The sequence below is a fragment of the Struthio camelus genome, chromosome Z (genome assembly GCF_040807025.1).
Source record: "Struthio camelus isolate bStrCam1 chromosome Z, bStrCam1.hap1, whole genome shotgun sequence".
Classification (NCBI taxonomy): Eukaryota; Metazoa; Chordata; class Aves; order Struthioniformes; family Struthionidae; genus Struthio; species Struthio camelus.
Window position 1 is genome coordinate 82,628,263 of NC_090982.1, and position 72,089 is coordinate 82,700,351.

The window sequence follows — 72,089 nt, forward strand, 5'->3', positions numbered from 1 at the left end:
CTAGATTGAGGAAGATATCATTAACATGAACATCTTATTCCTCCTAGTGAAGGACTCTAGGTGCTGACAACTTGCCACAACACCCCACACCTCCACCACCAGAAAGAAACACTGACACTGGGACCCTGAGGAGCAGAAGAAGGGAGAGCATGGGAGCAGGACAAAGGGTAAGAACTGAGAAGTGTGTGTATAACAATCTTCACTGTATTATTATTGTTATTGAAACTTCTGCATTTCTTCTTCTGTAATAATTAAATCTGGACTAATAATCTTTCTTGGTTTATAGTGTTAAGATTGCAGTTATACTAACAATAAATTCTTGGCTGTGTATATTGTTTGTTTTTCCTGTTTGCCCATAAATAAGATTTTCAACGTAACATACCCTGGCCAGACCCTCCTGATCCTCTCTTTGCCTATTGAATTTCTGATGTCACCAAGAGCTCTGGAAAAAAAAGGTATGCAAAGGTTTCTGGGTATTTGACAAGTATGGACTTGCACCTGCGTGTCTATACCTTGCTAAGAAAATTCAAATACCATTTCGTTTGTGCTATTGAATGCACCCCTAGCTGAGTTTGTGCTTAGTCTCTATTTTTCTTGCTTCTCTTTTCATCTTGCACTTTTTGTTGCCATCTGTAGTAAGTTTGCCAATTGACAATTCAATGGTAGATATTGAGAATCATTAGACCCAGATGTGCACCAATATCTGCTTTTAGCTAAACTGCAGACAAATAACATTAAGCTTAGAATTAAGGGATTTCAGTTCTAAAAACAGTTTGTTGTTTCTTGATCTCATACCAAGTCTTCAGAGCTGTTATCACAAGCTATGTATCTTCTTTACATCTTGAGACGAGAAGAAAAGAAAAGAAAAGAGAAGGTGACAAAGCAAAGAAAAAATATCCAACTGTAAACACGGTCCATTTGAAGGTGCAAAATAAGAGAATGTAATATAAAAACTAGAATCTTTTAAAAATGATTGAAATATTTCCCCAGAATTTTATTTTCCCCTTTTCCTATCTTTAGCTTAAATTTATTTGTGTTTAAGTTTATTGTATTTATCCTAAGTGGTACATATGGTGTCATACAAGTTTAAAAAAAAAAAAAAAAACAAAGCCCCAAGGATCTAATCCTAGAACAGATCAGTTGAGGTTAATCTAAAAACTATGCGCTTTCAGAACATGCAGTGATTTCATCATTACTCCGCGTCTGGATTAATTTAATCCTTTTCTGTTTCTTTGGGGAATTTAGCAATGCCCTTTATAACGGGCTTTTTTCATCTCAAAATGGTGGTGTTATATACAAGTTGGCCTTTGATAATACAATCTCGTTTCCATGGTCTGCAGCCATTTGAAGGGGATCTTCTGATTTAATTAAAGACTGTGACTGCACATTCCCTGTGTGGTTATGTCCAAAAGCACAGAGCACTGTGAGCTTCCCTAGCTTGCCCCAAACTGAAACAGATAGATAGATTGTTTTTCAAGTTGATAGGCTGAGGTGGAGTTCCCAGTAGTACAGCCTAATTTGCTATTATCTTATTGTCAGGAAATAGCTGGTGCCCCGCTCGCAACAGGAGTGAGGAGGGGTAGCACCGCTGCAATACACCAGTTGGACATACTTCTGCCAGTATCCAGGACCCACACAAAATGTGGCATTTCCCTCTTGGGAACAAAAAAAAAAAAAAAAAAGGAAAAATCAATATATAGAAATTAATGTGCCTTTGTGAAGATTCAAAACAGATGGGGAAAAGGTCAAGGATTCTTTGTTGCTAAGTGCGTTTCTATGACAACTGCAATATGTATGTTATGAGTGAGCAATCATTTGTTCCAGCTGCTGGATCATTAAAGGGGCAGCATCTCCCAGAGCACTGGAAATGTTATTCATGGCATATTTACTTTTTCTTTTTCCCTCTTTAAACCAGGGTTCAACAGGTAGGACTCAGTAAGTACATGAAAGCACATGAAATCCGAGCATGGGTCTGGGTGAGCATGCTCTGGGTGAGCATGAAATCCATCCCATGGGTCTGGGTGAGTCTATGCTGCACAGTGAGTACTTTAGCGGATGCTGGGGGAGCTTAATAAGGAGATTAGGGAGCTTAATTTAGTTCCAATCATGCAATTAAATCTGTACACATCTGATGTTGGGCTGTGTTGGATGCTTTTTCTGTAGAGCTTATGGCATGACTGCAGAGAAGTACGTGACTTGTCTCTCTTCAGTCAAATATAGCATGGGAATAACAGTATGTACAAAGAGTTGCAATATGTTTGGATATCATCTTACAGAAAGTTAATTAATTAGAATGACGATAGCGAATTACTCCTTTCTTCACGTGTTGAAGTAAAAGGACAAACTTTTCATCATAGCCTTGTTGTCTATGCTCCATTTACTACAACGGCATGGGGATCTGGTGCAAGAAGCACGCGTTTCATTGGTCATGGGAGTCAAATTTATCCAGCCTTTCCATTTACCTCATTTTACTAACTTCATTTTCTATTGTTTTCATCGAAGAATAAAACTGTAAAAGGGCCAATATTCTTTAGCAGTGAAACTGATGACCAAGTTGAGTAATACTTCTGTTCTGTGAATTGCGTATGTGGAAATTGTGTATCTCCCAGCCATTTCTGGTTGTACGTGAGCCACTCTGTCTTCTCTTGCAGTGTTGTAGCTGACAGCCAGAAAATGCCTCTCTAACTTTCAATATGAAATCTTGTTGGTTTCTGGCTGCTTGCATATTTGCCACTCTTCAGCAAGGAGGTTTTTTTTTTTTTTTTTTTAATGAATCAATGCAATAGAAAATTTCAAAATCTATTTATTGATTAAAAGAAAATGGAAAATGAAACAGTTCTGAGGAAGAATCTGTATCCACAAGGAGTGACTGCCTCTCTAGACTGATATCTTGGTTTTGATCTTATCTAGGAATTAAAATGTCATCCATTGTCTATAGCTTTATTAGATTTTCTTTGGAAACCCACTGTGCAAATCCATTACTCCTAACAGGTGAAATTTAAGGGTATTAGATGTGGGGGTAAAACTTTATGCAAGTAGCATTAGGAAGCTCAGAACTTAGATGCTGGTAGAGGTGACAGTCCAGGGAGTTTCCATCAAAAGACTCTTCCTAGCAGGAGACAAATTACTCTATTGCAATGACTTTGTTTGGGCTGGCAGCAGAGTTAACTTCATTTGGCTGAGAAGTAGAAGTCATGGCAAAACCAGGCCTTTAATATCAGAAGGCCAGGAAATAACATAGGCTTGAGTAACAACTTTTTAGTCTGTCCTCTGGCAGATAATCTTCGGCATGGACTTATTTTCTTGTGCTTTCTTTTTTGCACCTGGTAGTAGAAGAATAAAACAAAGTGGTGCTCTGTGTTTCGGAGCACATCCATTTTGCCTTGCTTCACCATATGCAGTGATAACGGACTCTGGTATTCAGATTTTATTTTGCTCTTTGAGAGATAAGCAGAGGGTGGCATTTATTATATTCGGTGGAGTGTGGCAGGAACAAGGCTAAGCATCCTGAAAACTGAGCATCCTTCAATGATTTAATATCTACTGTGTGGCTGATTGTCGTTCTGAAAGACTGGGCTCAATAGCCCTCTGGATCACAGTTCTTTATCCCAAAGTTTAAGTTTTTCAAAGCCAGCTGTAACGTTTCTCTATGCTGCCTCAAATAATACTACTGAGTGACAGAAGAGCTTATTCCACACTTTGCAGCCACAGGCTGATGAGATCACTAGTTAGGTCACTGGATTTAGCTTGGTACCTGTGCTTGTAGATCTGGACTCATATCTGCTCCAAGGATTGCTCCTGTACTGAATGAACAATAACTGGATCATGCACATTTGGGAGAATGGGAAGTAGGAAGGTTATGAAAGCAAATTTGATGGGGGGGTATATCTCCTGAGAAGAGGGAGAACACAGCTGAGGGGGATCTGGAGCCGTTTATACAGAGATACGGAGGTGAGATGAGACACTGATGCCCTGGTAGCTCAGGTTAACTACCTAAGAGGCATAGCAGGGAAAAGATAGCTTGAAGAAACGAGACTAAAGCGTCAGCTTTGGAGAAAACATCAGAATTGTATGCGTCCCCCAGACAACATTGATTTCCAGGGCCTGGAAAGTGAGCTCAAGTTCCTGAGGTTCATCCTCTGTGGTCAGAAAAAAAGACTCATTTTTGTCCAAGTATATCCAAAAAGATATGAGGCTAGCTTATTACTTCAGTTATTCCTTTACTCCAAATATGTTGCCCAGTCCAGTGAAAGAAGCCAATCATACCACATTTTGGGGTTACTGACTTAGATGGTTGGCTCCCTTTAAAAACCCTTGGAATTCCTTTAAGTTTTCGTGGTTTTTTTTATAAACTTTAGTTACACTAAACCTTGACTAAAGCACACAGACACTTTACCCTTACGTATAATATCTGAATGCCTCCTTCCACACTTAGGACTCTAAGGTGGAAAAGAGTTGATATTTCTCATTTTCTGTGCCAAGAAGGCACAGATAATATTTATATGGTTCCTAGTGTAGGCCAGATACATTTTGGCTTGCTGGATATGAATTGCTTGGGCCATAAGCATTCTACCCATATTTCTGTAGCACTGTGCCCAAGCTGCTAAGCCTTATGCTGTCTTTCATGGATGTACTTATTTTTTTCTACTAGTTCATGGATTTCTGCATTACAGCCCATTCCACAGTATGATCACAATGGCTTACCCAAGATCAACTAAGTTTTCTAACCCAGTGGTGAGCACCTTAACTTCTTCTTTTCTGCTGCTCAGTATTTGCTGTACAGATGGAGGGCAGACAAATGGGGGTTAACTTTCTCTTAAAAAAAAAAAAAAAGGTAAAAATAAAGGTTTAAAAAAATCCATTTTCCTTCTCTTGCCAAATGTACTATTTCTACCAGTTTTGAAAATGCAGCCGTTGACCACTGTGAGGGTCTATTGCAGTTATGGAGAAAAACCTTTGGAAATTTTTGGAGAGATTTTCAGCTCCAGTTCATACACGTTAAGTGAGAGACTGTTCTGATAAGGCCGGACTGGAGAAGCTGCCAAGCCAAAGTCTTGGAGGCCTCACATGCATTTCACTACAAGCGAGAAGAACAGCCAATATTCATGCATACTCACTTGCCCCGTCATATTTCAGTGATGGCAACACAGCTCCCTCTTATTCGTCAGTCTGACCAAACATGAGTTATGTGACTCGTTCCCTCTCTCTCCACTCGTCGTTATTTGTGATTATTTCCTATCTGTTATTCTGTCTTCCACAGCCTTTTACAGGAGTGGATTTATCAAGGGATAGAAGAGACTCTCTTGAGTCTTACGTTGCCCTTAGACCTGCCTGGCTTCCTCCTCCCTGCTCAGCCTGCTCAGGGCGTGGGCTGTGACCTTCCTGTGTATCAGAGGTCCTCCAAATCTTCTGGGTGAATAAATGCATATGCTCCACCACGTTGCAAAAGCAGTCCTGACCTCAGATTACACATTTGTGAGCCCTTTAAGAGAAATTCACCTCAGTAAAACTTAGCTAAATCTTCACTTAAAAGGCTAATAGCTATGAAGAAAGCAGAAAAACAAAACACCATTTAGAGCAATTAGCAACATGTTTGAGGGCAGAGTTAAGTTTTACATTCACAGATGTGAATATAAATAAGAATGTGCAATCAAATATCAGTTATTTTACAAGGCATATGCTGAGAATTTAATATTCATTCAGGAGAAAAAGAAACAAGAACATATTAATCAAAAAATTGTATAATTCTTGATCTAATTTTTATTTCCACGTATGTTGAAACACACAAAGATTGTTAGCTGAACTTACTGCTAGTTAGGTTGGAAGAGAAACCAGCTATAAACAGAAAGTGTGATTTCCCAGACTATTTAATCTTGACAGTGAAATGAAAAGGAGAAATCAAGCTCCTGAATGATAGGTGAATACTACAGTTCCCTCCTCATTCCTCGCATTCATTCTTATTTGCACCCCTTGGCCATTTAGGTTTTAATATAATCTTTATTTATACTATTTTATTTTGGTAGCCTAAATTTAAGAAGAGAGAGGAATTTAAATCATTTGGTCTGTCCTATAATCCCCAAACCATATACTTTGAGTCCCCCAAACTGTATTTAAGTGAAGAAAGTATATTTTCTTGACTGTGATTTCTGGAGAGTTTACCATATTAGACACTGGTAATAATCTATGTAAAATAGTTCTTCCTGTCCCACTAGCTCTAGCTGTAACTGCACTAACCTTGGAAAAAAACTGTGATTTGCCTGAAAATAGGTACATATATGCATACTTACATGCATACATATGTATGGTAAATATAACAAGGTTCCTTTGAGCAGTTCAGTTGGTAGGATCAGGGCCTACATGAGCAGACCTCTAAAACAGATTCTTAGTTACAAAATCTGATTTTGTCTGTAATCATTTTTTCTTTTCTCACCCACTGCAAAACCTCTGGGACCCAAATGGAAAGACGTGATACAACTCAAAGCGAAACAGTCCAGACCTACTGAACCATCTAGCTCGTGTCTCCTCTGTAAGCAGCTCAGGCAAAGCACGACTCCAGGTGTCATCTAAAGAGTTACAAAAACTGATGAGGACCAGCAGGAGTGGCAGAAGCGAGTGGTAGTATCAGCTAATTAACCCCCAAATGAGTATGATCTGGGTCACAATTTACAGTGCTTTGAAGAGGGACACTGCAGTAACGTGGGTACCTACCACACCATCGGATTAGGAAACTGTGTCCACAGCATTAAAAGGCAGTCCTGCCACAGGGAAAAATGTCCGCTGCTGCATCCAAGGGTGCTGGAAGTAATTCCAGGCTCCCAGAGTGTTAGGTGGTGTGTTATACTTGAAAAAAGAGAAGTCCAGAGATCAACCTGACTCAGGATTGCAGCAGCAGGCTTAGAAACTGCAAGTTGTAAACTCAACTGGTGGGTAACCTGAGGCAGTAAGCATATTCTAAATGTCATGAGCAATATCCATCTTATTTGGCCTTAATCATTTTTTGTTCATATTTCAAAAAGAGAAATATCAGAGCTGAAAAAAATGTACAATATTTATTTTGTTAATTGCTTAAAAATGTTATTGATATTCAGCTCCAGGGTACCCCTTTTCTGATTTACTGTGTTTACATACTTCTGATTACTGTGCATCATAGATGTGAAATACTTTTCTTGAATTGAATAACTTCAGAATAGCTCTCTGATGGCAGAGTGCTTTCATTGCAATCAGTAATAAAATTCTCCTTAATTCAGAGGAAATGATAAGCAAGCTCTCTGTGTGTTTCTGAAACTTTTTTCATTAATGTTTTAATTCTAGTTCCAAGTTTGTCTTTAAAAAAAAAAAAAAAAAAAAAAAAAGCTAATTTATTGCTGTAGGGAGCCCAAGTAGAGTTTCATTGCTTTAGGACTCCTACAAGAGAATTCAAGTAGGCATAAGCTCAAAACTACATGCATGAAAGACTCCATCTTGAATTAAGCATATCTCACATTTCAGAATTATAACTGGAAGTTGTTTACTTTTAAGGATCTAATTGTTCCTCCACTAATCCAAATATTTTTTTCAAGACACTTTAAAGGTGAATTGTGCATTTCTGAACTAACATGTACTACAGAAGTACAGATTATCATTGATATTGGTTAACCATTTAGCCCATTTTTTTCAATTATTTAGAGAGTAATTATTTACAAAAGTTTTGTAGTGTAATCAAAAACCTTACCTGTTTCTGCTAATGTCAATAAGAATTTCTGCCTTTTAGGAGAGTTTTTACTGTGTGTATGGTTTTGTCTCACGATTATCCATTTTGTTTTCCATTAATTCGCTCTCCATTCATCTGCAAATCACTAAGGAAAAGATGTAGTGTAATGGTGTATCAAGTAGATACTTTTATCACAACAATGGAATTTTGTGAGTTAAAAATAAAATAAGTTAATACCATAGTGGATCTCTGGTTTTGTTTTATAGGCTGAACCTCTAAGGGATATAAATGAGGAAAGAAGCAGTTTGGGCTGATTTCAGTAACGGGCTTTCAGGTGTGTGTGAATATTTGCAGAGAAGGAATCTAGGAGGTGTGAATAGATCAGCTACAAACTCAATTAACAAAAAAAGAGGGAAAATATTTGACATAGGAGGACTCACTAAGTGCTGTTCATACTGAAGTAGTTAAGAGTTGTAAGAAATATAGGCGATGAGACTGTATATATGAAGAACTGAAGAGGTAACAATGAATAATAAAATATGATGATTTTGCAAATTGTTATTTTTCTGTACCTGCCATATCAGAACATTACAATAGATGTGAAAATGACTAAAGTTACATTCCCACATTAAGAATCAAAATGCAAACCAATATTAGTGGGAGTAATGATTTTCAGTGTCGAAAAAGTCAACAGAATATGGTTCCTTCACTGAAAGTAATACATATCCCAGAGACATGAGTAATATTAAGCCATACAGCTCACCATCTAACTGTAAGGAAAGCTGGCTGTCCATTAACTCCTGTTTAAATATATTCAGCATATTTAAAGAGGTAGCTGATTAACCATCCAGTATCCTTTGACTCTCTATATAGAATAGGAGCTAATGATTTGCCAAGTGTCAGTGGCTGAAGTCTTAGAGGTTTAATGGGATGCATGTTACATAATGTTCTGCAGGCTAGATAAATTCTAGGGGAACGGTTACAGCTGGAGCTATGTTGTTGCAATCATCAGAAGAATGTAGATGGTTGCCAGAAAGGAGGAGGTGATCTCACACCATCGGAGTAAATCACAGTTTTGACCGGAGGGAAGTGGAGTTAGACTAAGGCTCTGAGTGGAAATCTCACTGAAAAAAACTTATTGGAAAAATGTCAAGTTCAGACTTGCTCAACTGTTTGCTAACTGGTAGACCAGAAGTAAGAACAGTGCTTGGAGGCCTTCAAACATGAAGGAAACTCCAGGAGAATGTAAGAGAGAAGGTGCAGGGCTTGTAGACAAGTTAAGTGACAAAGAGATCCTTGGAGTTTTTTATCAAAAATATATGCTCTTGACTTGATGGACGCTTTGATCCCTTGAGAAGACCATATCATACTTCCTTGCAGCTTTGTGTGTATAAAGGCATCTCCCACACGCTGCATTCAGTTTTTGAAATAAGTAACTTTGTCGTCTTTTGAAGTATTATCAGCCTGTGACTGCTGCTAAAAGCAGCTCTAAAGTAAATCAAAGTATCTATCTTAAGAGAATGGAGATTTCACTATGTGAAGGAGAACAAAAGTTACCTATGAGGCTCTCCCCTCTGTCATAAGCCATGACATGTTTTTTCATCTCTTTTCTCTGTCTCTTAATGCTCTAGGATAAAATCCTAGCCTTTCTGAAGCAAATGGGAGGTTTCACTTTCATTCCGCTTGGCCAAAATTTAACCTTTATGCTCCATTTCCTTTAGATGGGTTGGTTTCCTCCCTTCTCGTCTAGTCACAGCAAAAGCTATACATTAAACTCTATTAACTTAATTGCATATAAAGGATAGGAGAGGGATTCCAGTTTCACATCATTGTTTTGATACAAGAAGTCTCAGCTGAGCTATATAATCCTTACCACAGCATAAAATGAAGGGGTAAATAGGAAGATGACTGTGGTATTTTGGGATGAATATACAGAACCATGAATATCTTCTCACTGACGATACAGTAACCCTTAGATAAGGTGATCCATTATATTGACATCTCTAAGAATACTTGCATGAGTAAAGTCTCCTAATGGCAGACTGAAGCTCTGAACTGTGATCTACGTAACTAGCTTGTTGCCAGCGCTCACGATTTAATTTTGGATATCAGTGCTGGATTATTTTTAGATACCTCAAGTTCATGGAAAATGCAGTGACTTGACTATCCTATTTTTCTTTTAAAATTAAGTCAAAAAAATCAGAAAGTGTAGCTGTTAATGGCAAAAAGCAAAGGCAAAAACCTGAATTCTTCTGTTCTTGTTACTGTTTCCCTACCTGGGATCATAGAGGAAATATAGGTGCTGATGCAGGTTTAACTCAGACCAGGGCTCTGGTGAGTGAAGAATGCTATTGCATGCCTTAGTAGATTAAAGGTGCCTATCAGTGTTGTTTTCTGAAGGACTGGCGTTTTAGAACACACCAATTTCTGATATACTTGGCATCATAGTGATAACCCATCAAAAAGGCTCATTGCACCACAAACATAAGGGATTATGCTCATTTTTTTTATGCCTTAGGCTTTCTTCAACTCCTGCTGTAACTGGTCATGTTCATATTGTTATTGTGTTGAAAGCTCCTTTTTGTTCTTGTTCCTTTGGTTTTGACTTTTTCTTCTTGACGTTTTAGTTGGGAATGTTGTAATATTTTTAGAGCTTATTCAGCTGAAACAAACGCTAGCACAGCTTTGGCTTATTTTTTTCTACACAGGATACCATTACTGTGTGTTAAAAAGTGTGCAGACAAATTAATATGCCCAGCTATTCCATTTCTGCTGTGCGCATAAGCTACTAAGGGCAAAAATACTACTCTTGTTATTGCTTGCTTTAGTAGGAAACACAGTCAGCTTCCATTAGCCTATTAAAACAGCTGATAGCTAATTCTGATGTCTGCAGAACTCTTCAAAGAACAACCAGGAGTTCTTTGCTGTGCTAATACAGGCAAATAGATAACACCTTCTGCGATTTTAGATGCAGCTGGAAGGCACAATTAACCACCTGTGTCCTCTTTAAGTGACTGGTGCCCCAACCCTGACTTGGAGAAATAGCTTAGGACCTGATTATACACTGAATTGAATTCAGTAACTGAAGCATTACTAATGCAATGAGATACTAGGTAAGTATGAAACTACTATGCTGTCCTAATTCTCTTTCCTGATTTTAAGAAATATGAAAAATAGAAGTATTTTTCTACAATAAGCTCACAATATGAATAAGCATGTTACTTCTTCTGACATCGATAGACTCTATTATTTATTTGCTGTATTTTGTTTGTCTCTGCATTGTAGAGACAAGGTGATCTTTCTATACGCACGTGCACCCAGAAAAATACAAAGCAGCTTGAAATATGGATGTACCGCATTCTACTGAATATGGTAGAAGCACAGGCCTTTGAAGAACCTGGCACACAAAGACGTCTGCCCTTTGAAATGAAATGTTACCATCAGCTTCATGTGGTCAGCTGGCAAAAGTGTATCAGAGAAGAGACAATGAGCAAAAAAAATGTGTTAAAATAGAGAGTCACTGATGTGGAAATGAGAAGGGAGTTCCAGCTGCTTGGGCACATCTGCTGGATAAAAGGTGACTGCCTGTTAAAGACTGCTCTTTGGCCTGAGAAGAGGCAGCAGTCACCATGGAGGAATCAGCTAAGTAATATATCAGAAAAGCAGGGATTTAAAGACACTGCACAGCAAAGCACAAATTAAAGCTCTCTATGGAGTTGGTAGAATTTGTGAGCCTGATTCATCTATAGGATAGGAGGAGGAAGGATTACAATAGTGCTTGGAGCTCTGTTCACTTGATGTTACAAGGATGCACAGTGAGAAGCTGAGACAGCCTCACAAAGATTACAACGCTAGATTTAAAAAAAAAAAAAAAAGGCATCAGCATCTACTTTATGGATGAGGAACTTGGAAACAGTGGTGATACCTAGGTAACTTTATTTTCTTAGGCTTGACCCTGAATTCGGTATGAGCTCTCAGATTATCTGAGCTCCCTAAGTTTTATAATCTGCTTTGAACGAGGAGTGAGTAAACTAGAAGGAACCTCAGACAAAGGGGAAGACTGGCCCATGCTCTTGCTCTGCTTCTGCAGACAGCATGGATGCAGTGAGCTTGAAAAAGCTAGCCATAAGATTTTGATCCAAGCTCAAATGTAGCTCCCAAAGACAGCCCAGACATAGCCAAAGAAACTGCTCCATTTTTATATCTTATAAGACACCTTGTAAACTGGGAAACTGAGGGCAGTTCTCTGCAATCTGAGGCCGGTGGCTTAATCACAGTCCTGTCATTACTTGATTAACTTCAATGAGTCATGTGGCATGAGAGTTATCTCCAGATTCAGAAAAGCTAACGCACGTATAGGTTTCCACACGTAGCTGCTGTTATGATTAGCGGAGACTAGGGCTTGGTTATTCACACATAGGTATCCAGAGCTATCTGAGATGTCTTCAGGTGAGCTATCTGACGTGTCTTCCAGGCTTGGAAGCCATCTAGCTTCCAAGTACCGCTCAGAAAGGGAAAGGCCACCCAGAGTTCTCCCACGAATGTTACCAATGCACTAGAGCCTCTTAAATTACACCAGATGCCTGTATCTACATAATTAAACCCTGTCCCCAATGGCTAGTTGGCTGAATAGATCAAATTCCACTGACTATGCCGACTAGACCTCCATTGATCTATGAGCATTTGTATTTAGGTGTCTTAATCTTGAAATGAAGCTCATACTGATTAGAAACTGTCTATTAGAAATACTTAGTAATTTGCTAAGTCATGAGCATCTTAGTGTTAAAGACAACAAATTCTGAAAATTTGAATGTGCTTTTCATTGTTTCAGAAACCAAGCTGTATTACTTAGGTGGATTTCAGCCTGTAAGGAGAAATCTTGGCAAAAATCCTCAATAGGGAACTGCTCTTGTAGTCTTGATATTAATTAAGGCGTAAGGTTAGACCCATATTGTTTCAAAAGCAGCCCTGAAGCCTAATTTGCCAGCTGTCCTCAATGTCTACTGTTACATGAACACTAGTGGTTAGTTTTTGGATGATCACCTGGTGCAAGTGGAGGGAAAACCTTAAATTTGTTTGCTGATGTGAACTGTGCTCTAGTGTATGTTATCTGCAACACAGATGGAGCTTCAGAAACTAAGATTTAGGTTATCAAAAACAGTTCCCCAAATCTTCACATTTGAGAATTTGTTCCCATGCCAGCTGAGTAGCAGATGGAGAGAAAGGAAATTATTCCAGATCTTTTAGGTCCCCTCTTGTTCCTTTCTTCTTTACCCTAGAGTAAACTCTTAAGTGAACTGTAAGGTAAATAAAGTAGCTCTTTTTATACATATTTTCTTTTTGTAGGCTGTTCGCCATCACTGCTAGCGACAAATGCGTTGTTCGTGTCAGTTGGGTCTAGAGGAGATGACTCAAAGCATAAAGGATTCTCTGCTTAGCAACAATTCTGATCAAAATGTTAAAAGCTTTTTCACTGCCATGTCAAACCTTGAAAATAATTGGCATTTATGAAGAGAAGGCCATGGAGTAGTAGTTGCCTGGGTGATTCCAGTGTCAAGTATGAGCACCTCTGTGGAGGCTAAATGCCTTTTCTTTAAAGATAGGTGAATATTTGCCATGTTAGTCCACTGCTGCAATAAGCTAAATCTTTGTTCTCGTGGACTCGTTGCCACGGCGCTCGCAAAACAAGACATATTTTTGCTTTGCAATGCTACCCGGCTGGACTGTTAAAAGCTGGTCCCCAGGCAAGTAGTACAGATATCACAAACAAAGGAAGAATGTACAAAGCATCCAAAATTTCTAAATGCTAGAGATAAAAGATGACTGTGAGACTTCCTAAGCCCATCCCCCTATTTATGCAGTATTGTTTCCAGTGATACAGTTTCTGGTCTAAGTTCAAAAGACCTGAATATGAGGGTCTGTACCTCTTCTCTTCTTTTGGAGAAACTAAGCTGTTGGGAAAGCATACTTTTGGGGTATGGAATAACGAAAACCGAGTAAGGAAGGAAAAGATGATTTTTCCACAGCGTTTTATTTTTCAGTGTGCTGAACGATCCTGGAAATATTTATAAAATAGTTTAGAGAAAGCTACAGCTTTCCATCATACCCCTGACTTGTTTCAACAAACAAGTAAGGTAACCGTAAAGTAACACAGGTTACTTCTCTTCAACAAATAACTCACAGAGAATTCATTTTTTCAGATTTCTGCAGACCAAGACCCAGATGCATTTAGAAATGCAAAAGGAGCTAAAACGATTGCAAAAAATTGAATTCATCTAGTTCAAGGAAATATCAAGTCCAGATTTCTGTTGGATCACCTAGAGAGAGGGAGGGATGAGAAAAAAGAACCTCTCATGGACTAATTAGAAGAAAAATTACCGGAAAACTCCAAAAAGGAAAAGAAAAAAAGTCTGAATGAACACCCAGCTGCAGAGTTCAAAAAGAGATTGGAGAGGGAGAATTGTTACTAATATTTCTTCAGGAAGGGGTCATTAAAGCAACAGCAAAGAAACATTCGGTACAGAGAACTGTAGCAATAATATCAGAGAGCTCCCTGATGGAGAGATGCCTGAATGGCTGTAAATAGTGTTCTTGAGTTTAAAGGGGAAGGGAAGTAAGGAGATAGCTAGAGGAGGAGGATGGCTCTTTGCTTTCCCCATGAGGCGAGGAAGAATAACCGAGCATGTTTTTATTAACTATGAATGAAAAGCAGTCAAAATGAAAATTAAGAAAGGTTGCAATTGTAGACCAGTAAGTTCAGAAGACTGGGAGAACTGAGCTCAGTAAGGCCAGTGAAAGTCAAGAAAAATGGTGGGGGTAATGGAGAAGGAAAAGCAGCTCTTGCATATTTGTAGTCACAGGTTGAAACTCTTCAAAGTGCACTTTTGAACAGCAAAGTGCTATAGGAGAAGAAGAAGTCAGCTTATTTTTCAGTAAAAAGAGATTCACACTTCAAAAGCTGAAGAAGGTGAAACCTCAGGCAATTAATTCTTGATAAAAGTTCTTTCACTGGAGGTTTTTGAGGACAAGTTACATGAAGTTAGATTTCAGTTATAGGCTGCCTTAGGGCAAGTCCTGTGCTGTGACTCTTATGACTACATATAGACATGACTGTCATGAGCTCTGTGCAGTTACAAGGTGGGGACATGTCTAGCTAAGTGATAGGAGAGCTTTGGATGGTGTGTCCAGGTGTTGCTTACATACCGTGCACAATGCCCAGACATTTGCCTCTCACAAGGCAGGGACTTCAGGAAAGCAGCTTCAAGCTGGCAGATCTAATGCTTGGGCTTGAAGTGATATGCTGGGTGAACGTAGGAATTAATCCTTAGGAGAACAGCTATTTACTGTCATCTTATTTGCAGCACTACTTGACATGAGCAATAACTAAAGCTTGTCCTCACATATTAAAAAAAAAAAAAAAAAAGTGAATGAAGTAGTTGACATACTTGCAAAACTGAAGAAAAACAACCTGTTGATCTCGATCCCACTGTCATCCACAAGGCAGCAAAACGTCAAGTTCCAGACTGCTCTGTGTAGCTGCTGAAGAGCTTAATTTGCCTTAATACCCATTTTGGAATAATTATTCATATTGGAATTCTGTCTGACTGTGCAAGGTGAGACAGTTCAATTATTTAATCATGCTATCACTCTCAATTTGAAAGGCCAGTGCTAGAGCAAATGTGCTTTCTGTTTAATTTATACCACTACTTAACCTAGTTGGTCTGTTCCCTGTTTGCATGTCTTCAGTCATGTATCAGTGTAATGGATCGTTCCTTCATTTTTATATCTGCCAAATTTTATGAGTCTCACATTGAGCGGGTGGCTCTGAATATGAAAGCTTTGTTCGTCTCTATGTGCATTTCTGCAGATGCAAGGAAGCTGGAGGAAAATGGGAAAACAGAGCTTTCTGTAAGTCTGTCCTCTTGCATATGAAGAGGCAAAGCTTTGTGCTTTCAGTAGGCACCTGCAAATAAGTTAGAACTGCAGATATTGCTGATTAGTTCTGTAGTTGTTTGTTTCGTTTTCCTTTGGGCTCCTTTTGTAAGTATAACTTTCTGCCAGCAATGCAGTTAATATAAACTTTGCACATGCTTGCTGAGCCTGTATTACACAGTTTAACAAAATTCTCTATTTCTGCTTTTTATTGGCAAAGTGTAATCGTTCTAGGAATTATTATGATTATTATGATGGTGACTTCAAAGTATATCTCTACTTATAGATGGTAAAATGTTAAGAAATATCAGAAATCAGGACAAAGAAAGGTGGGACTTTTTTGCTAAAGGATACCCTGTAATTGAAGCCTACTTGATCAAATGCATCCCAGACAAATTGCACAGCCAAAGTTAGACGGGGAGGTATTAGGAAAAATTTCAGACCTGGAATTAAAGAAGATTTATAGGATTGGTAAATATAGCCATGAGGAGCCAAGCATAAATAGTTAGTAATATTCAAGATGACTGTGGAGTTGGGCTTAATTACCCTGTGCACACACACTGTAATCTCAAGAGTTGGGACAGGCTGGAAAATAATTTTTTTTCATCTATCTATCTATGTACATAGATATAAATTACTATGGAAACTACTATGGAAAATACTATGGAGTATTTTCTACAAAATAAAATCAGATTTTCTGTTTAATTTTAAAATCAAAAGTCTGTTTTCTAAAATATCAAGAATATTCTAACTTCAAAAAACCCACCCTATATTTTTCAAAAATAGTTTAATAACTTTCATGTTTGAAAAAAATCAGATATATCAATAACAGAACACAAATCACTGGAATGGATGGTAAACCATATGCTTTGTCTTTCCGTATTTTTGAAATAGTCTAGGTAGTTCACAGGACTAGATCTGTGCAGAACAATTTTGATCAATCAACCTCAAAAGTTTATTAGTTTGGTCGGGATATTAAAGCTTCACGAAACATTCTTCCCAGTAATAGTAGCTGAAAAATTATCAGAACATTTTCTGTTGTAGAAATGCACCTCTGCTAGAATCAAAATGTTTCTTTACATTAGGAGAATACTGTTTTGCAGAAAGCCCGAGGAAAGAGCTGGGTGAAGGGATGGGGCTCTGAAAATATTTTGGTATCCATCTCCTCTTTTGATATTTGTAGAGTGAAATGTTTTGAGCATATTTTTGAAGCAACTGTTCAAAATTATGCATCTTGCTCTATATTGCAATTTTAAATTAAAAGTTGAAATCTAAACATCTCAAACAATTATAAAATATGATTTTCAAAAAATGTTTGTACTTTCGGCATAATAGCACTTCTCAACTGCTTCCTGTTCATCCTCAACTTCCAAAGTCCTCCAGCAACCACGCATTTCTTCCCAGAAAGACCACTATTTTTTTATGTAAATGTAAATGACTCGAGTTACACGTCTTCAGTTCTGCCACATTAGTTTACCTAGGACTGTACACATTTCTGACTTCATGCTCTTTCTCTTCTCTTTCCAGCTTCCTCAAACAAGATTGACAGAACACCCTAGGAAATACGCTGGAGACTACTGACTAAAGGAAGCTCAGTGAAGTCATGCTCAAAAGGTCTATCTTCATACACTATTTCTGATGAAAGTCATAGTTTAAAAAATAAAACAGATTAAGGCTGTGACTGAAAGAGAATCAACTCCAATTTTCCCCAGTCTTTTGAGGCGATTGATGACTATTAACTCTCTAATTTCCATTGTTACTGTGTTTTGGTTTTGGGGCAGACACATACTTGAACTCCTGACTTTTATTTGAAAATATTAAGATAGCACATTTTCTTACCCGGTGACAACAGCTCTCCTGACTTGCTGAACCACCAGCAGAGTGCTGCCCACAGGTAGAGAACTGCTGGACTATTTACTAATACATCAAGAAAGGCTCAAGAAAGGCATATTTTAGTACAATTGATATGTCAGTTTGTGTTTGGACCAGTTACGTAATCCTAGACCGATATCACACGGTGACAAAACTGTTGTGAGTGCAGCAGAGTGGTATTTGTGTAATACGAGCTCAAAAGAAGTTTGAAATAATATTTGCTAAGGGACAGGAAATGGTGACTTCGGCTGTTTGCCCAATAAAACAAATTCAATATCTGAATGAAACTGGAACATATGATCAATATTGATCCAGACAGAAAAGCAACAACAGTCTTACAGCTCATTGGAAAAAGCCTAGCTTTGTTAACCTTTTGGTCATTTTGCAAAACCATCTGTCTTTCTTCTCTTCTTTTCTGTTAAAGAATTTGAGGAGGGCAAAGACTGAGCTTCTGCTGTGCCAGCTTGTTATTGTTTGTCTCGGTACTGATACTATTATTTCGTGGAATAAGTGGACAGAGCACTGGTTATAATAAAAACAAATGAACAAATAGACCTAAATTATTAAAAAATGCACGCTGGTATAAATGACAAATTCAAAAGCCGATATTCAAGGAAGCTGGCCACAGATTTACCCCAGATGATGAGTATATTGCAACATTCACAGAAAAGAATAGAAACCTTCTCTGTTAAAGTGACTGATAATTCTTTTCTACTGAGATGCAAAGGTAAATGCTTTAGGAATACACATCCAGTGGATAGCTGAAGTGTTATACTTTCTGTGTTATACTGTTCTGCCAAAAGAGTCAAAACTAAGGGATCCAAAGGGATCCTTAGGCATCTAGAGATGATTCTTTCCTACAATTATATGTTTAGTCCACTTTTAGCTATTAAGTTTTCTGTGAAACTTGGCATAATGCGTGGTATTCATGATTTTTTTTATTATTATGTTTGGTCATTCCATCTATCTTGAGGTGAACTGAACTTTTCTGATGTGTTTTGAGACCTAAGAACCTGGTTACATAGACAAAGTATATTTCATCCCCAAGTTCTAAGTGAAAAATGGGGATTAAAATCCCCTATTAGATCTTCAGCTTCTAGCGGCTGCTGCTCTGAAGAATACAACAGACCTGGAAGAGCAGGAAGGAGATGGGCCAGGGAGTCCAGAAGATTGACCTTTGAGAAGACAAATGTCATTTTTCAAGAACAAGAAGCACAAGAGGCTCATGAGATGCTTGGTGAAGAGGAGGTGCGGGAAGAATTAGAGAAGAAAACCAAGGAAGTAAAAGACAACTGTGTGCGTGGGAAGTAGAGAGAAATACAAGGCTGAAGTAAAGTGGATTCATTCCAAGAGAGGCATTCCAGCTCTTCGTTAGGCCTGTTAGAAGCAAGTATGCCAAATAGGTGCCAAATACTTACATGGTTCAAGAAAGAAGAAAAAAATGAGGAAGAAATGCTATTTTAACTGAATCTCCTTTTAGTCTCAGGCATGACTCCATGCTATTTTGGTGCTACTGAATTAATTGAGAGAATAAGAGATTTTTTTTAGATACTGGAGTCAAATTTATTACTGGCTGCTCTTGGGGAAAAGAGGCACAAAATATCACAGATGTAACCTTATCTCTGAAAAGGTAAGTCAGCTTACATTACAAGCTTTTATTTGGGTATGGGAGGTATTTGTCATGTTCTGTGACTGACAAGTATATTGCATATCTGTTTATGTCCTTCTGTGCTGTGTCTGTCACTGTCTCTACATTTTACCACTGTGGCTTTTCAAAAATGGCAAAGTCTAAATGGCAATGCACAAAGTATCGAGCTCCTCTCCTGGTGTATTTTGCATGCTAATAGTGGAACAGGAATGATGCGTTCCAGTCTCGAGGATAAGCTGCATAAAAGATCACAAGCACAGTAAAATACAAAATAATCAGAGTGAAATCATATTTTCTGGGTGATTATTGCAACCAACTGGTAGAGGTGCAGAGAATATTTACTAGTAATACATCTTTTCTAGTGCCATGTGACTATAGCAAATACAGACTCACAGCATAGGTAAATAGTCATTAATTTTTTTTTTTTTCACTTTTAAATCACACTTATTAGTTTGTTTGTGTACAAAGAGAATATCCGATTTTAAAAGTTCATCTAAACCAAAGGGATTGTGAATGGATTCTGCTAACCTTTCCATTCTCTCAGCAAAAATGTGGATGCATTAGAAATTGTAAGGAACTTTGAAGCCATAAATAATCATAAATATTCCCTCTGCGTTTTCTGCCCCGCTTGGTTTCCAAGCACTTAAAACCTCTCTAAAAATACAACATGCTTCCAAATGAAAGTTTCCAAACTGAGTTGTCAGAGAAATCCAAATGTGTCGTTCAGTGTAGTTCCTCATCTGATGCTGAGCTATCCACTGCTGGTATGATAACTGCCTTTGAGTCACTGAATGCTAATGTAATATGTATCGGTGCCATTTGGAAATTTAACTTTGAGTCAACTTTCAATAAACCATTTCTCCTTTTTGATATGAAGGTTTTCATTCAAAATGGACCTATTTGGGTAAATTGCAGGCAGGCCTGTCTAGAGTCTGACTATTTTATACAGTTGAGGGAAAGCAGGCTAGAGTTTTTTATGGAGTGAGCTATCAGGTAGATACACATTTGACACAGAGTGTGCCTAGTTATCAGGTTTCTCCAAGGGCAATCATATATCTTGTGTATCCAGAGCCAAATTATATTTGACATTTCATTTAAAGCCTGAGATATCCTGATGCGAAAGCAGAATGTGAGTGGTAAAAGTAGGAAGGCATTCAGGTTGATTGAATGGATGTTTCTATTCCTGCTTTAGCTGTTTGGGTGGTAGAGGAGGTCCAATTCCCTACCATCACCCTATATTTTAGCCAGATGGAAATCTCTGATTTAATTCTCTTCCAATGATACTTCTTCGCATGTTAGCCTTTGCCTGGCAATGTTTAAGGGGACCAATCTGAGCTAGCTTTGGATGGCATCATAATTAGTATTATTTATGTAGCTGCTTGTGAAGATTTCTTTGTCTACACCCATAGCCTTCACATCAAGCCTGGAAGTTTGCACGCAGCAGTCTCATTATTTAGAAAACAGGGTTATTTTTCTCAAGCTCAGCCTAGTCAAACTGTTTAAAAATTTACATATTATGGGTGCCTACTGCTGCAAATCTTCTCATACGCTCAACCTCAAATCAGAAAACAAATTTCTTTGCTGAGGTGGTGGATGGGTAAAGGTCAATAGGATGTGTATGGCAAAGGTAGAATCAAGCCACTTTTATCCCTCATCAGAAAGATGGAAATATCTGTTGCTGGACTGGTTCGTGACATGTATCGAAACAGGCTCAAAGCTTCTGTATTCTATAGAATACAGAAAATCACTGGAAATAATCTATATCCATGGAACTAGGAAAGCTGAAGCATTGTGTTCACACCACTTTCATTAAATTATTTTCCAGTGAAAACTGGATCAATGGTGATGATCCATTCCCAGCAGAAATATCCACAGCAATAAGAGGCTCAGGATGTAATCTTCCAGATATTTCATAGCAAAATTATTTTTATCTTTTGATACCTCCTCAGCCATTCCACCCTGGCTCTGTTGTGAATACCATTGTATGCAGCATGATTATTATGAAGGACTATTTTCTGATTAAGAATATTGTTCATGGCAGAGAATGCTATTGCTGAGGGTAATAAGGCCCTTTATACATGCTTGCATTGTTTCCTTCGTTATATTTTTATTTCACGTGTCACAGACAGGCATATCTCATGCATCTTAATTATATGATTATCTTCCAAGATGGAGACATCTTTCCTGCCTCTGAGGTGGGAAGAGATGCAGGGGGACGGAGATTTTTATATACACATAAACAGGAGTAGAGGAAGTGACACCTTATATCAAATTGTTTTCTTATTTCCTTCCCTATTGATTTTTTTCAAAAGACAATTATTGTGGTTGTAGTGTGAGCTGCTCTCATTAGGAACCCATTGATTGTTAGGCACAATTATTGCTTCAAATGTGGAACTGGGTAGAAATAGATAAAGGGAAAAATAGGGTTAATATTCTACTGCTTTAATGTTTGTTAATTGCACAGTTTGGGCACTTCTCCCCCTCCCCCTCCCCCTCCCCCCCCCAAAAAAAAAAAGTTAAATAAAAACCCTAGAAAATTAATTATCTTCCTACACAATGACCTCCCTGCTTTTAATAAGGTCAAAGAAGGAATGTATACTCCTCCATAAAATTCAGCCTTGGATTGATTGAAAAGATGAAAGCCCATTCAACTCTCTTATTGTAAAATGTCCATACTTTCAACTGCATCTGTGCTGCAAAGAGTAGATATGCCATCTTTCATTTAGCAACACCACTCACCGTTGTATAGTCTGTTGGAGAATGCCTTTTAGTTGTGAAGTTACTCCTTCGCATATTTTCTTGGAAAGACCAGAGAGACCTGTAAAATGCTACTAAAGTTATAGGTTGCTCATTTTTTCTGGGTAAAGCAAGACTAAAATTTGCCTGGAGTCTCTCTTTCAAACCAGAGACTATGGTAGCGACTCATTCAGCAAAACCCTCTGCATATTCTGAAGGTCTTTCCTGGATCTGGTGGTTTCCCTGGCTCTTTTGTTCTCAGTTCAAGTGGCTTGAGGTTGCTACTCTTACAACGGACTCCAGAAATAAAACGACTGTGTAATCCTCAAAGCAAACATGGGAAACGAAGAGAAGCTAGTGGGTAAATCCCACAAGGACGTATAGACATTGTGTGCCCAGCTCTATGGCAGAATTCACAAACGCAAACATCAAGCGGAGAAAAGTGTGGGAGCTCAGTTCCCCTCCCTCCGAGCGTGCAGAGCACGGCGCTGGAGCTCAGGCCGGGAGACGGCCACATTAATGTTGGAAATGACCATGGCAGCCCAGCTCAGTGATTGCTGCATGCTGGAGGTGCGCTCTGAATCAATCTGCAGGGCAAGGTTTTTCAGAGGGTTTAAGCATGAAAAGATGAAGATATTATTTTTTTGAGTCTCTTACTGACCTTTTTCCTACCTTGGGTGGTCATGACAGGGAGGAACTAAACGACACGGATGCCTACATACTCAAGCAATTAAACTCTTATTGAAAAAAAGTTTAAAAGTTAAATCCTGGCCACCTACGTGTTTCTGCAGATTGGATGCTGATAGCATCTTTCCAAGGCCATCTGTAACAGATCAAGAGATTTCCTCTGGAATTACTCAGCCCTTGTCCTTTTCATGACAGAAGTGCCTTCGCTTCTCTGCAGCTGCCCGTTTCACTTACCCCTTGAAGAATGGCCTGGGTTTAAGGGCATGTCTACATTGCCAGCTGCAGACAGACACACACTGTGCTCTGAACTGGCAAATGGGACCTAGCATGGGGCTAGAAGCTGAGCAGACATGTTAATGTGAAAGCCTTGCCATGCTAATCAGTTCAGCTGAGTGACATTGTGTCCTACTGGGTTTTGGGAACATGCATTTCCTCCAGTGAGAGCAGTGATGTAGTGATCAACATCCATCTTAAAACAACATTATTTTATTTGGTGTCAGGGAGAAAAGGTATTAGAGAGACAAATAGGATTTTAAAATAACAAACAGCAGGAATATATATTTAGTCTTAGGTTACCAATTTGACATGTCACTATGAGTCAAGTTAGATAGGCTTTGGTCCCAGGAATAGTACTTTTTATGTTCTAACAAAGCACCAATTTTCTTATAGAGCAGCGCTTATGCCTGTGCTGTTGTTCCCTATATTCATGCTAACACACACAAACTAACATTTAGATCTTGAGGTTAATACCAGCAGCATGAAACCTGAGCTGGTTTCTAAACCATGCTGAGCAATATTGGGGCAAGCATTGGGAGCAGTGTTGCCATACAGCTGATTCTCCAGGTTACTGCAGCTGCAGTTCTAGTACTTCTCAAACCCTATGTTTTAAAGCGAGCATCGAGTATCCACAGACCTTGTACTCACTGCGATGTGGGTTCAAAACAATCTGGAGGTCTGGAAGAGAATGGATTACAGCTGCTGAGGCTCCTTACTTGGAGCATGACCCCTTGAGTGACTAATAGAAAAGGCAGTTTTCAATTTTCACTAGGTGATTCATCTGACTGTTCTTAAACTGCTCTCTAGAGTGGAACAGTTTTGGGAGAAAAAAACCCTTTGTGAAATACACAGCAGCGTAGTGACAGCCGCCAGAAAAGGACTCAACTAGTATGGCACTTGTCACACTAATGAGCATCAATTCATACTGTTTGTCACTCTTGAACTAACATATTTGATTGCTCTTTTCTCATTATTGTTGTTTTCCTCAAACTACACTTAGATTGCAAAATCCACTGATAATCGTGGGGTATCTGTTTGTATATGTACCGATGTTACTTCTTGGACTGGCGTACGAAAGTGCCATGTGCGAAGCAAAGCTCAACTCTGTTTAGTGGGGGCTTATGCAATTAAACCGTCTGTGAGCATAAAGATCTCTGTACCCAGCCTCTCATCTGCACTCCTGCTTAACTAGCAGCAAATATGCATCATAAATGCCACATCATGTGCCTACGCGCTCTTGCCTTGGGTTAGCATAATAGCCACCCTAAATTGTATTATGCTGTGCATCAGTTGCTCAGTATTCAAGGCCTGTTCCTCCCTAACCTAATATTATGATTTATCTTTGCCTTTGATTTTCTCTATTGACTGCTAGCTGTTCTTGTAAGGTTACTGTGGAAACAGGAAGAGTATCCAAAGATAGTGTTTTGTCTGTAGCATGTCTGTGCATCCATATGTCGCATCTATATGGCCTGGAGGTGTTGACGTGTAAGAGCAAACAATCCAGTAGGGAGTGTTCTTACGTTAGGCTATAGCAGCAATCACGGCTGGTAGCAGAGTCCACAGGTACACAAGTATATGGACATCCTGAGCTCTATCTTGAATGTCACTTTTCCTGAAGGATATTCCCTGGCTCTTTGTTCTGAACTTACCAGGGACTTCACCGTGAAATATGTATAATGTGGATATTATGTCCTCAACATCACCTCTTTTGGTCTACACGTTTACCACGTTATTGGTCTGCACAACTTGCTAATGTAGACATAAACTATGAACACCAAGAAAGAATATTGCCTTCTGCAAAATACTGCAAAACAAAGCAGCATTCTCTTTTCTGATTTTTTTCCCCACACAGTGAGTTAGAAAGCTTGCTTCCTCATCCACACTAATATTTCATCTTTGGATCCTGCTTTTCATCTGTAGGTTTCAGACACACTAGGTAGCACTGTCTGCAACTTCCAAATCATGCCAAAGTGGCTTTGAAAGCCAAGTGCCCAGCCCTGCTCAGGCTGAGATCCAGACGCTTGCACCCTTGGCTGGATCTGGCGTTCGTCACCAGTTCCTTGATTTCCCATCAGCCATTGGAAATAATACTTCCTTTGCCCATCAGGTCTATTCAGAGTGTAAACTATCTCCATAGGATTAATATCACCTCTTTTCAGTTGTGTAAAAATTGGAGGTCATGGATAGGCTCGTAAATGAGGCTCCTAACAGATAGGAGTTGCATAGTAGACACCTAACGGGGTGATTTAGCCCTATAACTGAACGTTATATATCCTGGAATGAGATGAATTTCCTTAATAAGGTAGGACTAGCTGGACTAAATAGTTAAGAATTATCTTTCTCTCCCTGACTAGGATTGCCAATGTATGAGCAATGTATGTGCTGCCAATGCACAATTGTCTGTCTGCAGGAAATGCACAAAAAGAAAGGATCATCTCTCTCTCTCTCTCAGATGGATGTCAGTAAGCTCCTTCCTACCTCTGATTTTCCCTGTATGACTTTTCTGGGAAGGTGACTACACATCTTGAAGGCAGGAGCAGGAATTCAGTGTGCATCATGTTCCAGTAAGTCTGACAACATAGACGTCATGTTCCTGCTGATGCTGTATAATGAAGAGATTTCCCTGCTAATGCTGTGAGAGGGAATGTATACCTAAACAGGGCAAAGAATATCGAAAACCTTAAACAACCCGTGGTTACAGTGAGCTTATGGCCCCCTCGACGTCGGTTTTTTGAGATTCATTCTTCGTTCATCTAATCTGTCATGAGCTGGAGCTCCCTCCAAAACCAATTTCCTAGCGTTGCTTTGTTTGCTCTTCTGCCTTGCTGGCTCCTCTGCTCTGCAGATGTGCACAGCGATGCACAATGAACTGCAGAAAATTAACGGGGTGGTGGGGGGGGAGGATTTAATTCCTCAGCGCATTTCAAAATGAACGTATGTTTTTGCCTGACCAGGAAACTCCAGGCTTGGCCACCCTTTCGTTGCGTTAGTCTGATACTTCAGTGTTGCAGAGCCCCCTGTTCCAGCCAATCCAAATGACTTACTGAAGATCACCCAAAGGACTGGTAACAGAGCCTAGATACCAATTTCACTCCTTAACTATCAGTTCGAAGTGTAATTGAGTCAGCTCTCAAAAGATATAGTCCAGTTTCATAGTGGGGAAACTGAGTCACGGTGGTGTCCTAGCCCACTGCCCTGCAAGGAAGCTGGGGGCAGAAATGCATCTCTTGCTGCTTTTTTCCCTCTTCCATAATCGTCCTGCCTTCGGGGAGATTTTGAAGAGGTGATGACTGAAACCGCTTCTGATATGCTATGGGAACGCTTGCTCAGAGCTGTGCGCTGTATGATAAACAGTAGAGGGATTCAGAAAAGAGAAAATATTGTCTAAATGCTAGGGATATCCATCAGTATCTGCTCACGTGGCTGCAGAGTTGTCATATTTATTGAGATATTTATAAGGTCAACAGAAGACAGAGGAAAACTATTCCCTTGACATCCTCACACACATATTGCAGTCTCTGTCTCTGCGTTCATGGTAATGACTGTTTCGCTTGAACCAGTTTCAGAAAGATTTGGGGATTTTTCATTCCCACATGTGTAATGAACTGGAAAGTCTCAGTTCACTTCTTATCTACTTAAGATAAAAGTAAAGAGACAAAACAATAAATGGGTATAAAGAATTAAGTGTCTTCTTATTTGGACATCTTTTCAGGTTAAGGGTAAAGCACATGAAAAGGTACATAGTAGTCAAACTAATTATCATTTTCATTTACAGCTTTGGGAACTATGGTAATATAGATGATTTATAATGACAAATTCTAATAAAAAGCAATAAAATAGCTTTCTTTAGGGGCAGGACTCATAGATGAAAATTTGGAGGAACCAGATTATTATAACTAGACTGCTGGTCACTTTTTAAAAATTTAAACAATTTTAAATAAAAACGCATTTTGTGATCAAAGAGAAAGTTTAAACAGGCTGTTATAAGCTGTTCTATATTTTGATAAAACCAGAATCCATATGGTTTTTAGGGTTTTGTCAAAAATTTGCTGGCTGTAGAAACCACTACTTTTACGTGTTTATACTCATCAACTTTGGTACCAATGTCTTCAAAGAAGCAAGCTATGTTTTAAGTCTCCCAATGATGCTCCTCGTGCAACTTTCAAAGCAGCAGAATCAAGGCTTTGCTGCACAGCTTGAGCCAAAAAAAGGTGTGAATTTACAGAAGTGCCATATGGTTAAGTAAGCAATCACAGTAAACAATAGTGTCTTTTGCAGTATAAGCTACGTCTCCAAAGAACAGCAGAGGGAACTGGTATAGTGCATACCGATGCATAAATTACAGATAATGGTGGCAGCATGTAGTTTCTAAAGGTGCCCAAAAAGCCAGTTTCTACCTCTTGCCTCCCCAGCCAGCTGGAGAGGGTCTCACTGCTCCGTCTGCTGCAGCTGCAGGTCTCGATTACCTCCTCGCAGCTCTTCATGTTCTTTGATGGTGGCAGTAAGAGTAGGAAACCCAGCTGCCATCAAGGCCCTGAGTAATTATTTCATCTCCAGTCCCACAGTGCCAGAAGTTAGTTCAGGTGTCGGCTTGGCTCCATGTGCCTGTGCATGCGTCTACAATTCCCCCCTGAGCTCTCAGGGTGAAAGGGCTCTCCAGTGCTGACGGCCTCGGTCCGAGTCAGTCGTGTGCTGCTGAGGAGGTTTTATTAGGGAAAATGTTGTATTTCAAGCAAGCAAACAAAAAAAAAAAAAACAAAAAGGCAGGCAAGCTTTCAGGTCTGCAAACCTTTCATGCAGACTGAAATAGCAGCGAGCATCAAAGGTGCCTGTGGGTTAAGAGCGATTGCTCTGGGTTTAACTTCATTGTGTTGATCAGTCCGTTTGAGGAAAAAAAGGTAGCTTGTCCCTGCGCAGCAGAGAAAGGTGTTAGTAAGAAAAGAGGCGATAAAGAGGCCAGCCTCTGTGGGACAGCGAGAGACAGGTAGTGTATTACTTGTGGAGCATACAGGCAGAGCTTCATCTAAATCAGAAACTGCACAAGCTGCTCTCTGTTGGCTGCCCACGAAAGTTCTTGTAGCCTTGGAAGTAGGTGGTCTGGCTCATTCACGTTCCTCAAATTCATGGACAATAGTAATACCACATTAAATTTAAGCACCAATGGTAATAGCTTTGAACGCACTGTAAGACTTTATTTTTTCCTTTCTAACAATGCCCTGCTGGAAGTTTGAGATTTGTCTGTAACAAGATAAGTTCTTGGTCCAAAGGAGGTTTGCTTCACATCTTGGGAATAACTGTAATATGTACAGGAGAGCCATATTAACATAATATCAATGAAAGTGCAGTTCTTCTTGTTTGTAAAGTGGAACTGTTGATACTGACCTGTTCTGCCAAGTATTTTGCTTTGAAGATGGAAAGTACTAGGTATCATTAATTACAGATTTCCTTGAAATGAATGTGGATATATGGAGTAAGATTATAAATATCATAGTTTTGCCTTCCTTGAGCAGATTGGATTGCTTTTTTGGTTTGGGAGAAAAATATTTCATTGACTCAAAGGATGTGTGAAGCTGGACTTTGAAGCAGAGTCATGAACCTGTTTCAGGTTCTGCCTTAGACTAAAAGCAAAACCTTTTCACTATCTCAAGTGAATCAAAGAGAGACGGCTTTATTTCCAAGATAATTCAAAGCTTTGTCTTTGGTCAAATTCCTCTTTTCTCTCTCTCTTTTTTTTTTTTTTTTTGACTTCTTTACTAATATGCCTCTTGTGCACAGTATTGAATAGGAATTTTAAAACAGTACTGGATAGAGAACTATTTAAACTGAAGTTCTGTGGTGTTATATTTTGCTTCTGTAGGATCAACATAAGTAAGTCTTATTTTGCATCGTTTCATGCATCAGATCTCTTTGCGTGGGGTGCAAAGCTTCACAGCCTGGCTGTATTCCAGCTTTTCTCATGCTGGTGTGCCTGCTCTCCCTCAGGTGTTTTTTTTTTTTTTTTGGATATGTTTATGGATTTTCTCCCTTCTCTCTGTTGTATAGTTTTTAAATAACCACTGTGTTTCACGCCAGAAGAAGTTTCTTTTCTGCGGAGTTCGGGTGATACCTATGCACAAGGTTGCACAACAACCTTGCAGATGCCTAGAACATTTACTCAGATGTGCAATCCTATTGAAAATAGCCTCATTTTAGGGCCTGAGGTGATGGCCGTGCACATTTTTTCCCATTTCTGTTAGTGGGAACCTTTCATAAATAAGAAGCATTTCTGCAAAACATTTTACCTTGATACTTTTTAAACACTCTTTCCTTAGTCTCTGGATTTTACGAACTGCGTTTCAGTGATGCAAACACTTAGCCATGCTCATAGCATTTCTTGTGGAACCCAGCCTGACGTTGCCTGCACGGTGTAATGAGATCTGCATTATGGATCAAGGGTAATGAGGTGTTTAAAAAAAAGAATGATCATCACCTGTCCCCTCCAGCTGTCCTTTGATAAACAAAAACTTATCATCATCAAATTTTAAAACAGTCTTACAAATAGCAGTCAGCCTCAATAGACAGACGAGATCTCATTTGTTCCAAACTCTTTACATATGCTCTGTATTACTTAAATTGATGATCAGGCAGGTGTATTCAGGAACTTTCTAATAAAACATTTTCAGCAGAAAATGAATATCCTTTGAAATATAAACTGATACAACTATTCTGTTTTGAATTATGTTATCAGTCACTTTTTTGAATAACTGAAATACCCTATTTCTGACAACAAGAAAGGAACAAAATCATAACTTTACCTAAGGAATCACCTTCTGTTCATCTGAATTTAAAAGTCGAAAATTAAATGATCAAAATCAAAACAAAATCTGTGATTTCAAATTTAGAAAAAAAAAAATTCCCATTCAGATGTTCCAAATTAAATTTGGCATGGTCAGTATATGGCTTTTTGGATTTGTACTTTCCTTTTGTCAGTCAGGATTGGAAATCATTTCAAAAATCTCAAACTTGATTTTGTTCACGTTCGGTACCGGTAAGTTTCTGGAGAAGCATTTAATTCCTCTTGCATTTTAAACATATTTTAAGTAACATGCCAAAAGAATGCAATTGGCTTCTTTAACTACCTTGTAGAAAAGTGATGGCAGCAAGTCGTGTTAATTATGTGGATTCCCTTTACTGATGGTTGGTAGAGACAGATGCCTCCAGAGAGCAATTCATTGCACCTATTTCAGAACTATTCCGGGAAGGAATTAGTTACTCACTAGAGTTTCTATTATCTATATGAATTGCTGACAATTATAGAGGAAACTGAGATGACTATCTGAGTGAGCTACTTCACTTTAACGTAGTTAAGCTCAGCTGAGACAGATCCTGGCCTTAGTGATGCAATCTAAATTAGGCCGACAAAATCCTTTCCAAAGACTCCTTGTTTTAGAGCTTTGCCATAATCTTGTTTTATGGCCTATTTCAGGACTGAACTTAGAGGATTTAGCCATCTGAATGATCCGCCTGACTGGCTGTATGAAGTTTTGCAAAAATTCCTCATAAGGTGGGGCCAGGTTTTGATCTTGCAGCAGCTTCAGCCGGTGTGTTCCCAAGGACTTCAGGGGACTGATTTGTGCTGGGAGAATCGGCCCCACTCACTGTTTGGAAGGGAGTAATGTCAGCTTCAGAGAAAACCATTCAAGAAGATAATTGGAACTGGTAATGCTTTAAAATTTTCTGCAAGCAGGAGCCGAAAGTGAGCATAAATCAGGAGGGAAAACATCTGGGATGGATTTTTTATTTACTTTAAAATTCTCAGCTCTGTTTAAGGAGGAACCTCCTCTGGGGAAGCAAATATTCCTTTCACCTTCTGTGACAGATATTTCAAAAGTCTTCTTTGCCTATTTCTGACTTGTAATGAAAGAGGCAATACTTTCTGTTTCTAACGCTGCATATAATATCCAGTTACAGGCTGTGTGGTCCAGGTGCTTTCATTTTTCCCCTCCAGAAAGAAAAAAAAAAAAAAATCCTTCCAATTCAGTCTTTATAGATCCCTAAAATGCAAAATCTAGTAAAGTTATTGTATTCTTTTATAAAAGGAGGTCATTAGTTTCCTGAGGCTTTTTTATTCATCCTCAGAGTTGAATTCTGGCATTTACTAAATCAAGTATTGGTTGCAAATTAGAAAAGAAGAAAGCAAAATGAAATGCAGCCTGGAGTCTCTGCTTGAAGGTTGAAAGTTTAAATACCGTTTTGGGTAAAGAGCCTCTCTCAACTCCATATGTCAATGCCGTAGCACAGTAGCTAGGTGTATTCTTCCAGTTTGTGCCGGGCACTGCTTACAAACCAGCATATGGCTGTGTCAGCTGGAATCTTTCTTAGTGTATGAAAATCGCCCTTACCCACTAATATTTCGTGTAAATAAATGGAGGTCCTTGAGCTGGAGGGGGGGAGCAGAATAGGTCAGAGGGGATGCAATAAGAAAACACAGACTGTGATGAAGTTGCAACTGGAATTGGGGCATCTAACCCACAGCCCGACCTGTGGCTTGGCCTGGCGCTAAAGCCAAGTGCAGGATAGTGCAGGGGTACCAGCTTATGACAGTTCTTGAGGGGCTAAGGCTCCCTTAGCCCATCGTTTTTCTTAGGAAATTCCTGTTTTCCAGCTGGTGATACAGCTTGCTCTTCTTCATTCACCCAGCACTGCACTGGTCGGTCAGATAAAAAAAAAATCTCCCTGTTTTTAGATAGGGCATGACGATACCTGACTCCCATCTATACAGTGAACTAGAAATACTTTTACTGTCAGTTTGGTAGCGCCTTCAAATTCACTGTTTAATAAATGGAAATGTAATAGGAATTCAACTCCTGGTTCCTGCTGCTGCTGGAGTTTTTGCATTGAAATCCCTGGGCTAATAGCAAAGCACTAAAGAACTGAAATAAAAATCTCTTAAAAATCTTTAACTTATGTTCTTTTGGCAAGTGAGTGTATTCCTGCCTCGAGAGAGTCGTGTACTGAGTAAGATATTTTCTCTAACCCCTCTGGGAAAAGCAGATAACTACCTGCTTTACAGCCCTCTGTGCTCTCTGGGTTTGTCACTTGTGCACAATAAAGGAAAATGCCATATTGGCTGCAATTAAATCCTTTTTTTTTTTTTTTTCCTTTCTTCACTCAGGAAAATAAAGTTAAGGAAGCTAAAGTTTGTTTTAGAGCGAGTCTGCAATTTAGCTTGAACTCTACTGTCCATCATCACGGAAAAAGGATTTTGCTCTACACTCTCCACAGCCAAAAAAGTTCAGGGAGGGTAAGCTTAGCTGTTGCCCTGAAAAAATCACGTAAACGCCTAAGTAGCACTTGTCACCATAATTTCTGAGCCTCATACAATAAGAATTGGCTTTATTCTCTCAGGTGAGAGGTACCAGCAGTTAGACCAAAACACTTTTCAGATTCAGTTTATTAATACCTTCCTTTTTGTGCTGTCCACTTGTTGACCGGAAATTTTATCTTCTTAGACATCTAGACCCTGTGGATGCCTTAGATTTAATGGTTATATTTGGATGCAGCCTTTGAACTGGATACACCATCAACGAGGTGTTCCGCAACACGCTAGGCTCAGGCATAGCCTAGGAGGATGTGTCCATACGAAGTGACTTCATCTCCCAGCTTCTGGGCACAGAAGTATCTCACTGGAGAAGACTTCCAGAATAGGAACTGCTCATTCTATCTTCCCTCCAAAAGGAAGAAATTTTTCGCTGAGATAAAAAGGAGGGAAAAACTGAATTAACTTTCTTGTGTAGCGGTCCTTGCTGCAGGAGAAGTGCTAGTCAACGACATTCTGACTCATTTAAGTTGAGAGGGATCTCTATAATGTATAGTTCTTTGATATTTTAAGCTTAAGAATAGCAAATCACAGTCTGTTACATTTGCAAGTTACATTTTTCTAGCTTTCAAACACTGGGAAATATGAAGTACTCTTTCATTATAAGTCAGTGATGGATTCAATTAGAGAAAATGGTCACTATCTTTCTTTCTCTACTCTCCTTCCTCACCACATCTGTAGTTTAAAATAATTCACTAGAAATACCCAATACTTATTAGACAATCTCTCAGCTAGTTTACAGAAAAGTATTTCTATAGAAATACATTTGCAATAGTTTGAGAAGCTGATACTCTATTATTATCATCAGTTTTTTTGATACTGTGAATACATTTTTTACAGGCAAAAGAATCTTTGGAAGCTATGGGAAAGTTTTTGCAGTCAATCTAAGGTTATAAAATATGAAAGAAACTGCATGCGTCCGTGTGTGTACATCTCTGCACGTGTATTTATCTTAAAACAGTCTCCATAATAGATACAGGTAAGAGTATTATAAGCCGTGACAGATAGTCCACAACCAATTGATGTAAATCAATTCAATGTATAGCCAGTTCCTTTTGAGCTATTCACTCAGCCTGGCTAACAACATCAAAGATGATTAAAGCAGTAAAAAAGAGAAAGTGACTTCTATGAAAAAATGCTCATCCAGCATAAAGCCTGTTGAGATGTTCTGATGAAATGATGGCACATACCAGCTGGCTGACCCTAAAACCTTTAGTTAAAAATCTGTGAAGTTCAACGCCTTTTTGCTAAAAAACAGGGAGGGTACTGATGAACTCTGACATTTTGGCACGTGTTCCCAGGAGCTAAAAACACCAACCCTGCACTCCCATGCATCCAGCTCTCCTGCTACCTGTAGCCTCCAGGCCTTAACTCAGAGCAAGGACTTGATATGCAAGTTGAAAGAAGAAAATTAACTACACTGGATTCTTTAAGTAGACATGAGGTCTGCACAGTCCAGATGGGATTGCTCACTGGCAACCTGATGGGCACTGAAGACTTTGAGGTATGATGCCTTGCGTCTCAATGCTACCTCATCTGCACTCATAGCTGAGCTGTCCTCTGGGGCTGTAACAACTAGCACAGGACGGCCAGCACCCACACTGATATGGAGTCTTACTACTCAAGACAGGGAGGCCACATCCAAACTTGCTTACTGGGAATGGTCCTCAGCCGTGATGTCTCCTGAAATATGTTCAGATGTTGTTAATTAATCCAGGTCAAACCCATGGCAACTGTATTAACAGTTTTAATTAAAAGATTAACTGTAGAAATAATCAAATTCTGCCGTCTGGAATTGTTGCCTGGCCCTGCTCAGCTTACCAATGTAGATGTAACTGCAGAACATGTAACTGCACCGAAAATTACCAGCCAGTGAGATAAACACAAGTGAAAGTAGAGATTTTGTCCTTCAGAGCAGCTGTTTCACTTCTTTTACTCATTTACCAATTTCTTGACATTATTTTATCTTACTTTGAAAATTAAAATAAACAATCACATCAGCAGGGAGTAGGCATGAGCATGAGGATGAGATGTGATTACCCATCCAGTATCACCACTCTCACACACAAACTGGTATCCTGCAAAAAAAAAAAAAAAAAAAACACCCTCACCTCCCATCACTGTGGAGCCGCTTGGAGCGGCATGACAGGGTGAGAGGGACCTCAAAGCCTTTGAAATTGTTCCTGCTGCTGGCTGATTTTCAGAGCAAACGACATTCCTCTTCCACTCCTTCCATATCGCCTGTGTCTTCTTTTAATCCCTGCTTTTGAATTAACTGCTTTCAAACTTGAGGAAAGTTTCACATTTGATCACAGAAAAAAAATCCTCCCTGACATGAAGGGCAAGACAAATGTTGATCAGCCCAGTGCTGGTGACAGGTGCTGAGTGCCTGAGGCAAGCTGTCACTTTGCTGTGTCCCAGGTTCTTGGAGCTCATAGTAAAGCCCTGCTAAATGCCACTGCTGGAATGTGAACAGAAGAAATGCTTCCTCAGCAGGTGCCTTTCAAAATGGTCAATGAAGAAAAACTTTTCACAGCTCAGGGGTGTTGCCAGGTGTCTCATTTTTATGCATGTCCCATCACATGGTTGGTACTGCCATTTGCCCTCTGTGAAATGGGAATCAAAACTTCATAAGGTCCACGAAAAAGTCATGAAGTGCTGCAGAGAGTTTTGGGGCAAATACCCATTATTGAAGGATTCTCTACCACAGCAGCATAAAACTAAATAAGTGGTGAGAGGATGTGGTGCTGGTAAATTCAAACAACTAACCAGGCAAAACTTTTGATGGCAGAAGGAACATACCAGCAGCACAAAGCACTTTGGGAAGTAAAGAGTTCTTCCTCACCTGTGTCTTCCAGACAAGCCCGTGGGCCTTTCCATAGATATGCTTTGTGCAAAGACAACTTTAAATCCTGTGACCTGTAGGTATTAGCCTAGATGTTACTGTGGTTGCTTGTAAGAAGTTTAGCAACCAGTTTCCTCTGGTTTTGGACAGAAGATGAGAACACTGCATAGCTCCATAGTAAAACAGGGCACTTAGTCTTGCCTTTGAATGACAGTGATAATTAAATTCCACAAAACATTCACTATAACTAAGTAGGCTACGCTTCTTTTTCTATTTATATGAGATTATTATTAACTTCATTTTCCAAGCTATAATCATAGAGGTAACCTGACATTTGCCATAGCTATATATGGAAAGAAAGCATCTGCATATGTCAGATTGGCCAATTATGTGCAGAAATGCTCTTTTTCCATGGATAATTGCGGTATCTGTATATGAGAAAGATTAAATATGCAGAGAAGTGAAATAAAGAGTAAAACACATACAAATTAATTTGTATGAAGGAGTTCAATGAAGCTTGGGGCCAAAACTGCAGACTACCCTAGATTCAGTAACTTTGTAGTCTTGAAATCTCAACTTTAATTCACAGGTAGGAGTTCAGACAACAGAAAAGAAATTACTAAATTTGTCCTCATTGTAATAAACTTTACAGAAGCATTGAGCTGATGACAAGCCTCATCCCAAAGGGCTTACAAATAACTTTGTTACTTAGATGGATGGCTCTATCTGCCTGGATGAATGTGCAACTGGAAATGCAGTTTTAAGGTTAACATGCTTCTTATTTTATGATTTTTAAAATTTCCCTTTTTATAATATTTCATCTGTGGATGATAAGTAATAAATACACAATCATATGCATGCAGTAATTATTTTCTTAGAATGGGTTACATTAACATTTCCCTTTCCTTTTTATAATACCACTTGTTTCATGTCTCTCTAACTAGAGAGACTGTTAGAATTATCATTTCTCATTAAGACTTATCTTCACAAGCAATGTCTCCTCTCTTTTCTTTTTTCTTTTCTTTTTTTCTTTTCTTTTTTCTTTTCTTTTTTTTCCTTCTCTTCTCTTTTCTTTTCTTTTTTTTTTTCTTTCTCTTCAAACAGCACATCAGGTTTATGTATAACTAAATCAATACCTCGAGGCAAACTATTTGATGATTACAATAAAAAAAACAACCTCATTTTGCTGTACTTTGTAGAGGTAGTTTCATTATCGCATGTCACTTGGTTACAAGAGTTTATGGTACTGTAACTCCCCAAAGGACATTTTAAACATACGCTTTTTATGGCAACTAAACTCTAAGATAAACGAAAGCATTAAAATAAGATATTGGAATTGTTTCCTTTTGTCTTTGATTGATATGAATTGGAGTCATAAAAAGTCTTGTTTCACCCTTCCCTCTCTGCAGCCTCCCCTTCCCTTTTGGCAAAATTTGAGTATGTTATTAGTGGACAGACAAATACATTTTCCTGTGCAAGTGTTGAATGACTGACAACATAGCTGTGACACCCAGTTTCAAAGCTGAAACTTGATCATACAGCACAAAAAAAGGGCTTGAATGGCGAATCCTTAACCACAGATTTTGTTTTTCTTTCTGATTCATTGTCAACCTCTATCTAAAAGTAGATTGATTTACTTTCAGTGAAAGGAAATGCTCCCAGTAGTAAAGAATATATGTGCTGCAGCACACCAACTGGTATTATATAAATCTCTTTGTCTCACTCCCACAAATACATAAGCCCTAAGAATCTTCCAGAGGCAATCCCAAAAAATGCTAGTTCTAAACACATCTCAGCTAACTTAGGGTTGTAAAGCTTATATGTATACAAGCTGTTGGCTTATATGCTCATTTTTTGAGAGGGATTGTGCACTAAGCATATAGAGTATTGAACTGAGAAGCCGAAACATATAAGCAAGCAAGCAAGCCAAAGAGTTTTCTTTTCATCTAGGAAATATAAGATGTCTTATAGCTCCTTCCTCAGCCATAGCTTTTTCTATAATCTTCAGTTTTGCTGTTTAAAACAAAGAAATAAGCTAAATATTAAAAATGAAAAGGCCAAGCTCTTATGAAGGTAGATATTGGGAAATTCACTGGATGAGAGTGAGAAAAAAATTAAAAGATAAGTGAGCCCTTTGCAGGTCGCTTCAGAATACAGTATTGCAGCTGGTTCTAGCTCTCCCTATTACATAACTCTTTAAAGAAGGAAAATATGTTGGGGCTCTGCCACTTGGGTGGCACATAAGCATAGTCGTAATATTACCTGGCACTTTGAAGGTCTAACATTAGACGTGACTTATTCCACCTTGAACTGTACACTGATTTGAACAACTGTTAAATCTAGTTGTGTTCCAACCAAAATAAACTTATTCTTTATTGCCATTTGAAATTTGCTAGCATCTAATGAGGATGAATGCTTAAACCTTGGTCAGGATAGTGACTTTGTTTGATTTGAAGTCCCTTGAAATCAATAGGACTCTTTGTCCACTGCCCTTACTGTGCTTTTAACCAAGTTAAAAACTAGTCAGATACAAGAATTGTTTAGTTGTGGTGGGAGTTTATGGACCAGATTAAAACAGAGAAAAAAACTGGCCTTCAATAAAGTGGCAGAAGTGGTCCAGAAAGAAAAAAAAAAAGTTAGTAAAACACAGAATAAACATGTATTCAAGCTGTTGTTTCTAATCAACGGAAACGAACTCAACCTCAGGAAGTTGTCTGTAATTTCACTTTGGGTATAAGTGAGACAGGAATAAAACAGAAAGAGTGAAGTCACATCTCTGCAGCGCTGGCTGCGAGCGGTGCAGAATGGCCCCGTGATACGAGTCCCTGCTGCTTGGAGAGTAAGGGCTTGTGCATGGAGTTCCTCCCCATAACGCTCTGCAGCAGCAGCCAGAGCTCCTTATAGCTGAATCTTAGCCCTGTCATCATCATGGGAAGCTCCTTTACTTTTGTAATAACCTCATATAGAGTTTTAGGTTTGGTTTTTTTTTTTTCGTTTTTGTGTGTGTGCGTTTAATTTTATTTCTCTCATTATTTTTCAAAGAACAAAATGTGTTCAATACTTAAACACGCAAAGGCTAGAGCGTGGGAAAGTAAGTCTAAGAGGAGGAAAATACAGATGTAATCATTCCCGTAGAGAGTCAAACAAAATGAAAAGGGAAGAAAATCATCAAGGAGACAAACAAGTGTAAGTATCAGATGAGGGAAGGCAGGGCTTTCAGGAAGAAAGTCATTCTGGACACTGCTGTGCTGGGACTGTTTACTTGTCACATGGCGCTTAATCATAATAAATTAAGTTTTATTTTGCATTTTGCAGCATGCTAACTTGGCTCAGCAAGTAATGGGAGGAGCCTTGGGTCGCCAAATAGTGTTTCACTGAGAATAACAACAATTTCCCCCCCGGCAGGCTCGCATAAATAATGTATTCAAAAAGTGTCTCTTTTGAGTGGATTACTCTAGCTGCTTCTTGTTCTTAAAGCCTGTTGGAAGGTTTAACACCAGAAAGTCAGCCCTGCCGAGGCCACGATTATCTTCATTGAGCAACATTGCTGGGACATGGTGAGTCCAATCAAAACGGCTTCATATTACCAGAGAACTTAAAGGGCTTCTGCAAAGATTTGTGAAGGTCCGGCCAAGGTGACCCACATCCCATCTGAAGGCCTAAGTTGGTCTAATGGGGGCCTGAAACACTAGCAAACTGGAGAAGTGTTTCTCTTTCTTCTTTGTGCTAGCTTAAATGACAGCATGGGACTTCAGAGAACGAGGCCCAGAGCAAGGATCTACAAGACAACGTAAAACTGTAGCAGAGGACACCTAGGTCAAGCAGAGGAAGAAAAATAAAATACAAACTTTTTTAAGGTTAAGGGTAGATAAGCGTGGCACGAGATTGCCTCAGGAGACAGAGGAACCTCCGACGTTGTAGGAGGTTATCAGGACAGGTTAGACAAGCAGCTGTCAGGAGCAGTTCAGGAACAGTTCGCCTGCTTTTGAGTAGATAGATGGAGCAGTCCACCCCTCGAGGTCCCTCGCAGCCCTGCATTAGACGATTGATGGAAATTGTGATATGCTTGCAAGCAACTTCCTTCTGGGTTCAAATGGGCTAAAGTCCTGTTCTCTGGAGCTAATAGGTGTTTTGCCACTATCTGCATTAGGAGCAGGGCTAGATCCTTAATTAAAGCTATGATTAGCTGCAAATACATTTTTCTGGGACTAATGAAGGGCTTGCCACTCGTTAGTAGTAATTTCCCTGTGGGTATCTTCCCATTAGAAAAAAGAATGAGACCCAGTGGCTCTGACGGGCCATTAAATAACAGAAATGAATAGATCTAAGTATTTACAATTTGCCTGGGCTTCCACCTGATTTTTGGAGGTAGAGAAAGATGTGGCTCCCCCCCCGCCCCAACTCCTTTCACCTCTATGAATTGCTGCAAAATTATCCCCAGGTCCTATCTGTCAGACCTCAAAATCACACCTTAAGAGAATAGAGAACTAGAACAAATATTTCAATCCTTCTTTGTCAGCAGAGCGACAGAGTGTCAATGTTAAATGCATCCAAATACCTGTGCAGTAGAGCTGAGATTAGCTGTGTTGCTGCTCAGTCTGGGGCCTGCTGTAGCTACAGTGGAAAACTACAGATGTTTGTTTCCTATTCTAAAAAGAGAATCTCCTGAGATCCGCTGTTAAGTCTGCCGGAGATTACCTACGCCTTGAAGGTCATATCCCCAAAGCCATGTTGTCACAGGATAAAGCTCGTCTCTGTATCAAAATGAGTTGGCTAAACTCAACTCTGGCAGAAGTTTGGTTTTATTAGGGAAGTTATTTCTCAGATAAATGTGGTTAACATTTGTTCTCTGCCATACAGAACACAGTATTTATCTAATGTTCTTAGACTGGCCTCCTCAGCTGAGGTCTGTGACTGTGCCTGGGTGTAGTTTGGGCTGAAAATGAGGAGCAGGAATTAGTCTGGGGCCAAAATATCAAACGCCTATTTTTTACAGCATTGAGTCTCAGCAGGGTGCAGGTGTGGGGATTCTCTGATGTCTGAAGCTTTTGCTGAAACCTTTCCCTTCATATGAAGCATGGATGGGTTTCCTGTCCTCTAGCTGGATATCTATCTCCTTGGATATTTTAGGAATATATCTGTGCATTTTACCTTTTTAATGAAACTGTCCAGTGGTTTGGGCTTATACATATGCATTAGTGCCCCCCAGGAAATATGGTCTCCCTATTCCTTTGGAAAAGAGGAGGCATAACTACCATTGATAAGAAAGTGTCATTTAATATATAAAAGCTGCTGTCAGGCAAAAAATAGTATATTCTCAACTCTGCCAAATCCTAGGGGTTAAACTTTGCCAGTCCCTAGCCAGAAAAGACAACTTTGCTCTGTATATCTATGTATGTTTTATTAGTATGTATTACTTTATTTTCTTTACTTAATCTCTGTGCTCTAAGAGTGTCCTATGTAAATCAACAGGAAAAATTAAACAAGATAAGGCTGATCTGAAGAGGAGAGAGAAAAAGAAATGTGTGGGAACTGAATTTATGGTTTAGCTGGAGATGCACAAGATTTTGCGAGAACCCTCTTTAATCCAGTTTGAACAACACAAACGTGTTTGCTGTAATTCATAGGGTATAATGTGAGGTTTTATAGAGGTACTTTGTATTATACACTATATATTATTTGAGAGAGGAAAAATATTTCTGCCTTACAATTGTTTAGCACAAAAATTACGCTCAGTTTCCCTGGCCACACTGAATGATATTTCCTGCATTCAATGGTGTTATTAATTTTAATGAGACATATCTAAATTAGGCTTTGCTCACCCTATTTATTAGTTATAGTCCCATGAGATTCCTGTAACGGTATATCTGGCTCTTTTTATGGCTGGGCAATCCAGATCTGTGCAAACACCAGCCAAACATGGAAAGGGAATAAATAAACCCAGGAAATGGTGAAACTGAGGAAGAAATTACCGGGGCTGCAGGAGGGAGCTAAGTGTCTGCCACTTCCCTAGGGAGGACACGTTGCCCACAAGGGAATGTCTCGTCCCATGTCTGGCCCCAGGTTTAGGTTGATGCCTAGGGTTGTGCCCTTTTGGGACGCAGACAAGACAGTGAAACATTTCTTGACTTAAGAAAACAGGCTGGTTGCCTTAAATGCATCCAGTAGCTGCTTAATGATTCACATCCCATTAGAGTTTATTTCTCTACCAAATTTTATTTCCGTAACTCAACTTTCCCCAAGAACTGCTCTTGCGGGGGCATGTTCTGGTCTGTTCTTGCATTAGGATGCGCTGAGATTCAGCCCATCTCATGGGCAGATCCCAGGGGCATGTCAGCAGCCAACTCTCTTATGCAATGAATGCCCCATCTCCATTCAAATAACCCTTTTGCAGCTGGCTGGATGCTCTCCTCTCTTCAATAAATTTCCAGTGTTCTGTCCTTCTTGAACACAGCAGCTCATATATGTGGACACCTAAAGTTGTGCGGTTACCTCAGAAACGTCTAAAGAAAAGAGTGCCCTGCAGCATAAAGGGAAAAATATTGAGAAGCCTTTAGAAATGTCTATATGCTTAAGGAGGTAAAAAGACTTATTTAAAATTCTATCAAATTTGAGAATGATACTGTATACATGCAGACAGTCAACCTATGAAATACATTTAGGAAACAGGAAAAGCAATCCAAGAAATGAGGCCAGCTAGTCTGATTTTAATAGGGTATAGGGTTTTCCTGGAGGAGAGAATCATCCACGGTCTGCAAGCTAGTGGGAAATGGCAAAGAGGAACTCCATTCAGTCTCCTCAGAAAAGAACTATAACAGATCTGGATTTTGCTATAGCATTTTGATACCGCATATTGTAGGAAATTCTTGGTTAAGGTGGGAGAACATGGGGCAAGCATAAGAATTGTTCTGTTGACAAGGAACTGATAAATAGGCAGATAGCAATAAGCAGTTCTGACACGATTAAGAAGATGTTTCTTGTGGGATTTCTCTTTCAACAAATTGTAATTAATATCTTCTTTAATGGTCTTGAGCTGGGAAGTAGGCTGACAAGACTATCCCTCAGGAAAGACACAAGATAATATTGAGGATGGGGGGAATAGAAATGCGATTGCAGTGTTCATGTGCTCGTACACAGAGAAAGGTTATGAGTTGGTAGATTGATAACAAGAGTTTCTGCCATAACCTGAAGTCTCAGCTGGAGACAGCCAGGGAGAACAAAGGGGAAGATTATTAACCAGCAACGTGGAAGGACCATGAAAAATGCCAGTATGATCCTGCAGTGGAGGTAGAGATGGGAAATATTAAAGACATATTGTACAAGGCAGCAAGACACCTCAATAAGAATTATGTGTATATTTTGGCCATCTATATTTGAGAGAGATGAAATAAGTCTGAAATAAGTGATAGAAGAGAAATACAGAATGTACTATTAAAGTGCAAGGGGATGAATAATAAGTATTTCTACTGTGAATATGGGACCATCAGTTGTAAAAAACTCAGCCATGGCTGTTTTAACAGATCAAAGAGTGATTGTGAGCCACGGATATGATAAGACTACCAAAATGATGAACGTTATTTCAGGATGTGTGACACAAAATATTTTCACTAAAGACAGTGAAGTGATAACGCTGTTGGACAAGATACTGGTGAAACCACGTGTTTGAAATAGAAACAGAAAAATCCACTGACCTATTCATAAGGAAGGAATCCCTTCTAAAAGAGCTTGCTTTGCCCCAGAACAAAGGCTGAGAGGGGTTATGATGTCTATTAAGGTATTCCTAGGGGAACGAACATCAAGAAAGGAAAAGAACTAATTAAATGAGAAGATAATGTTGACCCAAGGACAAATGGATATGAGTGAGAGATGAGTCAACATGTGAGCGGAACATCTGAGGAGACTTTCTAGCCAAGAGGCAAGAAACATTACTGATATAAACTGGACTTTGAGAAATTTGTCATTGGAATTTCATGCTGAAGAAGCTTGCAACACTGTTGTGCTGCAGCTGAGGATTCGGGTATGAGTGCAAGTTCTGGGGAGCTGTGGACCTCAGTCCTGGGAGACTCTATAATTCCAAATAATTCTGAGAGCACTGATTCACATGGTCTGATGTCACTGAACCTCTTAAACCTAGTCCATGCGGTCACTATGATGCTATTTCATTCACTTCAGAGATCCTTTAACTTATTGTGGCCAAATTTTCAGTTCAGGGCAAAATCATTGGACATTAGTAATTCCAGAATTTGAATCTGTCACTGGATTTTAAAATTTTATCAAGCTATGGTATCTTTAAAAAAAAAAAAAAATTCTGGAAGGGGTCTTGGGAAGGAAATGGTTACATTAGTTAAATCCTTTCAAATTAAGCTCAATATAATATCATTTAAGAGGGAAAGAGGGAGAAGAGAATGCATTTTATCCATCAACCTGAACTGTAATTTAGGTCTAGCTTCTTTATGAAATAGTATTAGAACTCTAAGGAAATAAGTCAGCTACCTTAAACCATCACAAAGATCATCAGAATATTACTTAATTGGTACTAGTATTTTTCTAAAGGTCTAGAAATTGGAATTTTAATATCCAGTAATCGCACAACTACAGAGTTGATAGCTTTCTCTCCGAAGCATCACCTTATTGCATTAGCAGACTAGTTTTAGAAAACAATTCAAAATCATGTCTCCTCTGACTAGAGGTAAAACAAGATCTCTATTGCATTTGCGACTCTAAAAACTAGAAAATAACAAATAATTAGGAATAATGTCCAGGATTATCTGAAAGATAGAAGGATATTTTAGTGGACTAAACAAATACGTGCCCCTAATCTATCACTACATGATTGCTTAGTGAATAGGACTTTTTGTGATGATTATTATTATTTGAAATTCCTGCTTCATTTCATTACTTTGTTGCAAACTTTCCGGGAAAAGTCACTTTATCTTTCAGTACCACTATTTCCCCTGTGTTTAAAGGAAATAATATCATTTCTTGGCCTGACAGGGGTGTTAAGAGGACAAATGTTTTAAAGATTGAAAGGCGTTCTTTAACTGTAGCGTAGGAGCTGGGATACAAAAAGAAATAAAATCTAGTCTCACAAACTCTGCTTCATGGCTGTGTAAAATGAAGGCTCTCATCTATTGAGAATACATGTAGTTGTGGGGAAGTGAAGTGAGAAAAGATGATGTGATGGTAGAATTAGGGTGAGAGATATCTGTAACCAAGCATACTATCTCCGTCTCTGGTAAAGAAAAAAAACCGTAAATGTCTTAAACCCAGTCAACTGTCTAAATATAATAATGATATCATTATACAGTCTGCACCCACTGACAAATGGAAGGCACTGTAGAACTGTAAAGCACTTCAAGTAAATAGTAACACAATCTCATCAGAGGTTAAAAAGTGAACTCCTAGTCTTGGCCTCATTCGTATTATTTTTCATTCTTTATTTTTTATTGAGTTGGTTATTGAGGTCATTATATAATGTTCTTCAATTTATCTGGAGTATACCAGTTGACAATGGGACCCTTGAGTGACGAAAGAGCCTTGTAGCTGGTATTAATATTGTATTTCATACAAAAAAAAAAAATTCTTCCTACAATATAGCCACCTTAAAAAAGTATGAAAGACAGAGGTTTCTGTCGGTTTCTGAGCTCTAGGCTCTGCCTTAGAGGCTTGCTGATGTCAAACCACAAATGCAACTTGGAAGTTGACAGAAAAGGATTTTTTTTTTTTTTTAATCCTTCCATTTGTTCTGGATTAATGAGATATGTATGCATACTCACATGGGCTTGTCTGCATCCTTGCACATGCAGAGAAACAAATTCCATAAATGAAGCATCGTAAGGAATTTATTAAAAAATTGTTAGAAAAGACCTGACAAAAATCTGACTTTTGTGATAGGGCTTTCATATGGCTTCCATTCACATGTGCAATGTCTCTTTCTTTAAGGTTTTGAAAAGGAATAAAAGTGCGAGAGTAGCCATCAGTTTTTCTGGAGGTAAATCTTTCAGAGAGTTACCCGAGGTTTTCAACCGTGGACCAACCCCACCTTCTTTTCCCTTGCTCATTGTGGTATATTAATACATGTTTATTTACTTCTTTAGAATTTCTCAGTTCAGATGCATTGTGGATCTTGCTGCACTCTCATAACATCTTGCCTGTATCTCACCTTAGAAGCTGTTTTACTTTGGTAGGAAGCTAGCTGAGTCTTCACAGAATCACAAAACGTTGGAGGTTGGAAGAGATTTTTGGAGGTCATCTAGCCCAGCCCCCCTGCTCAAATAGGGTCACCTAGAGCACATTGCCCAGGATTGTGTCCAGAGGGCTTTTGAACATCTCAAAGGATGGAGACTGCACAACCTCTCTGGGAAACCTGTTCCAGCACTGTCACCCTCACAGTAAAGAAGTTTTTTATGTCCAGACAGAAATTTTTGTGTTTCAATTTGTGCCCATTACCTCTTGTCCTATCACTGGGCACCACTAAGAAGAGTTTGGCTCCATCTTCTTTACACCCTCCCTTCAGGTATTTAAATGCACTGATACAATCCACCTTCTCTTCTACAGGCTAAACTGTCCCAGCTTTTTCAGCCTCTCCTTATATGAGAGATGCCCCTGTCCCTTAATCATCATTGTGGCCCTTCACTGGACTCACTCCAGTACCTCCATATCTCTCTTGTAATGGGAAACCCAGCGTTGGATCCAGCACCTCAGAGGTGGCCTCACCAGGGCTGAGTCAAGAGGAAGGATTACCTCCCTTGACCTGCTGGCAATGCTCTGCCTGTTGCAATGTAGTCTGCCATTGACTTTCTTCAGCACTCGCGCACGTTGCTGGCTCGCAGTCAACTTGCTGCCCACCAGGACCTGCAGGTCCTTCTCTGTAGAGCTGCTCTTCAACAGGTCCGTCCCCTGGCTGTAGTGGTGCTTGGGGTTATTCCTCCACCAGTGCAGAACTTTGTATAACACCTGTTAAACTTCGTGAGGTTCCTCTCTGCCCAGCTCTACAGCCTGTCAAGGTCCCTCTGAAAGACAGCACAGCCCTCTGGGGTATCAGCCACTCCTCCTAGTTTTATATCATCAGCAAACTGGCTGAGGGTGCACCCTGTCCCATCATTTAGGTCATTAATGAAGATATTAAACAATATACCAGTATGAAGATATTAAACCATATAAATGATTTTAGTCACTTCAGACTTGTAAAGACAAGTTATTTTCCCATTTGAAAAACAAAAGTTATTTATAACACGGTTCTTATGTTTTGACATCTGTTTTCTTTTTCCAAATAATCCAACTGCACTGCTACCTTTTATACTCCTTAAAATAATGTTAGACTGTGTAACAGTCTGCAAGAAGCAAATATAATCTTTTTTTGCTTGAAAATGAATACATTAGTGTTAGTAAGGAAGAACTGAGCTCCTAGATGCCAATTCTAGAGACATAGCTCTGAATTTTGAATTTTACTATTAATTCTTGCTTGTAAAAAAGAACAGCACAAAATATAAAGATTATAGTAATTTTGAATTTTGAGAAAATGTCAATCCCACCCAAGTTCTTGGGCATACCACTGGTTATATGAATAAAAACTTTCCTGGTCTTGGTCTCCTTCCCCAAGATTTGAGATTTCTCATAAGAGCTAATAAGTTGCTTCTAATGTCTTCCATGCTGAGAAGCCTAAAATGTTCCAAAAGTCACAAGCAGCATAAGGAATATAGTAGAAAAGGAGGGGAGCATCTTTTTTATTTCTCCTTTTGTCTAGGAAGAAAATATGAAATTTGTTCGCTATGCCTGGATATCAGGTGACTTGATTACTCTGGTGGCTGCCAACTGTGCAACTGCCTTGAGCAAATGGCCATAGTGTATTTGCTTACTGACTTGGCTGATTTTCCTCTTTTCCAGATGTGTGCCACACCTGCTGCACACAGAGACTTATCTCACAGAATAAGAACAGTAAACTGTTAGAGTTACTAGAAATGCAGTCATCAAATGCCCCAGGGCACAAGCTGCAGGTCCAATCCATCCAGAGAGCTTCACATTTTTCTAGGGGCAGCCTTGGGGGTGGAGATCTGGAAGACTGGCACATTGCTGCACGCACATCCACTTCATGGGCTCCCCAGTTTGTCTTATCATTTCTGTTTAAACTCATTCTGATTTTCATTGCAGAGATAACCTTCAAGAGTTTCTTCCATTTCTTTTCAGCTAAGAAGCCATTCATGCACCAGAAAAGCACAGAGATCCTCCTGTCCTTCTTTAAAATAAGACTGACTACTGTCTAATCCTAACATCTCCCTACTTTTGGGTGCTTGGTGCCTTAATTGTTCCAGAAAGGGAAGTACAGGGATTACTTAAGAGTGTTTAGTTCTCAATGCAAGAGACTATTCACAGTAGCTGTTGGACATTTTTTCCCCTTTTGGTCAGCCATGGGCTCTAGCAAAGAGAAGATGCTGCTAATCATGGATTATCCCCAAAACCTACACTGGTAGTGTGTTTCTCATCTCTTCTCCTACTTTGAAATGGCTCATTTAATAAGCTTTTACTTTGATAACAATTCTGCAGTCTGGTAGATCACATCTCAGGAGTGCATTTGTCACTGTCATATCTAGAAGAAAAAAAGCTCCTGACGTTCAGTCTAAATTAAAAGGCAATAAATGTTTAAAGAGATAAGAATTAATAAATAATCTTTTATTTCTTTCCATGTAGTAATTATTCACCCTGGGGTTAACCTAAATACCACCATCTCCCTTTCCCCCCAGGGCTTCTAAGCAACACAGGCAAAATAAAACTTGGGTACTTTGAGGATCAGGATAAAGCACTTCGTCTTGGATGATGAGCAGAACTAAGAAACCCTAGATCTGGCCTTGCTGATTTCCCTGGCACCAGAGAAGAGGGTGAAGACTGAGCTAGATGCAGAAATGATCACATACACACACTCCCACCCCTAACAGCAACAACAGAGAAAGTAAAAAGCCTATGTTAAACCAGGCAGGTGAGAGGCGGAAACCACTTGCTGAAAAGTCATCCACTATTCAAACAGCAGGCACACTAAACAGGTGGCTGGGTGCCCAGTTAGTAGAACTCTTTATAGGCAGAGATGCTCATAGTATCAGACTGTGCCTAAAACTGACTCAGCTCCTCCCTTTCTAGTAATCAGATCTTAGTTTTATTTTCAGTCTTCCTGCCTCCTCTCCCACAGAAGTTAGTAGGTGGGGAAAGAAGAGGAGAAGGCTAATTATTAGCAGAAAATAAAGTAAGTTCAGGCAAAATAGTCGTCTCACCAAACACAAGAAAGCTCCAAAGCCCTTAATTATGCTGTTATTTTTTTATACATTCTCTGTTCGTTTGTTAGAAAATGCCAAAATACTGTCTGAAGTATGATGTGGTCTTAATGTTGGAGGTGGTGTCTTAGGGAGCAGGCTGTAATAACAATGGTTCTGAGTGATGTATATTTACATATATACCAGAAGAAAGTCCCTGGCAAGCAGAGAGTAGCAATAGTAGCCCTATGATGGGTAGTCACATACTGAGGTGACACATATATTTAACAGTATTTTAGGACTACCCTAGTGTCAGCATTTCCCTGATGGCTTTCTGAAGATACCTGCATTTTTTTCCTAAGGAGAAGCAAGAAGGTTCCGTGCTTGATACATTCACCTACTGAAGACCTGGCTCAGAGTAGCCTTCTGACCATTGCTACCCTGCAGCGGAAGATCAGCATCTCTTCCACCTGCTGTAGAGACAAGAGGGCATCTTTAAACACAGTGAGATGCAGGCATATCCTCATCTGCTTGGAGCTGGAAGCAAGGGGAAAGGATAGCTTCAGAAAGGCTACATACTCAAATATGTAGCCAAGTCTAAAGCAAGCAACATGAAAACTAACCTAGCGTAGTTTGGTGTTGGGATCCGCCAAGCCTGGTTTTAGCTAGCTCAGATATTATTTAGGCTAGTCTGAACAGGTTGTGGTGTTTGCAGGCAGTGGTCAATGGAAGGATATAGAAAACCTGTCTGGTTTGGGGGAATGTCCTTCACAGAAAATGGAGAAATAACCTATACAACTCTGGCCACAATATTCTACACTGAAAATTTCAGAAGAACTTTAAGGGTTTTTGAAACCATCCTTCAGTTCTCTTTTCTTCAATTTACTGAGAATAAAACACAACTAATAGTATCTATTTTGTCTTGTACTTTGAAGAGCTGGTGCCTACAGCTGTATATCACCTCTGTACAGCACCTCTTACCAACTGTTCTGGTATTGTCCTGCACATGAACTGCAGCAGTTACTGTCAGTGAGTAAGATGGAAGTATTTATTGTGATAATGTTATTGGTGTACATCCGAGCTTTGCATGAGCCATTTCTCCAGAAAGCAAAGTTTGCGTGTTTCGCTTCTGCTCTTTTTTTTGGTATTCTCTTTATTGACTCAACCTCTGACACCACTGCAAGAGTATGATACATATTTATTTTTACTTTTAGCTTATGATGCAATGTAGGTCATTGCAGGCTGCATGAGTAAAACATTCAGAGCTCAGTAAAAGGGGGTTAACTACGTTTTATTTCCTTTCTTTCCTTAGTCACAGAAAATAGATTGGATATGGTAACACTTTTCAGTAAGTGGACATTAATTAATGCTAAATTACACCAGAATTCCTCTGGAATCACATATTAACAATCACACTAAGACCAAAAGAGCTTGCTATGATTAATGTTTTTGTAAGGAGTATCAAAGAAATTAATATCCATTTGTCACTTATAATAAAGTGTTGCCGATTAATTTCACGCCATTTTCTTTCCTGCTTTGTCATAAAAATGAGGTGCTGGAAGTTTAACGTGTTGAATACTAGAGAAGTGTGAGTTTCCACTGTCTGACCTAGTTATCACTTTTTGGTGCAACTGGTTGTCCTGCCACAGGTCCGGGATATCTTGTATGCGAAACAGAGCAAGTGTCTGTTGGCATGGGATGCAGAATCTGGGCAAGACGAAGAGTTATTTTAATGCACCTGCCATAATTCACCTCTTAGTGTTGGAAATTCGAATCCTCAGACAATTCATTAACTTGACAAACACCGTAATGAGTGCAGAAAATGGCAGCACATAAATCCATTCTCTTGACAAAGAACATAATGAGAAGGGGAAGCGATACAAACTAAATAGTGATCACTTTACTGTTTGGAGACTATATATCCTCACTTCTTGTGTCACAGCGGCTCTTCTCCTTCTCTTCCCTCCCTCCCCACCAGCTGATTGGCGAGACCTAGACAGTGAAATCCTGTGGCTTGCTGGGACTCCCCGCTATCAGGCTGGCTACACCTCAGGGTCTCCATAACCTCTTTTGTTCTGTGTGTAACTCAGCATCTACAACTCCCAAATAAGATAATGAGTTAAGAGATACTTAGTTTCTGCCAGTGAATCTCTTCGGTTTTCTTTTAGAAAATGTATATCAAGCATCTAACCATCATTTTGTTCTCTATAATTTCTTAAGAGATTTCAGAAGTTACTCTTGACTTAAGCAGTAAGGAAACTGGTATAAAAGGATGCAGATAACTAATTCAAAAATGCATCATCCTCAAACTGTACTAGTCTGCCTGAAGATAAGAAGCATATGCTGGGAAATCCCCCAGGAAACTTGCATTTTTGACACTGACCCTATATACAAACTACCCAAGGATCAAGTTCCTGTCTATCTGATTTGGACCAGAGATCTGAACTCACAGCTGCATGCTGAGATCATTGGCATATGACACGCTGAATGAATTATTCTGTTGTAGATATAACATCTTATATGAAATAGTATAAAAAGTTAAACATTCTGTATAAAATAACTAAACATTCTTAGTAGAAATTTGAATTCAAGTCTCCAGGTGACTGCCCTGATCACCAGACTATATAAACAAAGTCTGGCCCTCCCCTCAATCCTTAACACTCCAGAATAAAATTTGCATGGAAATGGAAGATGCAATTTCAAATTCCCTCTGCAACCAGGAAAAAGAAGGAGATAAGTCTTGCTTTCTCAAACCGTGGTTGAATCCTCTGTCCACAGCTATATAGTAAGGTATAATAAAGTATTTCTGTAAAGCAAAACTCAGGTTCAACCAAAAATTGAACTTACTGTTACAAATTATGGAATGAAGGTCTTTGACCTATACAGGAGATCAGGCATAATGGTTAGTGTGTAACTGTCCATCAAATCAGAGTCACCATATGTGGATTTACACGGACAGCTCCTTAGTCACAGTAAACTTACGTAATTCCTGGAGGTCACTTTTTATTTGGCCAAGTTCAAGAACTGCAGGGAGAATCATGCATTATACAAGAGGGCAAGACAAGTCCTAATGATCTCTTTAGGCCTTAAAACTTGGCATTAGATCATTGTATAATCCAGTAGAAGAAGCCAATATACAAAATACTAAGATTAAATTATTTTCAAGGGGCTAGTTTTTTACTATTTATTTTTCTTGTGTCTGAAGGACTTTTCTAGTGGTTAGTGAAGGAGCCTGTGATATCCTGTTACTCATTCAGGCAGTAGCAATTTGAAAATTTCCCTTCCACGCATAAGTCTTTCAGGAAAGAGAGTCCTTTCTGAAGTACACTTCATCCTGGACTTCCCACCAAGATGTAATTTTACAAAGCTTAGTAATTAGTGCAATTCTTTAATGGTACAACTGAAGTCTTAGCGTTTGCAAAATGCTTGGAAAATTTTGCACAAAAGGTGCTATATAAAAGCCAACTCTTATTAATAAAGTCAATTGCATTCCATTTTTTACACATAAAATTATCCCAGTATCCACTAATCCAATAATTCCATTGAAAATATAGTTTGCTTTTCTTGGCATCAGCAGCACAGACCATTTAACATAATATAAAACTTTCTTGCTGCTGTAAAGTGAAATCGTAGCATTTATTTGAGCCTTTCTTTCTAGCTCCTTTTTATTTCTGAGGAAAATGCTCACAGGGCATAGCTAGCTAAACTGCATATTTTACCCTGTAGATTCTTTAATTTTCTGACCCTGAAACCTGAAATATTGAAACGTGCGAAACAAAGCCTGTTTCTAAGTACTCAGTATCAGAGGAAATTATCAAAGCTTAGGGAAACCGGGAAATCTATGTAGTAAGCACAAACAAGTAACTATTGAATCTTTAATTTTAGTACAGTGCTGTGTAAAACAGCCTTCCATCTCCTCTGTATTCGTCCCAAGTCCTACATGACCTTCGGCTCTAAAGATGAGAGTCATATATTTAACTACAGTATTTTTTATTTACTATGGAAGCTGAGATGCAAAACACTTAATCTACATCATAAAATGAAAGTGGCTGAGTCTGCAGTGACCTTGACCACTCTTACTCTAAAAGTTGATCGTTTCAAACAAGTGCAGCCTTTCAAACAAGTGCTAAACTGGATGCAAGTTCACGGCATGTATTATTTTTCAAAATCTGTTTGTTTTTTCCGGGGAGGGGGGAATCAGAGCATACCAATCTAGAAGATATTTTGCATGTATTTATTTATAAGCGCATAGATTTTCTGTGGTTAAATGGCAGTGAGGAGGAAGTGCCAGTGAGAGGTTTTCAGGGGAGTTATCCCTATTGACCTTCCGTGGTCATTGAATACCAAGCTGCCTTTTGTCAATAGCAAAGCACAGAAAATTGAAGCCAGAAGCATGAACACATTCATCGACCAAACATGTTACCCTCACAATCAGTGGTAAAACTCCTTGTACTCCCCCGCACTGGCATTTGGGGTGGTACTAAGGCATCAGCCACTTCCCTGGGTGAAACAATGAAATTCTGCATAGTCCGTTCCTTCAAGCAAAGCCACAAATCCACAGCTGCTGTGGATCTCCTCTTTCACAGGATATGGTCCTTTCATTGTCTTATATACCTTTTGTTAAAAAACGAACCAAACAAAAGCCTTGTGTTGCATTGCTTGAATCATATTTTTACTGGAATAAGCACAGGCCCTTTTGGGCAAATAGACTACATATTGGAGTCTTGCATTTTTGGCAGGTTTTCCCTTTCCTGATTAGTGCTTCTCAGATGCTCTTGACTCAATGCCTGCACACTGTCACTCTTTTCCCTCTTTTTTCTTGTAACATTAGCATACTTTCCCCTGGAGGGGTGGGAAGTGTCCTAGCTCAAGCTATCACCTAATTTGTTGACTAGAGCATTGTCCTAGAAGGTGGGGCAGTGTTTTTTGTTCTCCATCAATTTAAAGCATCAAGCATGCTGCCACCTTTTCCTGGGTGAACCTATTTTACATTAGTTGCATGCCCAAAAAGGAGTGGTTGTAGGCACTTCCTCTGAGGGTGGATAATGATATCCAGAGCCTGGTTGGACAACAAATCCCTGTAAACATCCAGGGATTTAGATCGCCTCAAAGCTGCAGGTCCTCTGTGGTATAGCTCCAGATGACTCTTTGTGTAATGCAGATTTTGGAAAGCCAAGGAAGTGAACTTTTTTTTGTTTTGTTTTCCTTTCTGGGGAGGCCCTCCCCTTTTCAGAAATGACTGAGCAGGCCAGGAACCAGGTTTCTAAGTTCTACTTCCAGGCCTGTAATTTTAGTTGCTTATGTTTTTTTTCTTTGTTGGCTAAGGCCTTATTTCGCTCACCAAAAGCAGGAGAAGGGACATAACCCTAGCAGACCCCAGAAGGACATCTTTTGTGCTTTTATCCGAAATTTGCTTTGCAGCTCTTCGATTCAAGCCCTGATTCCACTCCCTACAGGGGAGCAGAAGCTGCAGAACCCACATGCCCTGGTCTGTCTGCCCTCTCCCAGATCTTCCTTCCTTTGACCAAACTAGGGACATTTATTTATAGATACCCTTATGCTGCAGCTTTTGTACTTTACGTTTTGAAGGAAAAAAACAAACCCATACCAGGATGCAAAGGCATTGCCAAATTTACTGAGGTTTCACAGTCAATCAAACTGGCAAAGCAGTGTCTGCAGACATTTGCAGATTTGCTCCTCTGTGCCATTTAGTACAGCTTATTTGTTCAAAATATTGCATAACATTAACATTTTTAAATTATCCTGGCATGAGAGAGCAATGTAATAACGTTCCCATGCCACCAAGTCGGGGGACAATGAACGTGGTAAAGAGGGACATGAAGATATTTAAGGTAACAATTAGAGACCACTCAATCCAACACGATAAACTGAAATAGATTCATAAAGTTAATACCAATTCCAGAGATTATAGACCATTTTATGGGACGTGCTATATAACTTCTGCTCCTTCTCCCAAATTTATGATCTTTACCAGAGATTTGAAGCAAAACACTGTAGCATTTGAATTCGAAAGGTCAATAAAGGAAAAGAAAAAAGAAAAAGAAAGAAAGAAAGAAATTAGAAAAAAGCTAGAGGAGGGGATTTCACTCGTTTTGTTTGTGGTGCTGTTATTTTGCCAACTAAATTGCTATAAAGACAATAAAAACAAAGCATCTGTGGAGAATGAAAGTTTGCCTTCATGAAGAGAGATACTGTGCATTCTAAAAGCCTTTAAAATGGTATTCCTCAATAAATAAATTAATTAATCAACAAGTTGTACAAGGCCACATAAAACTCACCTCACAGCTCATTAATCTTTGAGCAATTTGGGGGGCTTTTTTAGGTGAAATAAATCCCTGCTGCGGAAATGTTTATATGCCAAATTGTAAGGCATGCTGATGAAACAGAATTTGCCTTGAGGCTGGGAACTCCGTCTCCTCACACCAAAATGGTTAGAAACATGGAGAAGAACAAAATAAAGTAAAAATCATCTCATAAAGAGGTGTGATTAGGAAGGCTGAGTTTGCTTGTGTGAAAGGAAGATGAACAACAAGAAGTGAAGTGTAAAAATGCAAGCCACTGAGAACTCAAAGAAGCCACAGTTTTCTTGTTTTCTGTTTTAAGTAGTCATTTTATAACATACTGAGATCAAAAGTTTTGCACTCCTGTAGTCAGAGAGCTATCACAGACCTTCTTTTCAATATCATGATCGTGGGGATGTAGGAGGTGAGCGTTTGAAAACTTGCCCGTTTTTCCATTCATATCTGCTAGGCTAATAAAACACATACCTCTTTACAAAGCTTCTCTTCTTTTTGGAAGAAGAAGCCAAGGTCAGTCTGTGCTCAGCATCCTGACAGACGCTCAGAGTGCAAGAAGTCATAGGCAGCGATAAAATGGATGTTGGTGTGAGTTTGTGTCAGGGAGAGAGACAGAAGCATGTTCTTTTTGTTAAATTAAAGAAAACAATCACCTGTGTTTTCCTCTGGACATTTCAAAAGGTGTTGACCTTTGAAAGCGACTCAGAGAATGGGCCAAAAAACTATCAAGGATCCAAAGATGTTTCCTGATGAAGAACACTTCAAAGAATTTTAAAAAAGAAATGTCTGTTGAGACTGTGTATGACTTGCAAAGTCATCACTTCTTTCAGCTGAGAGAGAATGTTTGTGACAAAGGAGCTGACAAAATGCACTATAAATATGGCTACCTAATATGATGTGGAAGTGAGAAAATGGGCCTCTCCAAGAAAACTTCACAGCGTCTGAATAGCTGATGGTGAATTCAATGAGATAGAAAAATTTTATGCTGACCCAGCACAGCCATCCTCAAGAGACCAGGCGGAAAGGCTGGGATGGCACTAAGTGACAAGGAGATGGAAAAGTAACCTACTTTTCCCATATTTAAGTGTACAGCTGGTAGAGATTTCCAAATGTTAAAAATGCTTTTGGTACCAGGTACAGACCAAATGAGAATCAGGACTGTGGTTTTAGAAAAGAGAAATAGTACAGTGGTGGGAACTGCCTCAGTGAAACTTTGCCCTTGGCCCCCTTGTCTTTAGCCACGGAGCTGGCAAGCAAGTGAAAGATAATTTTTTCAAGGGGGAAAAAAAGGAAATACTTTGAAATATGTTATATATCTCCTGGAAAGTGATCTTTTGGGAAGTGTCAGGAAGGGAACAATAAGAGAAACTGAGGCCTAAATAAGAATAGCTATAGTCACTGATGTGCAAGTCCATGCTAGAACTGAGAAGCCTTCCCGAGGCAATTCGGATTTGAGAGTGATATACATCTCCCACCACCCACATACGTGCACATTTTACATGTCTCCCCCATCACCCTCCCCACACTTTTTTCAACAATCATCTACTTCATAAAAAACACATTAGCAAAAAAATTCTGGCCAGTCCTTGTTCATAAGACCTTCACAGTGAAATTCAGCATAGCACAGAAGACACTCAGAAGTTCTCTGTGTAAACTGAATCCTTTTTCAGGATGAAAGCAAAAATCATGAAATGAAATCCTACTTCAGACCTCTGCTCGCAGGCTAAGTACTCCCTGCATTTCTGGCATTATCCGTACAGATAATGTAGACTCAGAAAGAATATCCTAAATGTGCAGTCTATTTATATCTTTCCCAGCGAGGAATCAATAGGCATAACAACCTCCCCAAAGGTGGGACGTAAACATCAGGAGAGATCTCAGCCGGAACAAAAAAACGTAGTATCTGCCATCTTATAATTAGAATTTAAATTTAATTAAGATGGAGAGAAAAATACTTATCACCCTTTCAATGAAATGCCGAGCCCTTGGTGCAGTTATCTAAACATAAGAGAGCAGCCTTTCTGAAACTTTAGTTAAACACAAAAGTCTCTCTCTCTAGAAAATGGATTCTAATCTTAATTCTCAAGTTTATAGTTAAGTGACAAAAAAAACGTGTCTAACTGTTGCTCTGGGTTCCTGTTATGCTTCTCTACCCTGAATCACCATACAGCATTGCAAGCCAATAGCTTAGCAGTAAGAAAGAGCCTCGTTTTACTAAATTAAGCTCAGATACGATGGTGTGCAGATGTGGCAGGACCTGACCAGATTTGAGATATGTAGGTGGGTAAACCCTAGTGCAAGATGAGCACTCGCTTCCCACTGTTCAGTAAACCAGAAGAAGGCAACTGAAAAGTTTTCCTATCTGCAGAAGCTACTGGCCTGCATCTGTCACAAAACCTAAGTAGGATATTTGCCTGCAGGACTTGGCGCTACCAAAACACATTTATAATACTAATACCTAAAACTAATACAGAAGGAGATCATTGTGAGTATAGTATGCGACTTCCCACAGAGAACACACAAAGCAATTTCACCTAGTTATTACTTTGTCAAGTATATAACATCTGGTTAAGCTGCTAGATATCTATTTATAAAAGCATTTAGTCTTGATTTAAGACTTTAAGCAATAGTGAATCCATCATGCTCTAAGATAAAATGTCCCAGTGGTTTATAACTTTCAGTGTTAAAAAAGTGAAGCAATTTGTAGTTTGAATTTATCTTCTACTGTGAACCATTGAAGCTCATTATGTTTTCCCTTTCCTAGATTAAAGAGCTGACTGCCAGTTACCTTTTCTTTTGCAGGTTCTCTCAGACTGATCAAACCAAAACTTAACCTTTCCTTGGATAAGTCTAAGAAGTAGAATTTCCTTGGTCCTTCACTATAGGGCACGCTTCCCCGACCACAGATCACTCTTGCAGTTCTTTCTGGATTTTCCCCTCATTTGTCAAAATTTTTGTGTGTATTCTGTAGAAGACTAGTCCTAGACCTGTGCTGTATGGAAAGGTGATATAGGATCCCAGCTTTAATGAGACCATAGTCCTTGATACACATCCCAGGAAGGTCTGTAGTCTGTTAGCTTCTGAGCATATCTTCCAGCATTTTACATATTCTGCAACTCATTGCAGTGTTACTGTTTTCTGAGACACCATCCTTAGTCCTGTAAGTGTGACCTAAATGCTTTGCTTCTACATGCTCAACCGGAATTTAATTGTAATATACATCCAAGTTAATCCAGCAGCTCATTAAAGACAAATAAAAATCATTATTTGGATGTAAAGTGTTGTTTGTTAAAGACCTGAAGTTGGCTTCAGGAAATCTGGGTTCTATTTTAGGCTTTTGCTGTAAACTCTCTATGTAAATTTTGACAATCAAGGGCACTTAATTTCTTCTGCGCCAGCTCCGCTCTTTAAAACGGAGTTACACTCTTCCCCCCTACCCACTTTTTATCGTCTAGGCAACCAGTGGAGTGAAAAAAATGCAAGCCTGAATAAGAGGAACAAAGTAAAGCCTGGAGAGAAAGCGCATGGTAAAAGCCTACAACCAGAGTAAGTAGCTTATTAGAAGCATAGAGTTGGAAAGAGCCTCTTGGGCCGTGTAATTCAGATTCCTCTATTGCAGAGGAGTGCTATGATCTCAGTTTTCATTTATCAAACTCCATTTTACAATTCGTTAGGCTTCCCCAGGTTTAAAATGCCTCTTCTGGCAATGTCAAATTTCCCATGCAATTAATGTCCTTTCACCTAAACAACTCTTTGGAGTCTGTGGTGCTTACACCGCCTATTTACCCATGTGAAGAGCTGACGCGTTGTCTTCCCAGTCCTCTTTGTTTGAAACTCCATCCTACAATGAAACATAACCCGATGCGTATCATATCACCCTATCTGCAGCGTCCGGCGAGTGTCCGAACGGATGATCTCCAGACTGAAAAGCAATACAGCAATGACTAGCCTCGTGAGGGCTGCGTGTTCACTCGCCTGCAGTAACCTGAACTCGGACGTCCGGATGACGGAGCCCGGTACCGTGGGGCCGGACCGCGTCGGCAGAACTGGCTTGCGGATCCAAGCGCGGTGGAGACAGGCTGGCAATGTCACCCCTGTGCTGGGGGTGACAAACACTGGGCTTTCCAGTCACGCAGCCAAGGCTGACATCTGTATTTTTTAAATATTTATCCCAGCGACATACAGTGCAGTGCATAGTTATTAGGATACAAATAAGATCAATTTCTCCTCTCTAGAGATAAATTCAGATTAATTTGCACTCCCTCTCATACCCTTGCTTTTTTTTTTTCTCTCTCTAAGCATTCTCTTTTTTTATTATTATTTTCCTCCCTGTTCCCTTCTAGACAGTCAACAAAACAATTAAATTGTATTCATGCATTATTGTAAATCCAATGCCAGGACACTGAATTGTTGTCTCAGGGAAAGTACAGAAGTGTGGTGAGTACTAAATTCAGTGAAGGTGCAAGAAGTTTAAAAAAAAAATGCTATGAGCGTGTGTGTATGTCCATGTGCTTATGATATGTAACATTTGCCAAAAAAAAAAAAAAAAGGCTCTTTCAGGCTGTTGTTTGGAGGATTTTGGAGTCCAAACAAGATTTACTATTGAGCTTTATTTTCCACCCCACATAAATGTTATCAGATGATTTACGCTCCTTTTAAAATAAATGTGGGGAGGGAATGAGACAGCATACCACAAAATTAGCAGGGCGCCCAGTTCAAGCTTCCTCCCAGTACCGTTTATTCCACTTGCACGCTGCAACTCAAGGAGGCATTTTCACAGCTCTAGCAACGCTACTGCAAAGCAAAAAAGACAATCACCTAGTCCCTGTGCCTCTCTGGTGTCTCTTCCTACTCTCCATATAGGGGATTTACTCCACTGGGTCCTGGAGCAGAGAGCAAAGGGTCCTGGCAAAGCTGCCGCACGCGCTCCCAGATCAATACCTGGAAGTTCGTCAGGCGTTTTGCTGCGTGCTGTTAACGGGCTCATCCCAGCAAGCCCCGTGCGTTTGGGTGACGACGATCATCGCGCTCGGAGGAGCCGCACGTAAAAGCAGCCAGGTATGACATTCCCATAACGAGAGCTCCAAGGGAGGGATTATTATTTTAGCGAAACAATGACTTTTCGTGGAGTTCAGCGAATGAAATCGGATGGATGTTCACCGTGATGGGAGGTAGGGAAGAAGACACCTGCGGTCCCGGCGGCAGAGATCTTTCAAAAAAGATCTGGATCTGGCTTGTCACTAACACAAATGGTATCTGTGTCGAAGGAAAAACAGTGGCAAACCATTCTTCCCTGTCATCACCCGTTCTGCAGGGATTTCCTTCTGTGCCATCTTAGTTGTCTCACCTAAGTCATACCATGCTCACCGGGATTTGCCCGGTGCTAGTTAAAATACAAATAATAAGCAAGAAGTGAGCTCTCAAATGCTTCAAATGTCAAGACTTGGAGCAAATTAATTAGCATGCAGTTCATAAATGTGACATTGACGAATTACAGCATGGCTATTGATTAATCATATATCAATTACAGCGGTCCAAGCATTATAACTGCAAATCAATTTAGACCAATCTGTGAAGTGTTACCCAGCGTAGGAAATTAAATCAAAGATTCTGAATGGTACAAAAGTACAGGCTAAGGTCTAACTCCCAGCTGATGCACAAGTAACGTGCTTGATTAACACTAATGGGGAGCGAACCAGACATGTCTGCAGCCTGCAGATAGGAGAACAAACTTCCGCTGATTGAAGACTCCCTCACTATTTACTCTGGTCTGGGTTTTGCATTGGGTGCCTCGTTAATGAGAAGGCATGACCCCCAACTTGGGTGGAATAAAACTGCCACAAAGGTAAGCGTGACATTTATTCAGCCATGATACTATAGGAGTTAGTTTGTACAGGTGTGATAGTATACCTAGCTTTTCTCAAGCCCCAAAAGAGATGGGGATTTCGAACAGTTCTTAGTTTATGTAAATAATTCCTGTAGCTTCAGTGGAGTGTTCAGTGACTGTGTTTTGCAAGACGTGGCTGTAATTCAGGAAGCACAGAGACTCTGGTGACCTAGGCACAGACATCACTGGAGAGTAATTGATTTCAAAACAGCTGTCAAGTTTTTTTTATAAGAAATTTAAAGGCTGGGTATTTTGTTTCTTTTTCACCTAGATTTATCGGAGACCTTTTAATTTCTGATGGGGAAAAAATTGAAAAATGTATTAAGTTAGGTACTCCCTTGGAAAAATTTTTAATTTATTTTAAAGATGTCACTTAGAAAAGGGAAAATGGCCTTCTTCCAAAAAAACCGTAGAGAGCCCTTTTTTTTCCCCATTATAAAAATATCATTTTTTTCTTTTTAATAAATGCTTCTACTGTGCATGGGATCCTATCTGTGCTCCTGGGACACGCAACTGGTAAGTAAACTGTTGATAAAACAGCCCTCCTTCAATGACGTGGGTTCTTTCCACTCAAGTTACATTCTTCAAATGGTATTGAGATACCAGGAAGAGTGACTCAGTTTTCCTGTTGTTTGTGTGCAGCTACGTCTGCTTTTGACCCTAAGAAAGAATATCAGCAATGACGAAAATAATAACTTCTATGCTCCATCCTCCCATTCCTGGAAGTAACAAAAGCCTAGTGGAACACATTGCCAAACTGTTGTCAACATAATGATAGTGTTTGTAAAATAAACTCCCACCAAACATTCCAATAATTAGAATGTCTTTTTCCCCCCATCCCAGCCGTATGTTCCTTTGAATACAATGACATCAATGTTCATTAATTCTAGATTTGAACGTTTGTCTTCTGTGGCAGTGCTACCAAATAAACAAAGCAAAACAATATTTAACAATGAGAAGATGTAAAATGTTTACACGGGAAGAGAATAAAACCAATGATAGCAACAAAACTCTTAATCAAACTCAATTATACAGACCAAGTGCAATCTGCCACAGCTGACAGTTTGCTGACTTTAGTTACAGTTTTGTGCGAGGATAAATGACGTTTCATTTATAGCCCTAGAGAAAAGGATGTCGGTTAAACATCCTGGCTGAAAGTCACAGCATGGCTGAGCTCTTGGCAGACTAAGTTTGATGATAGTGATAATCAAGAAACTATAGTTTAATCAAAAGTGAGCATCCCCTCTAAAATCAAAAAGGATATTGGTTAGGTCAGAGTTTCTGATGATGCGTCCATCCGCTGGAAACTGTATAAAGAGACTCAGTTCTTAGCCCTGAGTTACGGGGAGTGGTAACAGCAGTGAGCAAAACCTTCAAGGAAATGCACAACATCTCCCCCTGAAAAAAAGCTCTCTAATGACTGGGGATTCGTGTTTAGAAAATTAGCTAAATAATGATCTAGAAAATAGCAATACTTTGCAATGTCGTGTGTTACCCCTCTAAGACGAAAAGACAAAAGAGGATATGAAGAATGTACTTTTTGAAAAAGTATATATTTTTAAGGCTGCAGTTTGCATTGGAGCGGAGGATCAGCAAAAACCTTTGGAGTTTGCTGAGATTCAAAGGTAAATTGAGAATTTGGCTCTCCCTGGATTAGGCTGGGCTGTAACACAATGAGTCAGATCTTTCTGACCTCAATAGCCAGCCTGAATTACACCTGGGAGATTTATTAAAACTTATGCATCGTTTAGGCCAGTGGAATACGTTTAAATAGAACTTTATAGCATCCCGTCTACATCGTACTCTCCAGATAGGGATGAACTCAGATAGAACATCGATTATTCTCACTTTTAAGGACTAATTTTGTCCTTCCTACTGTGGGTGCATTTTGTGTTAGTATAGTAACAGAAAATGAAAGATAAGTAAAATGTAGAACCTGATTTCAAATTGTGCCTACTGTAGTCCACGTAAAGAAAAAGAAAATATCAAACAAGGAGGAAAGCTAGCTGGAATGTCACTTACATGATTTTCATATGAGAAGCTTCTATGCGTATGGAGGACAGTCTGATAAAACTGCTCAGTCGAGTCCTCATTTAGAAATAGATCCACCTACAATCGTATACTTTTTTTTTTATTTGAAAAGTCTTAAAACTGTCTCAATTGCAGTTCCTTTTAAACGTCCATCTAAAAGACCAGGCTAAGTGCCAAGAGGAAATCAATCTATGCTGACTCTCTGAAATCTTCCAAGTGTGATAAGCCTAATAGGAACATTTGTCCATTTTATGTTACCTTCAGGAGCTTTTACAGTGAAAGTCTCACCTCTTTTCTCCTGCTTTGCATGCAGTGACGATTAATTTTTAGTTTAACATGCTCACTCAAAGCAAAATTAGCTCCTTGCTAGAGCTGTGTGAGAGAAAATTCCTTTCTGGCATTTTTTGATGGAGAAGAATAATTTTTTATTCTAGAAAATGCCTGAGAAAAGTATCTGCAAAAATGTACACATCCATAGCACGGAATGAAAACCAAGCAATGAGGCAATATATGGTGGTGATTCAGTACATTCTCATTTTCTTTGGAAAACCTTGCTGCAAAAGCTTTTGTTCAGTCCCTATTTTCTTCTGGAGGGAATGCTGACAATTTCTCAGCTGCTGTTGCATCCTGGGGTTAAGAGACATGAGAAACTGTTTCAGAGAGAGTTTCTTTCTCATTAGTGCAGCTCTGTTTCATGATGGACTGGCAGGAGAACAGCCCCTACCTATCTACTTTGATGTTTCTTTTACATCTGTCATTCTCATATCTAGAAACCATGTTTTACCTTCTGCATGGTTGTTATTTATGTCCCCCTTGCACCCTCTCTTGCTTCTTGCTTTCATTCAGGGTTTCTTTTCTTCCTGCTTTCTGTTTTTCTTGTTTCTTGCCGTGTTTTCTCCTGGTTCCTGTCTCGTCCCCCCCTATGCCAGCTTGGCCTGCCCTGCTCTGGTGATGGAGGCGAGCGGGATCCCGCGGCAGCTTCCCGAGGCTCCAGCTCGGTGGTGGACGGAGCTGGGATGTGCTGCAGAGTGACCACCCACGTCAGGTCCTCCGCTCCACACTTCCCCTGCCCCTCAGGCAGGATTGCAGTCCAGTAAGGAGAAAATCATGGGAGGAGATGATCCAAGCGCAATTCAAATTAAGTCATACAAGTCCACAGGTAAATATACGAAACTGCCTCAGCTGCCCTTGGCACTTCACAAATGCTCTGCAATGACACCAGCTAACAATCAACACGTCTTCACTTCTTACTCAAGAGGAAAGTATCTTCCAGATGGTTTCTTTTTATTCATTTAGAGAGAGTGAAGCTCTGCCTCAGAGCTTCAGACATTTGACTGATTGATGCTCCTAGAAAATCTGCTGATTGGAAAGACTGTATATCACATTAGCTGTTTCAGAGTTACTTCGGTAATTGATTCCAAAGGAGAGGAGGGAAAAAGAAAAAAAAAAAGATTCTAGCTAACCCATTTGTAACTGATTTACCTCATTATTTCAAATTCAGAATTGACAAGACATAGATCAGCCATCGACAACTTTGTGCTCCTAAGAACGAATGTTTCAGGGACTCTTAAAGCGCCAGAAATCAAAGATTAATACATTTTAAGCCTTTTGCTTTTATGTTGCCAAAATGAATGGGTCTTGGGTCAGTGATATCTGTATGTTATTGCCTTTTCTTATATCTTTTTGGTGATTTAACTGAAATAAATGAATGCTTTCAGTTCCAGTTGTCAGTAGACCAGAGCTTACAATGTAAGAGGGATGGCCCACATCTAGCCTTGGTATTTTCCTACTAAAGATATGTCTATCCTGCTCTCAGTTCCTCTCCTCTAGACAGACCCTCGCTAGCTTTTGAAGTAGCTAGCACTAGTAGCTGGCAGTGAAGCTCAGGGTGACCTTCAAGGCAGTGTACTTTGAAATAGCACCTATTACAAAATACTAGGTATTTACAGAGTTTTTTGAATGAGTTTTCTGAGGAGTTAATTATCTTTGTTTAGTATCATCTGTTCAAAAGCTAGTGGAGTGTGACGCTGACGTTATATATCCTGTGTCCTAAATTAAAACGCTGACTTTCTGATTATTAGCTGCTATAGCCTAGAGCTGTTCAATAGTAACTGGTTTACTGTGGCTAAGCTTTGCGCCTCTTTGTCATGGACATCATGGACGTTTAAAGTTTACTTACACTGAAAAGCGATTGGGGAAATTCACTGATGGAAGGTATATCTTTCTAGGACTGTGAAGTGAAAGACAACAGCTTCAGGTCAGGGAGTAGCTGAGCAGCAAATCACAGGTGGCTAGAAGAGCATTCTGGGGAAATAGTACTCTATATTCTTTACTTTTCCTGTCCATCTACTCTTGATTGCTGTCACAAACAAGGTAGCATGCTAGCTGGGCATTTGGCTTCAGCCATTGCGGCTTTTCTGATATACTTACTACTATGATAATAAAGTTACCCTTTAATCATCATTTGAAGGAAGCCCAGTATCTTTCCTATCTTCACCACTCGTTTTCCTTCCTATCCAAAGGAAGGCCTTCTTGTTTTAGCTAGAGGACAGTTATCTGAAAGTTAAATCCATTTGTCATCTCTGAAGCATCAGGAGAGGCCAGAGTAGGAAACTCCTCACATCAGCCCTGCTGTACTGACTGCTGTCGCCGCTGACAGCTGATCTGCCTTTAAGAGGTTAGTCTTCCCCTTGTCACCCATTTCTGCCTCAGCTTCCCCCTCTTCACCGTGATGGAAACTTCTGCCCTGCCAGTTATGCAGACTCAGCTATCTGTGTAGCTAAACTGAGGAGATGTAGAAACAATTCTTCAAACCCACTTTTATGTTGTTGTAAAGTTTAGTGAGAAATGGACATTTCTACATCAAGGTCAGCCTTGAGCAGAAGTTCCACCTCAAATCCTATCAGTGCTTCTAACAGAACCACCCTTTTCTCTGAAACAATTTATTTTGATGAAACAACATTATATGGAAGCGAAAAAAAAAAAAAATCCAGAAATCTATCTGTTTAATAGAGCTTGGGCCCCCTCAAGACCTGCTGTTTCAGGTTCTTATGCCTCTGAGACCAAAAGGAATTAACATAACCTACCTGACCAAAAATTCCCCACCAAGATGTTCATTGTACCACAGAAGCAGCAAGTAGGTGCTCATCCTTGCACTAAATGAAAGTGACTGTACTTAAGCTGTTGCAGTTGCATTCATGCCAAGCTTGAGCATGTCTCCCCATGTCCAAAACACTATTATTGGGAGTCATAGTCCTCTGGTGACAGCAACAGAGAATGGTCTTGTGATGACTGTGACGACGAGCCCTTACAAAAACCTTATATGGAGGCCATCTTGCAGTGCCCTAAAGACTCCACCAACTTTTTAAGTATCTTTTCCCAGAACACTAGATCTCTTTGGGACAAATTTTGCTGTGGCTTATATCCTAAGCATAGTATTAAAGTAAGTGAAAGGATGAGATTTAAAGCAGGGAAAAACCCTATCCTGAACTATGCCATGGAGTGTTGAGTTTAATTAATCATTGCAGTGGAGTCAAAGATTCACTCTGGAATCACCAGGAGGTTTCCGGACACAATCCTGGGCCACGTGCGCTAAGTGACCCTGCTTCAGCAGGGGGTTGGACTAAATGATCTCGAGGTCCCCTCTTACCTCAGCCATTCTGTGATTCTGTGAATCTGACCAGATGGAACTATTGTATGTGTAATCCTCACATTTTGCATAGACTTCATATACTTATTTAGCCCAAATACAATTATAGTTCTAGCGCATCCTTAAAATTCATTTTTGAAAGCCTGATTGCCATAAGAATGTCTCATCAAATTTTAATTAATCCCCAGGACAGAGCTGCAATGGGCAGCTAGGGGAATCTTCTCTATTGAACTGACACACTGGTTAAAAAGTAGCAGCAATAAAATTCCAATTCTTTGAAGGACTATTTGGATTCTGAAAAACTACCAACATATTTAAATATTTAATGCAGGCAGTGTGGGGATTCTTAAACATAATTTTATTGGAATTTTGTTTCTGCTATTATTTGATTACTCTACCTTCTCTCATATTTGAATGTATCCTGGATATTTAAAGTGGAAGTGTACTCATTTTCTAAAAGACTGTGAGGTGATTTCCTCAAATTATTTAGGATTATTTAGTAATCATTAAACTGCAATATTTTCAATTTGGAAATGCAATTCTATGTCCATCAGGCCAATGATAGTCATACTTAACATTCTTTGCTTTATGCTCTGAAATGAGCTGTTCACATGAATCAATACAGATTTAAGCTTCTTTCTGCCTTGAATGTCTCAAGCTCCAGGAACGATACATTGCTATAGCTTAGGTATCTGAGTCTGAGCTAGTTGCTCTGGACTCCATTTGTGCTTTAGAGAAATAAATAGACATTTCCAGAGAGGGATTCATCTCCCGCTAAGATGGATCTCTAAGGTAGGCTAGATGAATCAGCCTTTGGATGTACCTCTTTTTTCCATTGACTATATGAGGAGCCTAGTGGGCGGCTGGAGTGAGGTATGTAACTAGTAAACGCCTGTTGTTAGGGCAGATGAATCCTATGCTGCATTACCATTTACCACATGACCACAATGTGGAAGTCAGAAATTTAACATAGGAACGTCCTGGTTTGTTAGTGGTTGAGGTAACGGCTGTAAGAATGGTCTTATCAGCTTAAAATGAACGGATGAATTGTTTCCAGCACTCAGTGCTCAACAATTTCGGATAGGGAGGAAGGAGAAGAGGACATTCAGTTTTGTTACATATTGCCTGCTCTTCTCACCGTGGGCAGCAATAACCAACAGCAATGCCTAGGCAAGAGCGCAAGTGCAGGGCAATATAGTGATACTTCCAGGATATTCAGTAATATATTCCAGTACATTCAAAGAATAGGATCATTTGGATTAGAGAAAGCTTGTGCATCTCAATCTACCGTATTGCGCAAAGATGCTACAAAGCGGAATTGAACGGCCTTCTTGACACTGCCACACTACCACTGCTTTTCTGAGGGTACAGTTTGTTTTGGGCTTCTTTGTCTTCAACTGGAAATTTGGCTGACAGTGAGCTGCAGTAAGAGAAAAGAACAATTTCTCAGTCTCTTCCTACTACTCTTGAATCCATCTAAAATGTCAGTCAAGAAATGCTAGGTTTAATAGTGATATTCTTTGCCTCTAGGAGTGGGGGGCATCACAGCCTGCTGCAGCAGTAGGTTTGGAAAAATTCTCTCTAGCTGAGGAATAGCCAGCATGCTTTGGAAGAACGTGCTGCCACAGATCTGACTATAACTTTCCAAACAGATACATTCCTCCAAACAGATTTCCAGCAGATAAGCCACTAGCAATTTGTCACATGTGAAAACCACGAAAGCAAATCAACTCCGCATAGCAAAAGTCCTCTGGAAGGTTCCCTGGAAGGTTTTGTCCAAAATGTTTCTCCTACTAGCAAACAACCTTTCTTTAACAGTGTGCATGTTTATTCCAGCAAGAGCCTTAAGAACAGAGAAGACCTTTAAAATAGCAGCCATGGAAGAACACTACAGTTGAGAAGTATTACATGAATACTTTCCCTCCTGAGTCATTATTGCATCTGTCAGTATTACTGGAGAGAAGAACACTAATTCTCCCTTGCCCTGTTATCACATTACAGGGTCTTGCAGAAAGAGATCCGCAAACGTGATACATTTCACGACTTTATGAGGTTAATCAAATCAAATTGGCGGGGTTTGCATGGCTAATACTTTCATCATAAAAAGCAACACTTTCCACATAGAAATGTTTAATTTGAGATACTCTTTTTCCATTCACAATTCTCAGATATGTGTGAAATGATATTCCTCTCTCATAAAGTGTTTCGCTTTACAGCAGTTGTTCCTGTATGTTCTGCAACTCCTAAAGAAATGCAGTTATGATTTTCAGTGTATTTGTACTTTGGCTAGGGATAGGAGTATCTGCTGAAGAAAGAAAACCTATTTTCCTTGGAGAAATCAAAGAAAACGTGACTGGAAGAGATATCAAGAGGTCATGTAGTCCATCTCCTTTCATAAAGTCAGGGTCAACTATGCCACTCTTGACAGATGCTAGCGCAATCTTTCCTCAGAAATCTCTAGTGATGAAAACCTTTTGTGAGGATCTTAATCTTCTTTGCTTTATTACTCCTTGTCCTAATAACAGGAGACACATATAGCTACCTTATACTTCTGAAGACCATTTTCACATTTTTTCTCATTCCTCCCCTCTCTTCTCTAGACTAAGTGATCTTAATTTCTTCAAGCTTTTCTCCTAGTTCTATTTTCTAGACCTGACAATTCAGTTGCATCCTCTTTTGAGGAACCTTTACAAATAGCCCCATCCCTTCAAATTATTGTGCCTTTTATGCACTAGCTCAAGGTTTCTGAATCTTGTTCAGTTATGATCCACTGTATTACTCGGATCCTATTCTGCAACTCTGCTGCCAGGCTAGAAATCCCCGTTGGTATTTTGTGAAGTTCTGTATTTTTAAGTGTTTACTTTACTTGTGTCCTTACTGAACTGTGCTGTAATTTTTTAGGCATTATCTTCACTTGCTTTGAATTCTAATCCTCTCCACCGTATTTGCAGACGCTCTCACCTTGGTGCTATATGTAGCTTTAATAAGAATGCTTTCTGCTCTTTCATTCAAATCATTTCATGAAATTATGGACAGTATCGGGCCTTGGACAGAATCCTGAGGAACCCGCTCAATACAGCCTTCCATTTTGACAGTAGCTACCTAATCCCTCACTCTGGAGTTTCACCTAGATAATGTTTCTCAAACTTGTTTATAAATCCTTCGTGTAAGAAAATCCTGCATGTAAGACAGTGCCAAAGCTCTGCTAAAGTCAAAGTATATGACATTTCCTGCTTCTCCCTTATGCACAAAGCCAGTTACCTTGTCATAGTAGAAATTAAATTAGTCTGACAGGATTTGTTTTGATGAATCTAAGCTGGCTGTTACTCTTCTCGTATTATCCTCTAGGTGCTTGCAAATTTTTGAGTTATTTATTCCAGTGTTTTTCTGGGAATGTGACTTAAGCTGATCTGTTCCAATTCTCTGAACCTTTTAAATATAGGCATTGTATTTCCTCTTCTCATGAAAGAACTCCAAAGTCTCAGAAAAATCCTGGACTTTTCCTTTCCTAGGATTCAGCCAGTTGTTTTACCCTTATGAAATAATTACAGAAGACAACAGAATACACAGATTTACTAGTAAATAATATACAACACTTACAAAAACTAAACAAAAAAACCTCTTCCATAAGTGATAAGAATTTATACAAGATCTGTCTCTACAATCAGTTACTGAGCAAGATAGATACTTATGCAGACGTATGATTCAGACACTATTATACCTATGGCACTGTAATTCTGTTGCGATAGCACTACCTACTACTGCTCTTCAAAGCAACACAATGACAACATCAAGTCTAGAGTTGCCATCTTGCTTCTCCAAATACTTATGACACAGTGGAAAAAGTCTCTTTGCTGGCAGCAACATAACCGAAATGACAGAGATGATCTGTTCCAACTCAGGAACTAGAAGGTAATGATACAGAAAAGTGCATCCTGGTTTCTCCCCCATCACCCCCTGTAGCTTTACAATGCTTTGAGAGCACGCAGCCCAAAACGGTTCAAACTGTGTGAGTTTCAAAGTCCTATTTTCAGATCTCTTTGAAAAGTTTGCTCTTAAGAAGTTTGTCCTCACAAGGAAATAAACCACGTACAAAAATTACAGTCCACCTAATTAAAAGTCAGGCAAAAAATCAGGGCTCTGACATATGACACCACCTGGACTTTCAGAATATGTGACTAGAGTGTCTTGTCTCTTGTATGTTGACTGCAAAGGAAGAGTGCTAAAAAATACCGAATTATATTTCTGGAGCATGACACTACAAACGATTGTATTATAGACAGCGACTCTTCTATAGGTCTATCCTAATATAATTACTTTCTATTCCTTCTTTATTTGTTTATACGGTCATGGGAGTTGCTTATTTGCCTTTGATTCTTCCAGTAGTACTTTCTCCGTGTCCCCGCCTAGTCTGTAGATGAGTGCAGAAAACTTTGGTCTTTTAGTACTCTGTTAAATAACAGACCGCAAGCTGTGTAGGTGTTAGTGTTTCTTGGAAGCAGGGTCCTGCTTTATTTATAGCTCTGCTGTTTAAACCTCTGTGTCTGCACGTATTCTGCCAGAACGCCTCCTGAATTTGCGAGTTCGTAGACAGCTTCACTAGCGACCGAAGTTTCCATATGTTACTGAAACAGAGGATGTGCTTGTAGCAGTTCCAGGAAGGTTTGTCCTGGACAATAATCAGATGAGTATCCTTGTAGGAGAATCTGTGTCATTTGGTCTTGTTTATGATGAATAAACTGTACTTCTAATTTGATGGCCTTAAGGCTAACACTTTCCTGTGGGCACGGCTCAGACTACCAAAGGGGCTCAGTGCTTTTAAGAGAATTATTCTCAAAATCTGCTCTACGGGTCCACTTAGCCTGCAGAAGTCTACGTGCAAAAATTACCTTCATTTCAAGAAAACAGTCAGTAGAATTCAGATTTTGGTTAAAATGTCTATAATTAGGTGTCTGCATATGGAGTCCTCACCTCTGTGGTAGGTGTTGAAGATCCTGTTATAGAGCTCATCAGTGCAGTCAGCAGAGCCAGATGGCTGATACAGGGGAATCATTCTCCACCAAAAATCTCCATTGCTAATCAGCTGAATTATGCCCTAAACTCCACTGCATTATCTCTCTTCATCGACTAAAATGAGAGCTTAGAAATATACCCCACGGGTAGGCACCTGCATCAGGAGGTCTGAATCGAACCCAGCTGAGACTAAAAATCACATTCGGAATTGCTTGGACATCCATACTTGGGAACCAGTTTGAGCAACTCGTTGCTGAGTTTTATCTCCTTCCTCCTCACCAGCTTCTGGTTGCTGCTCAACATGACTTCTGTCTTTATCTAGTGCCAATGGGATGTGAAATGCCTCAGCAGTTTGGGAAGATGGGATTTGGACGGGGTAAAGATTTGATGGGAGCTGCCTTAGAAGAATATAAGCAATGCTGGTTTGGATTTGGCTTTAAACTCTGATTCCTGTTTTAGGAACCCAACAAGTCAGTATAAACTCCATCCAACTTTTCACAGCAATTTAGAAGCCTGTCTAATAATCAGGGATAGCAATGCTTTGTTAGACTGTTGTTTTAGATTGCAAGGTCTTTGAGACAGAGATTATTTTCTATATATTTTGTTTGTTGTTGATGATTTTTTGTTTTTTGGGGTTTTTTTTGTTTGTTTTTGTTTTGTTTTGTTTTGTTTTTGCTATATGGTTTGCATCTACCTCCCACACCTGGGCTTTCAGGACCCTAGGAAAATCCACCCAGTTTCTGAGACTTAAATTGCTGCCTCTTTGTGGGAACTCTTCTATCCTGAACTTGCAGAAGCCTCTTGAGTCTTTTAGCATCTTGTATGCCAAGCCAGAGCAGATGCATTTTAATGTGTCGCCTTCTCCCTCAAGTCCATCATTTCATCTGTTACACGATTTTGCAGGGTG

The 72,089-nt window shown here is 39.4% G+C and overlaps 1 long non-coding RNA gene across 1 annotated transcript; it reads left to right on the top strand.

Annotated features, from left to right (window-relative positions):
* Positions 1–38,498: 38,498 nt before the first annotated feature.
* LOC138064852 (uncharacterized) lies at positions 38,499–58,997 on the top strand. The gene is made up of 3 exons (XR_011138109.1): positions 38,499–38,601; positions 58,058–58,148; positions 58,491–58,997. It is a non-coding gene; the product is annotated as an uncharacterized lncRNA (long non-coding RNA).
* Positions 58,998–72,089: the final 13,092 nt, after the last annotated feature.